Source organism: Esox lucius, chromosome 10 (genome assembly GCF_011004845.1).
Source record: "Esox lucius isolate fEsoLuc1 chromosome 10, fEsoLuc1.pri, whole genome shotgun sequence".
Classification (NCBI taxonomy): Eukaryota; Metazoa; Chordata; class Actinopteri; order Esociformes; family Esocidae; genus Esox; species Esox lucius.
In genome coordinates, this window is record NC_047578.1 from 145,570 (window position 1) to 217,658 (window position 72,089).

At 40.9% G+C, this 72,089-nt stretch overlaps 3 protein-coding genes across 10 annotated transcripts in view; all 3 read right to left on the reverse strand.

Moving 5' to 3' along the window:
• Window positions 1-2,141: 2,141 nt before the first annotated feature.
• cthrc1a (collagen triple helix repeat containing 1a) lies at window positions 2,142-11,866 on the reverse strand. Its single transcript, XM_010904441.3, has 4 exons — window positions 11,646-11,866; window positions 7,960-8,184; window positions 7,376-7,592; window positions 2,142-3,165 (listed from the first exon to the last, which is right to left on the reverse strand). The coding sequence occupies exons 1-4, from the start codon at window positions 11,769-11,771 to the stop codon at window positions 3,023-3,025; spliced, it is 711 nt and encodes a 236-aa protein (XP_010902743.1). The 5' UTR covers window positions 11,772-11,866; the 3' UTR covers window positions 2,142-3,022.
• A 14,195-nt stretch (window positions 11,867-26,061) lies between these two features.
• Window positions 26,062-53,075, reverse strand: LOC105030540 (melanocortin receptor 5). Of its 3 annotated transcripts, none has more exons than XM_020050034.2 (2): window positions 53,007-53,075; window positions 26,062-27,606 (listed from the first exon to the last, which is right to left on the reverse strand). In XM_020050034.2, the coding sequence occupies exon 2, from the start codon at window positions 27,535-27,537 to the stop codon at window positions 26,506-26,508; it is 1,032 nt and encodes a 343-aa protein (XP_019905593.1). In that variant the 5' UTR covers window positions 27,538-27,606; window positions 53,007-53,075; the 3' UTR covers window positions 26,062-26,505. The 3 variants fall into 3 exon arrangements, with proteins under 3 accessions (XP_019905593.1, XP_010902744.1, XP_028978492.1); XM_010904442.3 differs by having other exon boundaries at window positions 52,849-53,069; XM_029122659.2 differs by lacking the exon at window positions 53,007-53,075 and adding an exon at window positions 30,215-30,299.
• Window positions 53,076-64,872: 11,797 nt separating this feature from the next.
• The window catches only part of rnmt (RNA (guanine-7-) methyltransferase), a 16,675-nt gene continuing 9,458 nt past the window's right edge, over window positions 64,873-72,089 (reverse strand). For all 6 annotated transcript variants that reach the window (XM_010904448.4, XM_010904444.4, XM_010904445.4 and 3 more), the window contains exons 10-11: window positions 70,095-70,128; window positions 64,873-68,234 (exon numbers count right to left, since the gene is read on the reverse strand). In XM_010904448.4, coding sequence (XP_010902750.2) covers window positions 68,197-68,234; window positions 70,095-70,128 — 72 coding nt within the window. In that variant the 3' untranslated portion in view covers window positions 64,873-68,196. The remainder of the gene's footprint in view (window positions 68,235-70,094; window positions 70,129-72,089) is intronic.

Consider the following 72,089-nt stretch of genomic DNA (forward strand, 5'->3'; position numbering starts at 1 on the left):
ATCCCTGATGTCCTAACACAGATTTCTGGTCTTGGCCATTGTGGAGAGGTTGGAGTCTGTTTGATTGAGTGTGTGGACAGGTGTCTTTTATACAGGTAACGAGTTCAAACAGGTGCAGTTAATACAGGTAATGAGTGGAGAACAGGATGGCTTCTTAAAGAAAAACTAACAGGCCTGTGAGAGATGAAATTCTTACTGGTTGGTAGGTGATCAAATACTTATGTCATGCAATAAAATGCAAATTAATTATTTAAAAATCATTAACCCTTTGGTGCGTACGATCACACCGGTGTGATCAATCTAGAGTGGTCCCTGAAGCGTACGATCACACTGGTGTGATTAGAACGTCATGTTTAGAACGCACCATTAGCATGCCTAGCTACAAGTAACGTAACAATGGCTGGTAAAACCGCGCTGTTATTTACTCACATTTAGCTCAAACAGTGTTTATAACTTTATTTCCTGATTGTAACTGTTTCAAGACCATACTATGATATTAACCAGGTAGAAAGTATTCAAATCGGGACAAGAAGTGTTACTTACGTACCAACAGACAGCCAACACTTATATTAGAATTATATTAGCGACTACTACCGATCAAAACCAATGCAAAAACTTTCTAGAAGTTACGTTACCCGTTGTATGCATTTTATATAGTTTATTCATTTTCACTGCACTGAATTACTGGTCACGATTTGTTAGCTAGCGGGTTGCTGACGTTTGCTAGCGGTTAGCTGACGTTTTCTAGCTAGCTACAGTTATAAATCAACCAACTTTTGCAGCTCTTAGAATTTGAGTCAACGAGAGAAGCTTACAATGCAATGCATGTAGTGTTCCTTACCTAGCAAGGTGACTGTTCAAATGCTGGAGTGAGTTCAAATGCTGTAGTGATGTCATGGTGCGGTGAGCAGCAGCGCCACCGTGCCATATATTCTCAAGTTCCCATATCTCACGAACACATCCCGGACTGTCACGTTTTCAATCCTTCACACCAGGTCCCAATTTGTATCGTTTGTATGTGTATATATGTTTCCCCTCTGCTCCCCACATTGTGGCTCATTGTTCTTGTTGTGTTTGGATGTCATGTGTGTTGCCGTTGTTTGTAAGTACTTATGCCATTGCATATTTTCGTTTTTTGCTGCTTTAGTCAGCCCTTTGCTTTTGTGTGTTTTGTGCTCGGTGTTTCTTTATTTATTGTCTATTAAAGACTCCACATCGACTACCCCTGCCTGCACCTGGTTTTTTGTGATTTTCTGGGTTACCTATATCAATTTCAGATTTTTCTCCCCGCTATCAAGAAAAGAGAATTCCCCCCTGGTATGTGACTATGAATACACAGATTAAACTTGGATTACACATGGCCCTGTCCCAACTTTTTGGAAACGTGTTGCTGGCATAAAATTCAAAGTGGGCATATATTTTTCAAGCAACAATAACATTTCTCAATTACAACATTTGATATGTTGTCTCTGTACTATTTTCTATTGAAAATAGGGTTTAAATAATTTTCACATCATTGCATTCTTTTTTTATTTCCATTTTACACAGCGTCCCAACTTTTTTGGAAACAGGGTTATATACTGTAATGTACATTGTTGACCAAATAATTTTTAATAAATGTTATATATAAAGCATATGCATATATTACACTGTTAACCTTTTCATGCGTGAGTTTCAAATATTCCTTACCGACTCCCCAGCGTGAGTTTTTTTTTTGCGCGTGACTTCAGTACTCACTACAGCATTTGAATAGTCACCTTGCCAGGTAAAGAACACTACATACATTGCATTGCAAGCTTCTCTCGTTGACTCTAATTCTAAGAGCTGGAAAAGTTTGTTGATGTATAACTGTAGCTAGCTAGAAAACGTCAGCTAACCGCTAGCTAACAAAGCGTGACCAGTAATTCAGTGCAGTGAAAATGAATAAACAATATAAAAAGCATACAACGGGTAACATATCTTCTAGAAGGTTTTTACAATGGTTTTGATCGGTTGTCAGCTCTTCCAGGAAATGTTAAGATGCTAGTAGTCGCTAATATAATTAGTTTTTGTGTATTATTGTTGGCTGTCTGTTGGTACTTAAGTAACACTTCTTGTCCCGATTTTAATGCTTTCTACCTGGTTAATATCATAGTGTGGTCTTGAAACAATTACAATCAGGAAATAAATTTATAAACACTGTTTGAGCTAAATGTGAGTAAATAACAGCGCGGAATGACCAGCCATCTATTTATATCTGGTTCTCACATGCATACTTTGTCCTGATCTGGTCCACATTCTGATTGTCCCCAGATTTTCTAAATTATTAATTTGCATTGTGTTTTGATTGTAATGAGATTTTCTTCAGCACTTCTGGAAGTAGCCAAACATGCCAGTATATTACAATGTGGATAAAATCAGGACTAAAGGCAAGCTTGCGCCTAACATAGATTTGGCTAGAGAGGAGTTGCATCATGTTTGAAAGAAGTCAGAATTATAATCTGAAAACTTTAATTTATTACATTTAATAAAAATGTACCTTTGACAATTGAAAAGTTAAACAAGTCAAAGTTCTCCTGTTTATCGTAATAGTTATGCTTAACATCATGCTTTTCTGTTGAGGTAAAACCCAAACACATTTCCTGGTCATGTGACTACCAACATCCTAGGCAGTAAATCATCCAGTCAGACAGTAAATCATCCAGTCAGGCAGTAAATAATCTAGTCAAGTAGTTCTATACTGTTTTACTGTATAGATAACACACTGAATTATATTTAATTGAAATATATTTATAACAACTATGTTTTTTTTGGTGACAGCATGCATATTATAAATATTGGACATTCTGGTTGTCAGATTTGATTAGGATCCCCAAAAGCACCAGCAACTCATGCTGAGGTCCAACATTCAGCTAACATTCAGCTAGCACATTATTTCATTATGGCCTGGCGAATTACAGAGAGTAGATTCTGTAACTGCTGTGATGGGACTGAAGGGCTGCTTGTAGAGAGGATAGGGAATTGGGCCTTAAGGCCCTGGTCCTCATTTAGGCAGCTCCTCAATGATGACCCTGGAGACAGAGTTCCAGCCAGTGGACGCGTCACCACGAGGGTAGTCCGCACATGTCCCCACCCAGATCCCAACATCCACCAGTCCAGCACGGACGCCTTCACACAGACCTTCCACTGTAAAGAAGACACACATAGTAGTTATAACCTAAATCAAAGCTTCCATTCCTATGTAATAATGACATACATAGTAGTTATAACCTAAATCAAAGCTTTCATTACTATGTAATAATGACAGACATAGTAGTTATAACCTAAATCAAATCTTCCATTCCTATGTAATAATGACATACATAGTAGTTATAACCAAAATCAAAGCTTCCATTCCTATGTAATAATGACATACATAGTAGTTATAACCTAAATCATAGCTTACATTCTTAAGAAAATATTAATATTTTTACAAAAAATATGTTTGTGTCCAGTTATTATGTATTTGTGTGAAATTCCTTTTGTTTTTCTTCACATTCCATGGGGCACATGAACCCATTCCTTCTGGGGCCCTGGACAACAGGGAGATTGACTGTCAGTGTGACAGAGGGTGCGTCTTCCATGATTGGCAAAAAGCCAAGTGTTAGAGCAAGAATTATGGAATTGTCATTGATTATACACCAAAGGAGCATATCATGGGTATAGTAATCAAAACTTAATTTAATTAAAGCCAAGCTGATCAACCGTCAGCAATTTGATGCTGTTTTGTCCAAAAGTAATATTGATAATGGCCTAGCTGACTACACTGAAATCCCCTGGTTGAGCAGAAGAGCTGAGCTCAGATGTTTCTTTCTGAATTTCATGCTAAAATTGGACTATTCATGAATGTGAATGGGAAACCAGGAGCAGATGGTTTTCATGGTTGGATGACTCGCAGTGGCTTAATGATCTTGCATTTTTGGGAGATATAACAGAGCCCTTAAATGGGTTTATTACTAAGATGCAAGGCCACAACAATGTGGTTAAAAAATACTACAACAATATTCAAAGGATTCAGCTGAAACTGGGTCTGTGGGAGATGCAACTATCCCCGTTGTGTTCATTTTACCGTGGTGTCCTGCCATGGCAAAATCTTTCCCACCACATCAAAAATAAAAATCAGTAATCAAAATGTTTTGTAGGACAAATAGGGTTGCCAACCTTGTCACTGTGAAATGAGGGACAAAAGGTGGGCTGGTCAAGTGCATGCTCAAGTGTCGTGATCAGCACTGCTGCTGTTGTATCAGTGGTTAGATCAGCGTAGTAGTCAAAAAACGGGACAAGTGAGGTCCCGTGCGGGACAAATTAATTAGGCTCAGAATTCGGGATGTCCCGCCTAATTCGGGACAGTTGGCAACCCTAAGGACAAATCATTTATCAGGTTACAATGTTTGTTAAGGGTATTTAGCTTGCTGTGCTTTTTCTGCATGCGATTTGAGGAACACAGATCGTACTGTCACAGTCATTGGAGCCACCAATACACTCTATGGCGAGAAGCATAGACCACCTCACCGCGTTCGTGAAAAAACTCTCCTAGTGCACAATTTTTTTTTGTGTGTATGCCTCGAAGGAAGGTCACCATAGGAACATACTTTGAAGGTACCAGTCGTTGGTTTGCTTGACTACATTAATTAGCAAACTTTTCAGCTTAAACACAAATTATTCTCACCTCGTTTAGATGTAGTGATCAATATTGCTGCCACTTGTGTTCCCAGTTATATAGAGAAACTGACAAATATTTTAATCTGTTGCAGCAAAGGAGAAAGGGGTAGCAGGGACAACAGTATCAGGTAACTTTGGCTATTCACATGAATGTCTGAATTAAAATGTCCTTTTCTGAACCTAAAAACACTTATTAATTAGGAGAAACAGATGAGTAACTTTCCAGGCCAGGCCTGGCTATTGTGCACACTGACAACAACCAACCTTTTGGCCTTAGCAGGAGTCCATATCATTCCATGGGAGGAAATGTACTAAGTTCAGTCAGTTTTTCTTTTTTGAGAATCAACATGCGAAGACATGGCTGCATATTTTAGACATTTGATCATGTTAATGAACACTTGTCCATTACATCCTGTCTAGCTTGTGAATGTTCACCAGGACCCAGAGAACGCATCACTCCGGTCCTTAAGTCTTTGCACTGGCTTCCAGTCAGTTACAGAATAGATTTTAAAGTGGTGCTTTTATTTTAGAAATCACTGAATGGTTTAGGCCCCGAATAAATGTTTGATATGTTTTGAAGAATATAAACCGAGCAGGGCTCTTAGATGCATGAACACAGGTCAGCTAATAGAGCCCAAACTAAAAATGGCCAAGCTGCGTTTAGCAGTTATGCTGCACACAACTGGAATAAACTACCAAAAGATCTTAGACGTGCCCCAAATTTATACATTTTTAAATCCAGGTTAAAAACACTCTTTTCACACGCACTTAACACTTAAACATAACCGCACTGTCTAGCCTAACAGCTTTTGTAGCTTCCTATGTTTTTGTCACATTTTTATTCTATTTCTGTTTTCTTATTTTGTGTTTTCTTATTTTGATGTTGTTTTGTATTTGTTTTTATGCTTTGTATTTTTATATTTTTCCTTTTTTTTGTAAAGCACATTTAATTTCTTCTATGTATGAATTGTGCTATATAAACTTGCTTGCTAGCCTGAGCAAGCCACTTCTAATTACAAAAGATATGCTAACCACCTAGTAGTCTACAACAGTAAATGCAATGTTCCTTCAGTTAGCAAGATAGTCACTATTGTACCAGTATTTGTGATATGCATGCTACCTCACATTCATATAGCTAAGCACAATCAGCAAGTTTTAATGAAGCAATAAGTCTGCAGTAAAATTACTGCACACTCAGCTGTCCCACAAAAATTTTACAATGAAGTGACTGGCTCTTGGGTGTGGGGGATTGTGGGGGATAATTAGTTGACAGGCCAATGGCATTGGTAATTCACCATAACTTTCTTATTGGCTAATGAATGCCAAGTTTAATTTATTATTTACCAGAACCGTCTTTGAATGAGATTAAATACGGCAGGACTGGACTACACAAAGTTAACCTTCATAAAACAAACTCAACTCTAATAGTATTAACATCAAATTTCTGACTTCCAGCATACAGGACTAGGTTTGGTCTAGTACACGGTTAATGCAGTTTAACAGGGTTATCATTCTTCTGAAAACTAGGAGATTTGGAAAATCATGTGAATAAAAAAACATTTGAATCCTTTTTACAATAAAGACGAATCTGTGGTCTGACTTCTGACCTAACTACAGCAGCCTGGTCTTAAAACACCAGTGCACTAAAATACCTCCTGTGGGTTCTGTTGAAATTATATGTGGGCAGAAATGGAAACCCTACTACCAGGAAAGCGTCAGCCTTATCATCATATCAGAAGTAAACAAATCAAACAGCTCCAGATCACCAAGTTGTTTAGGTGTTAACACAACAATTTATACATTTTTGCTTTATTGTTGTACTACTTATTGTGTTGTTCTGTTTTGTTATTTTTGACTATACATTTTCTATTTTTTTAAGTTATTACCATCAAAAAAAATATAAGGTTAGAATTACAGTCATTATGATTAACACCAAAAGTAAAAGTAATAATCAACAAATGTGGGTCAGTCAAGCTGACTAATATTTTCAGTATAAAGCCAGACAGCTAACTGGCAATACATATGCTAGAATTAAAGATAGTAGGCAATCTAGGTTTGGTAGGTAAACAAAGACCATCGTTTCGTGCCTGATGTTAAAAATGATGGCCACAATAGTGAAGCTGTTAATGCTTGTGTGTCTTTGTATTCATCTTCAATCAGAAAATGACACTGGAGGTATGATAAATAATCTAAATACTACAGTTACGCTGGAGATATGATAAATAATCTAAATCCTACAGTTATCCTGGAGATATGATAAATAATCTAAATCCTACAGTTATCCTGGAGATATGATAAATAATCTACATCCTACAGTTATCCTGGAGATATGATAAATATTCTAAATCCTACAGTTATCCTGGAGATATGATAAATAATCAAAATCCTACAGTTATCCTGGAGATATGATAAATAATCAAAATCCTACAGTTACCCTGGAGGTATGATAAATAATCAAAATCCTACAGATATCGTGGAGATATGATAAATAATCTAAATCCTACAGTTACCCTGGAGGTATGATAAATAATCTAAATCCTACAGTTTCACAGGAGGTATGATAAATATGTCTAGACACTAAATTACATGCATTTACCAGAATTTGTTTAATGGCATGTTTCAGTATTGTACTAAATATAGTGCAAGGAAGGTAATGGGTTGCATAGCTGAGCTCTGGGCTGTTGTAGGGACTTACCTGAAGATGTTCTGTGTATGTTGATGGTTGAGTTGAGCTCTGGGCTGCCCTGGTCTAAGTAGATGATAGATTCAATGGGTAAAGGTCCAGTGCATTCTGCTCCATTAAAGGTGAAGTACCATCTCTGGCAGCACGCAGTCTTACACTTTAATCTGAGGGAGCCAGTGAATAGAACACGCAGGGCGCTGTCGGAACGCAACTTGGTGAACGTGCAGTCCTACAGAGGAGGACAAAATCTTAGTAGAATAACTTTAGCATAAGAATTGCATTAACAGATTAGTATATCTATCCAATGAATAGCTCTAACAAGATGATATTGCTAGCAGATTAATTGCCAGCAGACGCATAATGCCAGCAGAAAAAGTTCTAACAAAGGGATTTTGCTAACAGAGGAATATTGCTAACAGAGAAATATTGCTAACAGAGGAATATTGCAAGCAGTGGACAAGCACTAAAAGAGAAATGGTATCATAGGAAACAACTTCCATATTTTAGCCCGTAATTACAGTTACTGGTCAGATGCCCTAAGCCGCTGCCAATGTATGTTCTAGCACTACAGAATACAGTATGTACTAAATACTCACAGCAATCTTCCCTAGGTCAATGCCATAGTTGAGAGAGTTCCATGCACACTGTTTTAAGTTGGGTCTCCAGGGCTCCTCATATCTCTCACTGATGCACTCTCCCTTCTCCCCCTTGACCCCATCCCGTCCTGGAATACCAGGTGTCCCTGGGATACCGTTCACCCCCGGATTCCCATCTCGTCCCTGGGAACCTGGTGGTCCCTGCACACAGCTGGGACTGGAGTACTGTGGAGAAGAGGAGAAAGTCGAATTTGCTGTTGTTTTTAGTTGCTTTTCATTCCTCTGATTGTCTGTGAGGCAACACTGTTTCGGACATTAAACACAGATTCAACTAATTGGCTGTATGGAGGCGAGCAGCTGCTGTTCTAGAAAGACTCTCCCAGTCATACTGTGACCCATAAGTATCCATATCTCTGAAATGCTGAGTAGAGAGACCATCAAAGCAATGAATATAAAGCAATTTGTCCTAACAAATTAATAAAGTTATTCCTTTCATAGTGGTGGAGACATGTTATTTACTGTCAAAAAAACATTCCCTATTAACATTTAAATTACTTCATTCAGCCAGAAGTGACTTCCAATGAGGAGATGATTTTTTCAAGATGAGTATATATCTATAGTTCTGTTATGTGGTATAATAGGCTGTGTTCTTTGGAAGCAGTGGAATCTCACTGACCACAGCAAAACCATGAGTTCAAGATGCAGCCAACTCTGCCCTCCTCTAAGCATATGATTCATGGGAATATCATGAACACATTATCCTCATGGGAATATCATGAACCAATTATCCTCATGGGAATATCATGAACACATTATTCTCATGGGAATAACATGAACACATTATCCTCGTGGAAATGTTATTAACACATTATGGTGTTTCTCTAAAGATTTTTCTCATACACTATTAAATGTGATTTATATGATATTTATTACTATGCTTTTAAAACATCTTCAAAATAAATGTTAATCTAAAATATTCTATATTGGGAATTACAAGTGATTGCAAGCTATTGTGAAATGGTAGTACCTGAACTAGCCATGCGCTTTTTTGGTTCTTGAGAAAAACATATATTATCTGATACTTTGCCAGGGTTTATTTGTCAAACAAAATAAGATAATTTCACATGCTGAAGCTAAAATTGTGGGCAAATATATTTTTTTGTTCCAAAAAATTGTCCTTAGATGCTCTACCAATTATATACATTTGGTAACATCTTAACTATTTACTAACCCTAACTCTAAACCCTATTCAAAACCATACTCTAAACCCTATTCAAAACCTAACTCTAAACTTTATTCTCAACCGTACTCTAAACCTTATTTTAACCTTTACTCTAAACCTTTTTCTAAACCGTACTCTAAACCTTATTCTAGCCTTTACTGTAAACCTTATTCTAACCTTTACTCTAAACCTTATTTTAACCTTTACTCTTAATCTTATTCTAACCCTTATTCTAAACCTTATACTAAACCTATCCCTAAGCCTAATCTAAACCTATCTCTAACCTTAGCAAGCAGTTGAAAGCTTGTTGTTAGTATTACCTGTAGGCAGTAATGGTCTCTTTTCACCAGCAGGCTCAGGAACAGTTTCTTCCCATCTACTGGTACCCTGCTGAACTCTGTACCCAACACAAACCACACCCACCCACCCACCACCTAGTACTGCCTTTCAGGGACCTTGTTGCACCACTCTCCTTGATAAGGACTCATATGCTACGTGTCTACTTCCGGAACCTCACTGCTGCTATCTCTGCATTTCAGATACACAGCCACCTTGCATATTCAATTTGCCTGCACTGCACATTTAGAATTGCCATTTGAACTTGTATTTGCCACATTGCAAATCTGTACATCCCACTTGTAATATACATTCTACTTAATACACGGACACTGCTTTGCAAAGTCAAATAAGGACGTTTTCAGTTGCTACAATGTACACATCTACCTTGGGATTATATACGTAATCATTATACGTAATTCTTAATAATTTTCTGCCCTCTTCTATTTGCACTTCTGGTTAGATGCTTAATGCATTTCATTGTACTGTTCAATGACAATACAGTTTAATCTAATCTATAGAACATCTACAAATGGCTCTGGGTGTAAAGTGTAACCAAAAGGTGAGCTTGCTATATTTTTAGGCTAGCAGTTTATTCCTACATTGCTGTTTTTTGTTTTGTTGACAATACATACTATAAAATAACAGGTTTAAATCTCAAACCTTTATTTCACCAGATAACCATTCATAGAAACACATTTAGAGTGAACTGCCTTGTCCTGGGAGAGAATGAAAAATGTATCACCTTGCTGTGTCAATTATTGAATCTAGTAACCTTTTAGTTACCGAATGTAGTAACCTTTTAGTTATTGAATCTAGTAACCTTTTAGTTATTGAATCTAGTAACCTTTTAGTTACCGAATGTAGTAACCTTTTAGTTATTGAATCTAGTAACTTCTTAGTTATTGAATCTAGTAAGCTTTTAGTTATTGAATCTAATAAGCTTTTAGTTATTGAATCTAGTAACCTTTTAGTTACTGAATCTAGTAACCTTTTAGTTACTGAATCTAGTAACCTTTTAGTTACTGAATCTGGTAACCTTTTAGTTACTGAATCTAGTAACCTTTTAGTTAATGAATCTGGTAACCTTTTAGTTACTGAATCTGATAACCTTTTAGTTACTGAATCTGGTAACCTTTTAGTTACTGAATCTGGTAACCTTTAAGTTACTGAATCTGGTAAATGTTGAATCTTCTAGCAACAGATGACTCTTACTTGCCTTTACCATTCTGCCGTCACCTTCTTACTTGCCTTTACCATTCTGCTGTCCCCCTCCTGTGAGTAGCAGTATGACCAGCGGTAACACTTTATCAAAAGCAATATGCTTTTTATACTCCACCAATGTGTACATGTTCATTTGCATACATGTTCATTTGCATACATGTTAGCTGAAGAATTGTCTTTACAAGTTACAGGCTACCAGCTCGTGGTCAGTTGTGTGACCGGTTCAGTTTGCTAGTCCCTCCTGGGGGTGGTTTGAGAATCATGGATCCTTCTGCTTCATCATCAGGAACTGTGGTCTGTGTTGTAACAGTCAGTAGGATAAAGACTAAACAACTCAAGCAAGAACATCTGGCAAACATCTTTCTGCCCCAGGCTTCAGGAGGGTGGTTGAGGAAGGGAAGTGTAAAATGAAGTGTTTTTATTTTCTGTGGTTTCAATAAAATCTGTATACAGGTGAGGCTGTAGTCACACGACAGAGTATTACTTACTGGACAAAGGAGGAGACGCTTAAGGAGTGACTGAATGTGATGACGAGTTAAATATTCATCACATACTGTACCACCACTGTTCTCTTTTCACATTGATCACAGCTAAATGCAACTTCATTTTACCAAACAAATGAAAATCTGTAAACTTATTCTTTAGCATTCGCTAGTGGGTTTGTAATTTCTGATAATTTTGATAATTGTAGGTTTTGGTAACATTTTGTTATCTTTTTAATAGAATGTAGCTACATAAAATGTTTTCTGGTGATTTAGAGGTCTATTATATAAAAATATTCCTAAAATAAAATACTTGGCTAGTAAGTTCAATTGTCAGTCTGTAGCTATGCTGACACTACGAAGAGTGAACAAAAAAAGAAAAGTATCGGTATATCAATAAAATAATAAACTATCTAACTTACCTTTTCAACAAACTCTGCGTCCCTCTGTCGAAGATTCCTTTGTTTGGGTCTCTCAGGTTTTTCAGTGCCACATAGAGGAATTACCAGCCAGAGAAAAACCAGCAGACTAACCGGCAGAGACCCCATAGTTACTTCCCTGCACAAAGGTCTTCAGAATGTCTCTCTCCGCACAGCAACTCTGGAGGGGGAGGAAGGCAAGGCAGGATGTATGCTGGAGAGAAGCAGAGACTCCTACTGGTGCATTCTGTGCTGTGTGTCGGCATCTCATCACCAAAAACCCATAATGAATCCACCAGGGAATCCAGAATTTCAAGGAATCTCTTTTTCAAAGAGGCAAATTACCCTAACAGTCAGTGTTTGGTCATCCTACTGCTTTATGCATTTTTATAACTTGAAAGAATTAATCAAATGTTTTATTTTTTGTCTTTTATTTTCTGGTATATCACCGCCTAATTGTGTGTTGTTGATGCTGGGGTTGTTGGCAGATTCTTGCACATGTCAACTTTGCCAACAAAATATGAGCATTGTAAGTGAGTTATATAAGTCAGCTAATCAATATGGGCCTCTCCTAACAGGCCTTCTATTCATGTGTTTTTCCTCCGCTGCTCCCGTCCTCCCCTCCTGCTATACCCCCTCCTCTTCTCCCCTCCTGCTATACCCCCTCCTCTTCTCCCCTCCTGCTATACCCCCTCCTCTTCTCCCCTCCTGCTATTCTCCCCTCCTCTTCTCCCCTCCTCTTCTCCCCTCCTGCTTTCTGCTATTTAGCGGAAGGCTTTCACTATATTGTACTTAGAGGAAGAAACTGAATAAAAGACATATTTCAGACATATTTTCACATCAACATGCTTTTTCATGCTATAAATATCTAAAACATTTTGAAAGAGGACCAGTCTCAGTGCTTACAGGTAACTGTGATTCTAGAACAGTTATCAGAGATCAGGCTAGTTGTGTGGAGACTCTTATGCTGTAGTTACCATAGATATAGAACCCTAGGGGCCAGTTTATTAGGTACATATTTAGCGTAGTCCTGTAATAAAAATCAGTGGAGATTATCAGTGTCCAATAAACCGTTCAAAGATGCTGATGTCATTGAGACCCATTAAAACGGAGCAATTTCTCTATACATTTAACTGGCAGAAATCCGATTTGTTATGGTTAAAGTGTTTATATAATCTGAACTAGTCTAGTGGTTAAAGTGTTTATATAGTCTGAACTAGTCTAGTGGTTAAAGTGTTTATATAGTCTGAACTAGTCTAGTGGTTAAAGTGTTTATATAGTCTGAACTAGTCTAGTAATCAAAGTGTTTATATAGTCTGAACTAGTCTAGTGGTTAAAGTGTTTATATAGTCTAAACTAGTCTAGTGGTTAAAGTGTTTATATAGTCTGAACTAGTCTAGTGGTTAAAGTGTTTATATAGTCTGAACTAGTCTAGTGGTTAAAGTGTTTATATAGTCTGAACTAGTCTAGTGGTTAAAGTGTTTATATAGTCTGAACTAGTCTAGTAATCAAAGTGTTTATACACTGAACTAGTCTAGTGGTTTTATACAATCTGAACTGTGTGTGTAATTTCAGCTAGTCAGTTAGAGATTAACGCTGATAGCATTTCAGTCAGTTTTGTCACTCTCTCTTGAGACAAAGTAATTTTTTTTCTTGCACTGCGATGGCCATATCTTTTGTTGGTCAATGGTAGCAATGCTTTGTGGATCAGTTGTCATTTCGTTCAGAGGACGGTTGGTTCAGCACCAGTGCCGGGTGTTGGGAAAGCAGAGGTGAAGCTGCTACATATCCAAATAGCAACATACATTTAAATTTAATTATTATATATTATTTGTTCATTATTGATATAGGACAATCAAATTGAGACCAAGGTCTCAGCAATTGAAATTATGTATATACAGCAATTACAACAAAATATGTCTATAAAGAGATAAAAGAAAGAACAAAACATGGAGACATAAGAAAAGCAATCATATTTCGCGGTGAAAAGGTCTTGTATTACACACACAGCATTATACACTTATAAGCCAAAACATTGCCGTCCTGCTGAGGCATGGACTCTACAAGACCCCAGAAGGTGTCCTGTGGTATCTGGGACCAAGACATTAGCAGCAGATCAAGTCCTTTTAGTTGCGAGGTGGATCTGCTGTGGATCGGACTTGTTAGTCCAGCACATCCCTTCAATGCTCAATGGGATTGAGATCTGGAAAATTTGAAGGCCAGGGCAACACCTTGAATTCTTGATCATGTTCCTCAAACCATTCCCGAGCAATGTACAGTGGATAGAAAAAGTCAACACACCCCTGTTAAAATACTAGGTTCTTGTGATGTAAAAGAATGAGACAAAGAGAAATCATGTCAGAACTTTTTCCATGTTTAATGTGACCCATAATGTGAACAAATGAAAAATCTAAACAATTGAAAAACAAACTGAAATCTTCGAGGGGGAAAAAATGAAAAATAAAAACCTTACAATAACCTGGTTGCATAAATGTGCAGACCCTTACATTTATTCTGTGTTGAAGCACCTTTTGATTTTATTACAGGACTCATTCAGAGTAAGCCCTTGGTATCTCTAGTACTAGCAACTCTTGTGAGTGCATCTGACAACTGCTGTTTTTCAACAAAAAAAAACATTTATGTGAGATAGTTAGGCAGTTTCTGTAACATAGCCCTATAAATAAACTTTAACCAATGTCTGAATCTTTTAATGGTCTGGGAGTCCCAGCCAGTACAGGAGACAATGATGTCTGTGATGTTTGCACCAGTAATAAAATGCAAAGCTGCAAGATAGACTGAATCCAGAGGTTTCAATATAGAATCAGAAGCAAGAATACATAGCAAATCCTCATAATGCATTACTGACATAAAAGTAGCTTGCCTTAGACCTGTATGCAATATCACTAACCCTAAAACAGACCTGAATGCAACTTTACTATTCCTAAAACAGATCTGTTTGCCAGTTTACTAACCCTTAAACAGAGCTGTATGCCAGTTTACCAACCCTATAACAGACCTGTATGCCAGTTTACTAACTCTAAAAAAGACCTGTATGCCAGTTTACTAACCCTAAAACAGACCTGTATGCCAGTTTACTAACCATAAAACAGACCTGTATGCCAGTTTACTAACTCTAAAACAGAACTGGTGCTCCTGCTTCCACTCTTCTGACCTCTATTTGGGTGGGCTCAGACTAAATATCCACAAAACTGATGACTGGATTCCTTTCACAAAACTGAGAGGAGAGTGGGGGAGCAGAGCCAGAGAGGTAGAGAAGGGAGGAAGAGAGGCAAAGAGAGAGAACGGGAATGAGGAAGGGAGGTCCACAGAAAGATGTGTTTCTTACTTAACTAAATATCAGGTATAAAAATTTGACCCAGTGTCTTCACGTTCATATATTTATATTGTTAGTGACATAAATATGTTAACTGTATATTTGTTTATTGCAAATATAATGTTTTTGGTCACTGTACATACCCTAATCTAACTGTCTTTTCACCAGTCATATTTGTTTGTCTCATGAGCTCTCTTTAAAAGAAATATGTAATTCTAGACTACTAGAAATATATTTTTTTATGTGGATTGGATATCATTTGAGGTTATTAATTTTTATTTAAATATTTTGACAGTCTTGGGTGTAAAATAAAACTAGGATTCACTTATTTATATATACTTATAAATATGAGATGTTACTCATCTCCGTAAGGGCCAGTTGTTTCTGTGCGCCAGGTTGCCAGATTTATTTGACAGTAAACTGCTATTGTTCTGTGGACTCCAGAAAAAAAATCAACTTGCCAAAGTCCATTATAAATAGACCAAGTGGATAGGAAACAACCCATCTGGCAACACTGCCAATATGCAAAAAGTTTCCTCCTAGCATCACATTAGCTGCAATGTTTCGCTGTTTCATATTTTATTTATGAGTGCAAAATCATGTTTTTCATGCTAACAGAGAAGAGTTTCAGAAGAAGGTTATTTGTTTCTGGCCTGATGCTCTAGATACTCAACTAGTCTAAAGAAGGACAGATTGATTGCTTCTTTAATCAGCAAAATAGTTTTCAGCTGTGCTAATATAATTGCAAAAGGCTTTTCTAATGATCAATTTGCTTTTTAAAATGATTTACTTGGATTAGCCAACATAATGTGCCATTGGAACGCTGATGGTTGGACAGATGGTTGCTGATAATGGGTCACTGTACACTTGTATAGATGTTCCATAAAGTCTGCCATTCCCAGTTACAATAGTCATTAAACCATTAACAATGTCTACACTGTATTTGTGATCAATTTGACGCTATTTTAATGGACAAAATATTAGCTTAGAAGGACATTTCTAAGTGACCCCAAACTTTTGAATGGTAGTGTTTTTCAGAGTAGCAAAGCCAAAACATGTTACTGTTTGAATAACTTAGCACATCATTGTAATTATACACTCTTTTTCAAATGGTCAGCTATTAGCTGGAACACATTATTTATGGTTCTGCTTACAGGGCCGGGAATCTAGCCACCCCTTCTTACAGACCTGCCTGCACACGTGAGTAAATCTGTCCACAAATCAAAAAAATTCCATTAATAGGAGGTGCAAAGAAGCAAATATCCTGTTTCTCTGTAAGCAGTAGAGCTGACCAGAGTGACCATAAAACAGATTGAATCTACTGTACAGAGACAGACCCCAAAACTGAATCTAATACATAGAGACAGACCACAAAACAGACTGAATCTAATACATAGAGACAGACCACAAAAAAGACTGATTCTAATACATAGTCAGACCACACAAAAAAACTGAATCTAATACATAGAGACTGACCACAAAAAAGACTGAACCTAAATCATTGACAGACCACAAAAAAGACTGAATCTAATAGACAGACCACAAAACAGACTGAATGTAATACATAGAGACAGACCACTAAACAGACTGAATGTAATACATAGAGACAGACCACAAAACAGACTGAATGTAATACATAGAGACATTTTAGAGTGGCTTTTTACTGTGGCCAGTCTAAGGCACCCCTGTGCAATAATCATGCTCTCAAATCAGCTTCTTGATATGCCACACCTGTGAGATGGATGGATTATCTCGGCAAAGGAGAAGTGCTCACTAACACAGATTTAGACAGATTTGTGAACAATATTTGAGAGAAATAGGCCTTTAGTGTACATAGAGAAAGTCTTAGAAATCTTTGAGTTCAAATCATGATAAATTGGGGCAAAAAAAGTGTTGCGTTTATAATTTTGTTCGGTGTAGATACCATGGGCCTTTCAGATACCCCGGGCCTATTCAGATAATCTGGCCCTATTTAGATACCCATATTTAGATACCCCGGGCCTATTCAGATAATCTGGCCCTATTTAGATACCCATATTTAGATACCCCGGGCCTATTCAGATAATCTGGCCCTATTTAGATACCCATATTTAGATACCCCGGGCCTATTCAGATAATCTGGCCCTATTTAGATACCCCTATTTAGATACCCCGGGCCTATTCAGATAATCTGGCCCTATTTAGATACCCCTATTTAGATACCCCGGGCCTATTCAGATAATCTGGCCCTATTTAGATACCCATATTTAGATACCCCGGGCCTATTCAGATAATCTGGCCCTATTTAGATACCCCTATTTAGATACCCTGGGCCTATTCAGATAATCTGGCCCTATTTAGATACCCATATTTAGATACCCCGGGCCTATTCAGATAATCTGGCCCTATTTAGATACCCCTATTTAGACACCCTGGGCCTATTCGGTTACTTTGACCCTAATTAGATACAGTGGGCCTATTCAGGTACCATGGGCCTATTCAGATATGTCAGCCCTATTTTGATTCATATAACCCGGGCCTATTCATAGACAGACCACAAAACAGACTGAATCTAATGCATAGACAGACCCAACTGTATTGTGATCCTAGCAACTCTTCTGCTGTGGGCCTATTCAGATACCATGGGCTTATTTAGATATGCCATCCCTATTTAGATTCTGCGGGCCTATTCAGATACCATGGGCCAATTCAGATAACCCGGGCCTATTCTGATACAGCAGGCCTTTTCAGATACCCCAGGCATTTTCGAATACATCTGGCCTAAAAATACAAGCCAATTTTGAATCTGATGCCAGCAACACATGGGGCTGGGGCATGTTCACCATTGTGTTGCATCACCTATTCTTTTAAAAATACTCTGTAAGCATTTGGGAACTGAGGAGACCAACTGTTTTAGTTTAGAAAGTGAAATGTGTTCCCATTCTTGCTTGATAAAGGATTTCAGCTGCTCAACAGTATTTTTTGTTTCATAATGCACCAAAGGTTTTCAATAGGTGACAGGTCTGGACTGCAATTTAGCACCCAGACTCTTTTACTATTGAGCCATGCTGTTGTAATACATGCAAAATGTGATTTCATATTTCAGGGATGAAAGGCCTTACCTTAAAAAGATGTTGTCTGGGTGACAGCATATGTTGCTCCAAATCCTGTATATATTGTTCAGCATCACAGATGTGGCATGCCATGTGCACTAATGCACCCCCATACTTTTACAGATGCTGGAATTTGAACTGTGCGCTGATAAGAAACCAGATGGTCCCTCTCCTCTTTAGTCCGGAGGACATGGCGTCCATGATTCCTCTGAATAATTTCAAATTTTGATTATCAGACCACAGGACAGTTTTCCACTTCACTTCAGTCCATCTTCTTTGTATATGGTTTCTACTTTGCATGGTAGAGTTTCAACTTGCGTTTGTGGATGCAGTGACATACTGTGTTCACAGGCAGTGGTTTTCTGAAGTGTTCCTGAGTCCATACAGTGATTTCCACTACAGAATCATGTCTGTTTTTAATGCATTGCCGTCTGAGGGCCCGAAGATCACGGCCATCCAATATTTCGGGCCTTGTCCCTTAAATACAGAGATGCAATTTTTAAACTTTTTGCAATTTTATGTTGAGAGACCTATTCTTAAATTGTTGCACTATTTGCCTGTGCAGTCTTTCACAGAATGATGAACCCTTCTCCACTCTTTCCTGACAGACCCATCCTCTCTTGAATGATATTTTAATACCCAATCATGTTACTGACCTGTTGCCAATTGACCTAATTAGTTGTGTGATTTTCAACCAGGTTTAGTTATTTGGCATTACACAGCCTTTCCTGTCTTTTGTTTCCCTTTCCCGACTTTTTAGAAACATTTTGCTGGCATCAAATTTGAAGTGGGCATATATTTTTCAAGAAACAATAAAATGTCTCAGTTTCAACATTTGATATGTTGTTTTTGTACTATTTTCTGAATATAGGGTTGAATAGTTAAATGATTTGCACATCACTGCATTCTGTTTTTATTTACATTTTAGGCAGCATCCCAACTATTTTGGAAACAGGATTGTAGAACACTGCATAGATACCAGGAACCCTTCGTTACTGTCCCAAATGAACCTGGAGACCTCTGTTAACATACAGATCTAAATTAATCAGGAGCCCTCTATTACTTTACAGATCAAAATAAATCAGGAGCCCTCTGTTAATGTACAGATGTAAATGAATCAGGAGCCCTCTGTTACCTAACAGATCAAAATAAATCAGGAGCCCTCTGTTAATGTACAGATCTAAATGAATCCAGAGCCCTCTGTTACTTTACAGATGTAAATGAATCAGGAGCCCTCTGTTACTTTACATATCTAAATTAATCAGGAGTCCTTTTTTACTTTAAAGATCTAAATGAATCAGGAGCCCTCTGTTACTTTACAAATATAAATGAATACGGAGCCCTCTGTTAATGTACAGATCTAAATGAATCAGGAGCCCTCTGTTACTTTATAGATCTAAATGTTAGTTTTCATATACAATGTCTTATTCCTGTGTTTTTAAATTACGTTCCATCCATTCATCTTCTTACACTTATCCGGAGCCGGGTCGCGGGGGCAGCAGTCTAAGCAGAGATGCCCAGACTGCCCTCTCCCTAGACACTTCCTCCAGCTCTTCCGGGGGGACACTGAGGCGTTCCCAGGCCAGCCGGGAGACATAGTCCCTCCAGCGTGTCCTAGGTCTTCCCCGGGGTCTCCTCCAGGTGGGATGGGCCCGGATACACCTTCCCGGGAAGGTGCCAAGGAGGCATCCGGAACAGATGCCCAAGCCACCTCAGCTGACCCCTCTCGATGTGGAGGAGCAGCGGCTCTACTCTGAGCTCCTCCCGGGTGACCGAGCTTCTCACCCTATCTCTAAGGGATCGCCCGGCCACCCTGCGGAGAAAGCTCATTTCGGCCACCTGTATCCGGGTTCTTGTCCTTTTGGTCATGACCCAAAGCTCATGACCATAGGTGAGAGTAGGGACGTAGATTGACCGGTAAATCGAGAGCTTAGCCTTGCGGCTCAGCTCTTTCTTCACCACGACAGACCGATACATCAACCGCATTACTGCAGAAGCTGCACCGATCCGTCTGTCAATCTCCCGTTCCATCCTTCCCCCACTCGTGAACAAGACCCCTAAATACTTAAACTCCTCCACTTGAGGCAGGCACTCTCCACCAACCTGAAGTGGGCAAGCCACCCTTTTCCGACTGAGGACCATGGCCTCGGATTTGGAGGTACTGATTTTAATCCCAAACGCTTCACACTCAGCTGCAAACCGTCCCAGTGCATGCTGAAGGTCCTGGTTTGAAGGGGCCAACACGACAACATCATCAGCAAAGAGCAGAGACAAAATCGTGTGGTCCCCAAACCTGACACCCTCCGGCCCCTGGCTGCGCCTAGAAATCCTGTCCATAAAAATTACGAACAGAACCGGCGACAAAGGGCAGCCCTGCCGGAGTCCAACACGCACTGGGAACAAGTCTGACTTACTGCATGCAATGCGAACCAAGCTCCTGCTTTGGTCATACAGGGCCTGACAGCCCTTAGCAAAGGACCCAGGACCCCATACTCCCGAAGCACCCTCCACAGGATGCCGCGAGGGGCACAGTCGAATGCCTCCTCCAAATCCAAATGGATTGGTTGGGCAAACTCCCATGAACCCTCCAGCACCCTGTAGAGGGTATAGAGCTGGTCCAGTGTTCCACGGCCCGGACGAAAACCACACTGTTCCTCCTGAACTCTGGCATAGACTTTCCCGGGGAGGCTGAGAAGTGCGATCCCCCTGTAGTTGGAACACACCCTCTGGTCCCCCTTCTTAAAAAGAGGGACCACCACCCCGGTCAGCCATCCCAGAGGCACTGTCCCCGACCGCCACGTGATGCTGCAGAGGCGTGTCAACCAAGACAGCTCCACAACATCCAGAGACTTGAGGTACTCAGGGCGGATCTCATCCACCCCCGGTGCCTTCCCACCGAGGAGTTTCTTGACTACCTGAGTGACATCAGCCCGGGTGATGGACAAGTCCACCTCTGAGCCCTCAGCCTCTGCTTCCTCAATGGAAGACGTGACAGCGGGATGGAGGATATCCTTGATGTACTCCTTCCACCGCCCGACAACATCCCCAGTTGAGGTCAACAGCTGCCCACCTCCACTGTAAACAGCGTTGGTAGGGCACTGTTTCCCTCTCCTGATGTGCCGGACGGTTTGCCAGAATCTCTTCGAGGCCAGCCGATAGTCCTTCTCCATGGCCTCCCCGAACTCCTCCCAGGCCTGAGTTTTTGCCTCCACAACCACCCGGGCTGCAGTCCGCTTTGCCTGCTGGGACCCGTCAGCTGCCTCAGGAGTCCCACAAGCCAACCAGACCTGATAGGACTCCTTCTTCAGCTTGACGGCATCCCTTACTTCCGGTGTCCATCACCGGTTCCGGAGACCTTATGGTCACAGCTTTGAGCGGCCGCTTTGACAATGGAGGTGGAGAACATGGTCCACTTGGACTCAATATCTCCAGCCTCCCTCGGGATCCAGTCGAAGCTCTACCGGAGGTGGGAGTTAAAGATCTCTCTGACAGGAGACTCGGCCAGACGTTCCCAGCAGACCCTTACAGTACACTTGGATCTGCCGAGTCTGTCCAGCTTCCTCCCCCACCATCGGATCCAACTCACCACAGCTCCGCCCCTCTCTTCAACCCAGTGTCCAAAGAACACACGGCCGCAGGTCAGATGAAACAACAACAAAGTCGATCATCGACCTACGGCCTAGGGTGTCCTGGTGCCATGTGCACTGATGGACACCCTTATGCGTGAACATGGTGTTCGTTATGGACAAACTGTGACTAGCACAGAAGTCCAATAACTGAACACCGCTCTGGTTCAGATCAGGGGGGCCGTTCCTCCCAATCATGCCCCTCCAGGTGTCACTGACGTTGCCCACGTGGGCGTTGAAGTCCCCCAGTTGAATGATGGAGTCCCCAGTCGGGACTTTCCAGCACCCCTCCCAGAGACTCCAAGAAGGTCGGGTACTCTGCACTGCCGTTCGGCCCGTAGGCACAAACAACAGTGAGAGACCTATCCCCGACCTGTAGGCGCAGGGAAATGACCCTCTCGTTCACCGGGGTAAACTCCAGCACATGGCGGCAGAGCTGGGGGGCTATAAGCAAACCCACACCAGACCGCCGCCTCTCACCATGGGCATCTCCAGAGTGGTGAAGAGTCCATCCTTCACCACTCTGTGTGTGGTTCCAGAGCCCAAGCCATGCGTAGAGGTGATCCCGACCCTCTATAGTCAGAACCTCTCAACCTCACGCACGATCTCAGGCTCCTTCCCCGCCAGCAAGGTGACGTTCCACGTCCCTAGAACTAGTTTCCGTGTCCAGGGATCGGGTTGTTGAGGCCCCCGCCTTCGACTGCTGCCCGATCCTCTACGCACTGACCCCTTATGGTCCCTCCTGCAGGTGGTGAGCCCACGGGAAAGCGGCCCCATGTCACTCCTTCGGGCTGAGCCCGGCCGGACCCCGTGGGGAAAGGCCCGGCCACCTGGCGGGGCCCCGGCTGTGCCATACCGGGCGACGTCACGGTCCTCAAAATGTTTTCCATCATTTTCATATACCATATTTTCCTAATGTCTATTTATGTTAGTTTTCATATACCATGTTTTCCTCATGTCTTTTTGTGTTAGTTTTAATACAGCATGTTTTATTCATGTCTTTTCATTTTAGGTTTATCAGGGAGAGGAGGCCAGGGTACAGGGTGTGAGCTAAGCCCTGTCTGTCTTTTATAAATTAAATCCAGTGGAACTTAACAGCCTAAGGTAAAGGCCCAGAGCTGTGCTTTTGGAGGACAAGAAGCTTAGACAGAGATCCTGATCAAAGACTCTTTCATGACCAGCATGCTGCTGATCTCGCATGTCAGTGTTTGGTAAATTACCTTACTTTGGTCATTTCCACGTGGACCTCAAAACTATGATCATGTCTCAATAATATCTGCCCCCTGTCCAACGTTGTTGTCATATCAGTTTCTGCTTTTCCAAATAATGTGGAATCAGGTCGTCAACAGTCCCAGGGTAGGAGTAGTACCAAAGTTATTCATCGTGATTTAAATGGCTATAAACTGAATGGTTTAAATGGTTCACTAGACACTTTCTCTTTCTGTCTGGCTCACTCTTTAAGCAACATAACAGATGAGGACCAAAACAAGTGTTTTTTCATGATGCATCTTTATTCATAATATCACAATGACTTATTTAATGACTTTATATATGCATATCAACTGATACACAACTAAACAAAACAAGGCACAATTTATAGAGTATTTATCCACATCACTGCAGTACAGAAACAAAGACAACAGGGGATGTACTCATATAACCATCCTTACACACACCACAACCATACACTCATATAACCACCCTTATACACTCCAACCATACACTCATATAACCATCCTTATACACACAATCATACACTCATATAACCACCCTTATACACACCATCATACACTCATATAACCACCCTTATACACACAATCATACACTCATATAACCACCCTTATACACACCATCATACACTCATATAACCACACTTATACACACAATCATACACTCATATAACCACCCTTATACACACCATCATACACTCATACAACCATCCTTATACACACAATCATGCACTCATATAACCACCCTTATACACACCATCATACACTCATATAACCATCCTTATACACACAATCATACACTCATATAACCACCCTTATACACACCACAACCTTATACTCATATAACCATTCTATCAGACCAAACACATTCACTCATATAACTATCTATTCACTAATATTTTATATTGGTTAAATATGACCATAAGAGTCAGACACTCTTCTTTGTAGTGGTTGTTGATAGCGATAGCAAACAAGGCTTCATTAGCGTTATTTTAACAGCAGGATATTATGCTGGTAGCACTCAGATTTTCTTTATCACAATAAAAGCCATCATTGAAATTCATAAGGCAATATAGTTGACAGTCTAGTCTGTAAAAAAGAACAGACAAGAAGAACATTGGTACAGACATTTGACAGAAAATGACAGACTAGATAAACAGTTTAGATTGTTTATTGCCTTATGATGGCTTTTATTTTGAAAAAGAAAATCTGAGTTAACGCTGCTAGCATAATATCCTGCTGCTAGAAGAACAGTAATGAAGCCTTGAATGGCCGTCACTAGTTGTCAATGCTGCCAACAGCATGTGACTTAACATACACGGGACGTTGTTTCAGTAGCTCAGAAAGAGTGGATTCTGTTTCTGGCAGAAACCAGCCCCATGCAGAGATCAGGAGAAGCGGAGACATTTATTGAACATATGGATGTTCACCATTGTCTACTTTCATTCCTCTCTGTGAAGTGAATATTTTCACAAAATAACAGTTTTGCAAAAAAAAGTACCAAGATAAAAAAAAGTACCAAGATAATTTAAGATTTTAAATTTGTTGAATCTGGACCCAAATGATGTCCCATTATAAGGGTAGATGACAGATCTGATGGAGTTGTCCCCTGTAGATCCCTAGAAAACTCACTACTAGAAAACTAGAAAACTCAATACTGAAACAAGCAATGGTCTGACAGATAACGCAACAAGTACTCCACAGTTTAACATTGAATAGGGAAAATATACAACATGCATTTCAAACAGTTTAGTTACAATGTGCATTATTGTAACATTCTCTGATTATCCGCTGTATGTTTGCACAAACATTAACCAAACCCTAACCCTAACCATACCCTAACCCTAAAATTAACCATACCCTAACCATACCCTAACCCCTAACATTAACCATACCCTAACCATACCCTAACCCTAAAATTAACCATACCCTAACCATACCCTAACCCTAACATTAACCATACCCCAACCATACCCTAACCTTAAGGAGAAGTTTGCTCACCCGGATAGCTCACCCGGCACAGCCAGAAGAGGACTGGTCACCCTCTGAGCCTGGGTCCTTCCTAAAATTCGACCTTCTTAGGGAGTTTTTCCTAGCCACTGAAATCCAACAATACTGTTGTTTGCTCCTTGGGGTTTAAGGCCGGGTGTCTCTGTAAAGCATTTTGTGACAACTGCTGTTGTAAAAAGGGCTTTATAAATACATTTGATTGATTGATTGATTGATTGGTTTGCAAGTATAGCATTTCATTTCAGTTTCAAAAACATTTAATGTAAACTGACACATTTTTGTTTAATGGTATATACCATTTATAACATGGCATTTTTTAATACTGTGATTAGCTAGAAGGGCATTCCAGAGTATGCATTATAATAATAACTATGCTCCTTATAATTTTGGGTTATGGAGTTCATTCTGTTTTTGAAGCAAAAGTTACCTAACCACTCAACCACTCAATAACATTTCAATAATAACAACCTAAGACTGGTGTTATTTTTATTAATATCCGCATTATTTCTACAGTAATTTCAACACATTTCTACTGTAATTTTATCACATCTCTACTGTAACTTCAACACATTTCAGGTGGTAAATGTGTTGCATTTGCCTGGGTATATAAGGAATAATGAACTCAGGGCTTTATTTGTTTTCTTAGAAAATAAATGTAAATATACCTTCCATGACTGGGAGTTATTTCCACAGAATGCAGAACAGCTCAGTGATTCCACCTTACATGTAACCAATAATTAGCCCTGTATTAATAATCTCAAAACTGAACCAGAGGCATATTTTGCATTTCATTCACACCATCACCATGTAGAGGGTCTACAGGAAGCAGCACACTTACACTGATGTATTGATTTCTTCCTTCAGAAATATCAAACTCTTCTTGTCCAAGTCTAGTGATTAATTGAATCAAGACTCGTGATTGTCCTCCACAATATGTCATTATTCTCCATTTTTTTACACAGCCATTTTTCAACCAGTCCTAACCCGCTCAACCAGTTCTAACCTGCTCAACTAGTCCTAACCCGCTCCATCAGTCCTAAACCGCTCCATCAGTCCTAACCCTCTCCACCTGCCCTGTCCCTCTCCACCAACCCTGTCCCTCTCCACCTGCCCTGTCCCTCTCCTCCAACCCTGTCCCTCTCCACCTGCCCTGTCCCTCTCCTCCAACCCTGTCCCTCTCCACCAGCCCTGTCCCTCTACACCTGCCCTAACTTTGTTCAAGTCATTCTGTTTTTGGTCCCTGTTGTGGTTTTCAAATCTTACAACTACACATTCAGTAAAATAACAGCATATAATAAAATAGTCCCAGTAACCTATGTTGTAAGTAGTAATATTGGTCAGTGTACTTAATAAGGTAGCTTAATTTCCCTGAGCTGAGTCTCTATTGGGCATGGAGTGAGGCTGTACCAAACCCAGGGTAAAGACTCTCTACTGGGCATGGAGTGAGGCTGTACCAAACCGCAGTCCAAGACATGATAAGAAAGTGTTCTACTCCAATGTAGTCTGGTTCATGAACAAATCCTGTAAGCCACACGTAGAATCCACAGCAAAGGGTCAATAACTTGAGAAATTCTATGCAACTCCAGGTTTATCGCATATAGGAAGACACTCAAACACGCTCCTCAGACTGTAGCAGCAAAGGATCTCCTTGAAGGTCTTCCTCATCTCTTGACTTCTAAAAGCGTAGATTAGAGGGTCGATGATGGAGTTACACATGATGAGAATGAGGTACATGTTGAAGTGGGACATGAAACACACACAGTAGAGGTTGGTGGGGCAGGAGATCATCAGGATGAGGTGGAGGAAGAAAGGCGCCCAGCAGACGACAAAGATCCCCAGGAGGATGGTGAGCGTGACGGCCCCCTTCATGCTGGCCCGCTGGTGTATGGAATTGTATCCTGGCAGGGCGGCGATACGTTTGACATGGGACCTCGCCAGCATGAACATGTGGCTGTACAGTGATGCCATGAGCACCAGCATGGTGAAGAACATGGATACCAGGCAGATGATGACCGGGTTGTTGTCAGAGTACATGATGAAGACGATGCCACATCCTGTACAGAAGGTCCAGATGGCTCCAATAATGAGTGCTGCCCTTCTATGTGTCATGATGCTGTGGTATCGCAGAGCATAGAAGATGGTCACGTAACGGTCCACTGCGATGGCCAGCAGGGAGCACATCGATGCCACCACGGATATGCAAATGAAGGAGTCAAACACGTTGTCCATCTGTCGGAGATAATGGTCGTCCACCACAAGCTGCCGGTTTGTCAACAGGTAGATGACGATGGTCTCCCAGGCGTTTGAGACACTGACCAGCATGTCGGCTACAGCCAGGGAACAGACAAAGAAGTACATGGGGGAGTGGAGGTTCTTGTTTTTGATGATGGCGCAGATGACCAGGATGTTCTCCAACAGACTGATAATTCCGAGGATCAGAAAGATTTCTGTGGCGATGTTAAGCTGCTCACAGGCTTTGGCCTTGGTGAGAGATGGAGGGGAATCAATGGGGCTGGAATTGTAGTACTTCTGGCTGGAGTTGGAGATCTGAGCCCAGAGTGGGAGGGTTATGGTGGCCATCTCCTCTGTGGTGTTTCTCATCATTACAGGCCCTGGTTTTACCTGCTCTCTCTCTCTTCAACTCACTGGCTAGTGGTCAGGGTAAAAATTTTCCTATAGGAGAGAAGAGAAGAGGGGTTTAGCATGAGAGAAAAGTTTTTGGTAAGTGGATAAAACTGTTTAATTTAACTTTCAATTAAATCTGTGTCCATCTAAATGCTTTCATGGAATAACTATAGAAGGATAGAGGATAGAGGATGTGGTTTGTATGGATCTGAATTGTGTCCCTCCAAAATGGACTGACAATTATGCAAAATTCCTTAAATAATAAAAAACTGGTTTGCACTATGTAACGGCCACCCCTGCCATCCCCTCTGTCTACCGTTCATCCTCCCCGGAGTACTAGTTATGTTTCGTTGTTATTGCTCTTATTACATTCAGTCCTGTCCTGTGTTATAGTCAAGCTACAAGTCCTCTACCTATCTCTGTGCTATCAGCACCAGAGCACTGTGAACAGGTGTTTCCAGTTGCCTTGTTAGTATGGTATTTAGCCAGTGTTGTTCAAGGACTGTTTGTGGATTATTGTTTCATGTGCCGTTTCTAAGCTTGACGAGTCTTTGTTTTGGACTATTTTCCATTAAATTATTGTTGATTGCACTTGCCTCTGCTTCCTACCTAAGAAACGTTACAGAATAATCCACCCATATGGAGGCAGCTCAACAAGAGGATTTTTCTGGGGCTCTTGAAGAAAGAGACAGGGTGTTGCGTCAACACCACGACAAGCTGGCTAACCTAGAGGTAGCCATGGATGAGGTTTTGCATAGGCTACGACGCATGGACACTACCGGTGCTACCGGCTCACTCAGTTCTCCTTCCCAGTCTCCTGTCGTTGTGCCTACTGGTAGTCACAGCGGAGCCGACCTGGCCCTACCCGAACGATATGATGGGCACCCTGAGCGTTGTAGGAGCTTCCTCCTACAATGCGATCTGTACTTTACGCACCGCGCCAGCTCCCGTCTCTCAGATAGAGCCAGGGTTTCTACTGTAGTCTCAGTGTTGACAGGCAAGGCTCTAGAGTGGGCTACCGCTCTATGGGAAGGTGAAGGACCCGCACTCGACAACTATCGGGACTTTGTGGAGCTCTTCAAGGCGGTTTTCGATCATCCAGCGGTGGGCAGAGAGCGAGGCGACCGTCTCCTTCATATTCGTCAGGGAAGCAGGATGGCGGCGGAATATGCACTAGAGTTCCGCACTCTATCATCAGCCAGCGGCTGGAACGACACCGCCCGGCTTTCGCTGTTCCGAGACGGACTACGAGACGAGGTTAAAGTGGAGTTAGCGTGTAGGGACGACGAGGCCACTCTGGACCAGCTTATCGCAATGGCCACCCGTTTGGATCGTCTGTTACGTGCTCGTCGGAAACCTGCAGGCCGCACTCCTCTAACCCCAGTCACCCCCCCCTTCGACGAGCCCATGGAGATGGACTCAACCCGCCTGTCACCAGGAGAGAGGAGACGCCGCCTGACTATGGGTCTGTGCCTTTACTGCGGGGAAAGCGGACACCTGGTCTCTCAATGCCATCATCTACGCGGTCCTCAGCGCTCTCAGAAGGCTTCTCCTTCCTCGCCCCCAAAGGTAGGACTCACTCTCTCTGGTCTCACGTTATCCAAAAACGTCCTTACCTTTAACGTTGCCCTGATTGACTACCCCGCCTTGAGTCCTATAGCGGCCTTAATAGATTCGGGGGCAGCAGGGAATTTTATTGATGAAGGCCTGGTGCGCTCGTGGAGCATGCCAGTGGAAGCTTTGTCTGTCCCTATCCCGGTATTGGCTGTGGATGGTAGGCCCATCTGCAGCGGTAAGATCACAGAGCGCACCACACCATTGACTATTAGACTGGGTGACCATCACACAGAATGGCTCAGGTTGTATATTATTCCATCTCCTACCCATCCTGTTGTGCTGGGTATGCCCTGGTTGGTGAAACATAACCCCACCATCTCCTGGCAAGATAGATGTGTGTCGCAATGGTCACCCGCCTGTGCTTCTAGATGCCTTTCTGTGCCCATGTCTATACAGTCCACTTCCATTGAGAGTCCTGATGAAGCGGTGGTCTTATCGGAAGTTGTACCACCGGAATACACTGACCTGCAGGAGGTGTTCAGTAAGAAGAAGGCCTCACATCTGCCTCCGCACTGCACCTGGGACTGTGCCATTGACCTCCTCCAGGACGCAGAGTATCCACGGAGCCATGTCTACCCCCTTTCCATAGCAGAAACCGAGGTCATGGAAAAGTATGTAGCCGAATCCCTAGCACAGGGCTACATAAGGCCCTCCACCTCACCAGTCTCTTCCAGCTTTTTCTTCGTCAAGAAGAAGGATGGGGGGCTCCGTCCTTGTGTAGATTACCGCGCTCTTAACAACATCACGGTAAAGTACAAATATCCGTTACCTCTCATACAATCTTCCATCGAAAGATTACACGGTGCCAAGTACTTCACTAAGCTAGATCTACGCAGTGCGTACAATCTGATCAGGATCAGAAAGGGGGATGAGTGGAAAACAGCCTTCAGCACCACTTCGGGTCATTATGAATACATGGTGATGCCCTATGGTCTGTCGAATGCTCCCTCTGTGTTCCAAGCTTTTGTCAACGACATATTCAGGGATTTACTCTGCTCATGTGTTCTAGTGTACATCGATGATATACTCATCTACTCACCCTCATATGACTCCCACGTGCAGCAAGTACGAGAGGTGCTGAAACGGCTGTTGCGCCATCATCTGTATGTGAAAGCGGAGAAGTGCCTCTTCCACGAAACGTCTGTGGCCTTTCTGGGCTACCAACTGACAGACACCGGGCTGGACATGGCTGTTGACAAAACGGAGGCGGTAAGAACCTGGCCGGTACCCACTACTATAAAAGGGTTACACCGATTTCTGGGTTTTGCTAATTACTACCGGCGCTTCATCAGAGCATTCAGCACGGTGGCTAATCCTCTCACCAGTCTGTTAAAGGGGAACTCGCCGCGCTTGAAGTGGAATGACAGGGCAAGGGCGGCCTTCACCGCTCTGAAGGATCGCTTTGCCACTGCCCCGATACTCAAACACCCGGACCCAGATCTTCCTTTCATCGTGGAGGCGGATGCCTCCGAAGTAGGACTCGGGGCCGTCCTCTCACAGAGACAAGGCACGCCACCCAAGTTGTTCCCTTGTGCCTTCTATTCCAGGAAACTCAACCAAGCGGAACAAAACTATGATGTGGGAGACAGAGAATTGCTAGCGATCGTGGATGCACTCAAACACTGGAGGCACTGGCTGGAAGGGGCCCGATGTCCGTTCCAGGTGTGGACAGATCATCGCAACCAGGCCTATCTGAAGGAGGCCCGGCGGTTGAATCCCAGACAGGCTAGATGGGCTCTTTTCTTAACCCGCTTCGATTTCACAGTCACATACCGACCAGGCACAAAAAATGGGAAGGCTGATGCGCTGTCGCGCATGCACGACGGAGAGGAGAGGCACGTTGTGGAGACGCCAGTGATACCCCCCTCGCGCATCGTCGCACCCATCCAGTGGGAGGTGGATACGGAAATACAACAGGAACAGGTGAGACACCCCCCACCTCCTAACTGCCCTCCGGGGCGTCTCTATGTTCCAGAGACCTACAGAGATCAGCTTTTGGTCTGGGCACACACGTCTCCTGCCACAGGCCACCCAGGCATTACGCGCACCTTGGGCACACTACAGGCAAAATATTGGTGGCCCCAGATGCCCCAGGACGTCCGCCAGTACGTCTCTTCCTGTTCGGTGTGCGCCCAAAGCACTACACCAAGACACCTACCCTACGGTAAGCTGCAGCCCTTACCTATCCCACAGAGACCCTGGTCCCACCTGTCTGTGGACTTCATTACTGACCTCCCCGTATCTAAGGGTTCGACAGTCATCCTGGTAATTGTAGACCACTTCTCTAAGGCCTGTAGACTGGTTCCGTTTCCTAAATTGCCCACAGCCATGCAAACAGCGGAAGCATTGTTCACATATGTGTTCCGTATCTACGGATTGCCCAAAGAGATTGTGACAGACAGAGGTCCTCAATTTACGTCACGTGTTTGGAAATCTTTCATGGGAAAACTGGGGGTAGCCGTCAATCTAACATCTGGTTATCACCCACAGTCAAACGGCCAATCGGAACGGACCAACCAGGAAAAAGGGCGATTCCTGAGGTCATACTGCAGCTCTTGTCCAGGCGATTGGGCAGATGTATTACCCTGGGCTGAAATCGCCCAGAACTCGCTTCGCCACTCCTCCACTGCCCTGACACCCTTCCAGGGCGTTCTTGGTTACCAACCAGCATTGGCACCCTGGCACCGCAGTTCTGAGCAGGTCCCGGCTGTCGATGAGTGGTTTAGGCGCGCTGAAGCTTTATGGAACGCTCCCACACACGCCTCCAGCGTGCTGTCCGACGCTTCAAATCACATGCAGACCGTCGCCGGGGCGACGCCCCTATCTTCCAGCCTGGTGACAGGGTGTGGATTTCCACCAGGGACATGAAACTGCACACTCCATGCAGAAAGTTGTCTCCCCGTTACGTTGGGCCGTTCCTCATCCTGCGGCAGGTGAATGACGTTTCCTTTGCTGTACAGCTCCCGGCACACATGAAACTCTCTCCCGTTTTCCATGTTTCCCTGCTCAGGCCGGCGGTAAGGGGTCCTCTTGATGCAACAGGGGGAGGCGCAGACCCCCCTGCTCCTTTGGATGTCGACGGTGAGGCTGCTTATGCTGTGCGTGACCTGCTGGACTCCCAGGGGCGTGCGGGGCGCCTGCAGTATCTCGTCGATTGGGAGGGGTTCGGGCCAGAGGAGAGGAGTTGGGTGCCCGCCTGCGACGTCTTGGATCCTTCCTTGTGCCACGACTTTCACCGTCGCCGTCCCGACCGTCCTGGCCCTCGCCAGCGTGGTCGTCCTCGCACTCTGCCCTCCTCCGCGGCTGGAGCCGCTCCTTGGAGAGGGGGTGATGTAACGACCACCCCTGCCATCCCCTCTGTCTACCGTTCATCCTCCCCGGAGTACTAGTTATGTTTCGTTGTTATTGCTCTTATTACATTCAGTCCTGTCCTGTGTTATAGTCAAGCTACAAGTCCTCTACCTATCTCTGTGCTATCAGCACCAGAGCACTGTGAACAGGTGTTTCCAGTTGCCTTGTTAGTATGGTATTTAGTCAGTGTTGTTCAAGGACTGTTTGTGGATTATTGTTTCATGTGCCGTTTCTAAGCTTGACGAGTCTTTGTTTTGGACTATTTTCCATTAAATTATTGTTGATTGCACTTGCCTCTGCTTCCTACCTAAGAAACGTTACACACTACACCATTCTGTTCCATAGAGATGGATTAAAGCAGAGGTCTCAAACCGGTTCCACAGAGGGCTGAGTGCCTGCAGATTTTTGCTCTCACCTTGTACTTAATTGACTAATTAGGTCACTAATTGGTTCGTTTCTACCCCCACCTGGTTGTTTAGGTCTGAACTGGGAACCAATTTAAAGGAAAACCCAAAAACCTGCAGACACATGGCCCTCCGTGGAACCGGTTTGAGACCTCTGGATTAAAGACAGAACTGGGATGTAATGTGGTTACTAATGACATTACCATTACCAAAGCCCAGATCTAACGATGTACAGTACTAATGCAATTAGTAAAATCAGTCACACTACGAAATGCTTCCAAATGAACCACAATTAATACTGTGAATATACAGCTTTATGTTGCCAGTTTAGAAAAGGAGGGAAAAAGAGGAGAAACGCACAAAAGATGAAGGTATGAAGCCATGTTATCTCTTAATGAGGATAATGGTATGCAGGTAATGAAATAGGCTAGTATAACACTGTTTGTTTCTTGCTACCCTGTTACACATAGGACGACTAGATTCAGTTCTCTGTCCATCTAGCTTACATAACTTTGGATATCATTTCAGTTTCATCATGATAATGTGTGTAGCCTGCAGCTAAACGATTACAATCTAACTGGCACATTATTGACTTGGTAAACTTTCATTGTGGTGACATCAAAGTTTTTTGTGATTGTATATACAGGTACTGGTCAAAAAGTTGATTTATTTCAGTAATTCCATTCAAAAAGTGAAACTTGTGTATTATATTCATTCATTACACACATACTGAATACATACAAAATATAGTGTACACTATATTTCAAATGTTTATTTATTTTAATTGGGATGATTATAAGAGACAACTAATGAAAATCCCAAATTCAGTATTTCGTAATATTTGAATATTACTTAAGACCAATACAAAAAAGGGATTTTTAGAAATGTTGACCAATTGAAAAGTATGAACATTAAAAGTATGAGCATGTACAGCACTCAATACTTTGTTGGGGCTCCTTTTGCCTGAATTACTGCAGCAATGCGGCGTGGCATTTTCTATAGGGTTAAGGTCAGGCAAGTTTGCTGGCCAATTAAGAACAGGGATACCATGGTCCTTAAACCAGGTACTGGTAGCTTTGGCACTGTGTGCAGGTGCCAAGTCCTGTTGGAAAATGAAATCTGCATCTCCATAAAGTTGGTCAGCAGCAGGAAGAATGAAGTGCTCTTAAACTTCCTGGTAGATGGCTGCGTTGACCTTGGACCTCAGAACACAGTGGACCAACACCAGCAGATGACATGGCACCCCAAACCATCACTGACTGTGGAAACTTTACACTGGACTTCAAGCAATGTGTATTCTGTGCCTCTCCTCTCTTCCTCCAGACTCTGGGACCTTGATTTCCAAAGGAAATGCAAAATTTACTTTCATCAGAGAACATAACTCAGCAGCAGTCCTGTCCTTTTTGTCTTTAGCCCAGGCGAGACACTTCTGACACTGTGGCTTGTTCAAGAGTGGCTTGACACAAGGAATTTGTGAATCTCCCCCACATTTCTGAATGGGTTTCGTTTCACAATCCTCTCCAGGGTGCGGTTATCCCTATTGCTTGTACACTTATTTCTACAACATCTTTTCCTTCCCTTCGCCTATCTATTAATGTACCTGGACACAGCTCTGTGAACAGCCAGCCTCTTTAGCAATGACCTTTTGTGTCTTGCCCTCCTTGTGCAAGTCAATGGTCGTCATTTGGACAGCTGTCAAGTCAGCAGTCTTCCCCATGATTATGTTGCCTACAGAACTAGACTGAGAGACCATTTAAAGGCCTTTGCAGGTGTTTTGGTTTAATTAGCTGATTAGAGTGTGGCACCAGGTGTCTTCAATATTGAACCATTTCACAATATTCTAATTTTCTGAGATACTGAATTTGGGTTTTTCATTAGTTGTCAGTTATAATCATCAAAATAAAAAGAAATAAACACTTGAAATATATCCGTCTGTGTGGAACATTATACAAGTTTCACTTTTTGAATGGAATTACTGAAATAAATCTATTTTTTGATGATATTCTAATTTTATGACTAGCACCTGTACTCTGTCCTGAGTTCAGTAAAGGGAATTTCCAACTCTGTAGGCTAACTTAAAGATGTCTATATTATGCTGATATTTTGTATCTTGAGTAATATATATACTCTTTTGGGGTGTCTTATGCCTATAATTAGCCAAGGAGGTTGTATGGTACATATGGTCCTATTCTAAAAGTTTGATTAACTGTAGATAATAACATATATATTTAATTGTGTAAGTGTCAGACCCATATTATGTATTCCAATGCAAATTTAGGGATACATCTGAAAGATATTATACATGTCAAGACCGCAACCATGGTACCACTTCCAAAGGAGTCGACTGCATCTAGCCTGAATGACTTCCGACCTGTCACACTCACCCCCACGACCATGGTCCTTCAAAATACTAGTCGTGGCCCACCTTAAGTCCTCCCTCCCTCCAACACTGGATCCCTACCAGTTTGCCTACCAGTCGAACAGGTCTACAAAGGACACCAACTCCACAGCTTTACACTCTGCACAGACCCACCTGGAAAAAAACAACACTTATGTGAGAATGCTATTCATAGACTTCAGCTCAGCATTCAACAAAGACATCCCCTCTAGGCTGGTCAACAAACTCCATGACCTGAGGCTAAGCCCCTCTCTCTGCAACTAGACTTTGGACTTCCTAAACAACAGACCCCAGGCTGTCAGGTTACACAACTTCACCTCCTCCACCCTGATTCTGAACACTGGTGTTCCACAAGAATGTGTGCTGAGCCCCCTCCTGTACTCCCTCTTCACTCAAGACTGCATTCCTGTACACATTTCCCACACCATCGTCAAGTTCACAGATGAAACCATGGTCGTAGGCCTGATCAGGGACAATGACAAGTGAGTCTACAGTGAAGAGATAAAGTCCCTGGCGACATGACAACAACCTGGCCCTCAACGCAAAGAAAACCAATTGTGGATTACAGGAAGCCTAGAGGCTTCAGTCACATCCCAGTTCTCATCAATGGCACTGAGGTGGAGTGTGTCCATCTTCAAATTCCTGGGTGTCCACATCTCCAAAATACCTTTTCTGTACCCTCAACACCTCAACCCTGGTCAAAAAGGTACAGCAACGCCTGTACTTTTTCTCTGTCCTCGAAGATCCTTGTGAACTTTTACTGCTGCGCAATCGAAAGCATTCTGACTTACTGTACCACAGTGTGGTTTAGTGGTTGCTCCGTAGCTGACTGGAAGGCCCTGTAATGAGTGGTGAAAACCGCCCAACACATCACTGGTGCCCAGCTTCCTGGCATCATAGACCACCAGCACAGCACTGGTGCCCAGCTTCCGGGTATCATAGACCACCAGCACATCACTGGTGCCCAGCTTCCGGGTATCATAGACCACCAGCACATCACTGGTGCCCAGCTTCCTGGCATCATAGACCACCAGCATATCACTGGTGCCCAGCTTCCGGGTATAATAGACCACCAGCACATCACTGGTGCCCAGCTTCCTGGCATCATAGACCACCAACATATCACTGGTGCCCAGCTTCCTGGCATCATAGACCACCAGCACAAGCAGTGTCTGCACAGGGCACGCGGGATTATCAGGGACCCTTCACGCCCATGCCACAAACTGTTTGCCTTCCTACCACCAAGCAGGCGGTACAGGTCTTTTATGCCACATTTCCACTGGTGCTTTACCCAGATACCAGGGCTACACCAGTGATTTATGCAAAATATGGCTCTAAACCTTCCTGTTTTGACTACACATTTGGTACCAAGGACGTAAGGACGGGCTCAGGTGGGGAGGAAGGTTTGGATTTTCAGTTATGAAAAAAAGGCTATATTTTTCTGGTAGTAAAATAAAATAAACAACAACGCCATGCTCAGTTTGAACTTGAGTAATAAAAATAATTTCTTCCTCAAACTCCTGCGATCGGCTCCTTCTCCACCTACACTCATGACAAGGCAACTGTAAGCCAATGTATTAATTATTTAGGATTTGGATGAATTCCTAGGTAATTTAGATTTTCTGCAGGCTTGCTTCCCAGTACTGTTGCTTTATTTTCTTTATTTGATCAGGGATCAGATGAAAACCATTACAAGAAGCCTACACATTGCTATGTTTTCACAGCACGTAACGCATCAACCCATAAACCTCGCCCTAAGTCCTAAACCCCGCCTTAAGTCCTAAAATCCGGGGCTTGGCACCAAGTGAGAGCCGGCCCACTCGGCCATGGTCTAGTGGCAGACTGGTGCTGGCCGTGTCAACGGAATCATTTCTGGACTTTAGGGTAAAACACCAGCATTTGGCACCAGTGGAAACGAGGCATTAGTTCACACCCCAGCAGGCCCAGGAACAGTTTCTTCCCATCTACTGTAACGCTGCTGAACTCTGTGACCTGTTACTAATCCCCCCTGCCTCCCAGGGACCTTGTTGGGTTACTGCTTTGCAAAGTCTGATAATGGAGGTTTTCAGATGTTACAGGTACGTGTCTACCTCTGGAACTTCACTGCTGCTATCCGTGAATATCAGTTGCACATGCACCTTGCACATTCTATTTGCCTCTATACGCATTTAGTACTGCCATCATGCTTGCATTTTTATAGTTGTTACATATGGATGTCTACCTCAGGGACCTCATTGCTGCTATCTCTGCATCCTGGTTCCACATGATACCTCACTCCTTCAATTTGCCTTGATTCCACATCTAGAATGTCATTTAGAATTGGCATTTGTACCCACATGACAATTATCCACTTGTAACATCCACTATACTTAAAATTCTTCTGTTTGCACTTCTGGTTAGATGCTAACTGCATTTCGTTGTTCTGTACTTGTACTGTTCAATGACCATAATGTTTAATCTAATCTAATTGTGCATCAAATGTATTTAGGGTGTCAGACTCGTATACTGTATTTCAATGTGAATTCAGGGGCACTTCTGATTTTGGAGCATCGTCTGACACGGGCCAGGATGAGGAGCCATCTAGGCTTTGTGCACTAGTTTTATTTGTGTATTTTTTGTGCAATAGGGTAATAGTGTAAAAATGTGCTTCTCTTTTTTATTTGTATTTATATACTACAATTTGTTTATATTTGTCTTTGTTACTTGATATTTATTTACATTCATTTTTGTATTTCTATTTTTTTATATGGGGGGGTTTGCCCAGGGAACCATACAAGCTAGAACCACCACTGATCTTGCTAGCTACACTCATCAACACAAGATCCATTTTTATCCTTCATGTTGGCCCTGACCCTCACTGCCCTTTTCCACATGGCCAACCTTGTAGTGGTCTTCTCCCCTTTCAATGCTCATCCATAAAAAAATGACATGGTCTGACATTGACAATAATGACAACATACTATACAAACAAGGAATTCATTACCACACTGCTAACTCGCTCAGTAAAGGCAATGACTACATGGAAGAAATGCACCACTGTTCATTTCAACACAACAGCACATGGACTTGGAATGATTGCACTGGTCAGTGTTAGCTATTGGAATGATTGCACTGGTCAATGTTAGCTATTCCCCTAAAGGGAATTGTAGTCTTACATTAGGTATTCAGTGTTGCTAATTAGCATGTACACTTTTGTACAACTTGTTCTGACGAGGTTTAAATGGTTATCAAAATGGCGAGGTGGTGTAAGTCTATACAAAAAACAGACCTTATTTGAAGCGATAAAAAAAAAAAAAAAACAGACCTTATTTGCTGCTAGATTTTATGGGAATTATAATGTGTCAACTATTTAGGTCAATGGGGAGGGTCATGTTTCTTTTCTCAAAGGCTCAAGGAGGGTGATGTGAAAATGTATTTAGTTTGGGGAGGGTCAACAATTTTCATATTTTCAGGGGGCTTTATCCTCCGGATTCCCCAACGATTAGTCCCTTAGTTTACATTTTAAGGAATACTTTGTTGGGTAGAAGATAATGTTTGATGTTAATGTTTTATTACATTAACCTAATGTGTATTTGTTATTGCTATAACTAACCTATAACTCAGTTGATTATAAATAAATACCTAACTTCAGCTGTAGTGTTTTGGCGGTGGCTGCATACTTTACTATTGCTGTACAAATACAACTAGAAGTCTTCTTGTCAACTCCCATACACGATTAGCTTGAATATATACTAAACGTCAAACCTCTCCTGAGTCACCAGGCATGTTTAGCTACATGTCTACTCTGATTAATAGGTTACTATGGATACTGTCATATAATTATTCTATATATCCTAGTATATACAGTGCAGGCAGCCAAGTCTGATATTTCTTTCACTTCTTTGTCTTTTGAACATCAGATCTTTTCACATCAGAGGTATTCTGAAAAACATGGGATTCCGACTGCCTGCTCACATGCAGCTCTGTACAGGTAAGCAAGCAAGTTTATTCATATAGCACAATTCATACATCGAAGCAATTCAATGTGCTTTACAAAGAAAAATGTATGAAAGTACAATAACATAAAAACAAATAGTCAAATGAAAACATCCCAAAAAAAATGAATACATCATAATAATAACAAAAATACAATAAGAAAACATATAAAGATTAAAAATGGGATAAAAAAGTAGGAAGCTATAAGGCTAAAGAGTGTGGTTAAGTTTAAGTGTTAAGTCATAGGCATGTGAGAAGAGAAATGTTTTTAACCTGGATTAAAAAATGTATACGTTTGGGGCACGTCTAAGATCTTCTGGTAGTTTATTCCAGTTGTGTACAGCATAAGTGCTAAACGCAGCTTCTCCATGTTTAGTTTGGACTCTACTGGGCTCTACTAGCTGACCTGTGTTCATGGATCTAAGAGCCCTGCTCGGTTTATAGTCTTTAAACATATCAGAAATTTATTTGGGTCCTAAACCATTCAGAGATTTATAAACTAAAAGCACCAATTTGAAATCTATTCTGTAACTGACTGGAAGCCAAAGCAAAGATTTAAGAACCGGAGTGATGTGCTCTGTTCTCTTGGTCATGGTTAACATTCTAGCAGCAGCATTCTGAATGAGCTGCAGTTGTTTTACAGTCTTTTTAGGGAGTCCAGTTAAGAGGCCATTAAAGTAGTCAAACCTACTAGAAATGTATTTATAAAGCCCTTTTTACAACAGCAGTTGTCACAAAGTGCTTTACAGAGACACCCGGCCTTAAACCCCAAGGAGCAAACAACAGTAGTGTTGAATTTCAGTGGCTAGGAAAAACTCCCTAAGAAGGTCGAATTTTAGGAAGAAACCTAGAGAGGACCCAGGCTCAGAGGGGTGACCAGTCCTCTTCTGGCTGTGCCGGATGAGATATTAAGAGTCCAATTGGAATAATAAATACATTTCTCTGGGCTAAATCCAGAGTATATTTGATTTTAGACTAGGTCAGAAGTATGACCAGGTGGACAAGGACAGGGACAGCAATGGGCCCCCCAAACCAGGTAATCCGCAGGTGTGGCCCAGGACCTCATCTCCTCCTAAAATTTTAACCTGGAGGAGACTGAAAAAAAGTTAGTAGTGCATTCCTCATATCCTCCAGCACAATAATATAGCAGTGTAACACCTTGGAACTGAGACGGGGGGGTCCGGTGACACTGTGGCCCTACCCTGGGGAGGCCCTGGACAGGGCCCAACAGGCAGGAAATCAATCCACCAACATTGCCAGGCATCAACCAAAGGGACACCCACCAACCGCAACCCCCCTGAATGAGGGCCGAGTATTGCTAGCAGCGTACAGCCCAATTGCACAAGTGCGCAACAGAGAGTCAACAACAAGCCAGTGACTCTTCCCCCGAAAGGCATTGGAGGGAGGGCATCCCAGTGGCAACGAGAGCCTACCTGGCAAGACAGCAAGGGTGGACAGTATCAAGCCTACTGGTCACCTTCACGCCCCCGGGCCAGGCTACACCTAATTATAAACCGTGCTGTAGAGATGAGTTTTTAGTAGACACTTGAAAGTTTGCACTGAGTTTGCATTTCTAACCTTAATTGGCAGATCATTCAACAGGAGTGGAGCTCTATGAGAAAAGGCCCTGCCGCCAGCTGTTTGTTTAGAAATTCTAGGTACAATTAAAAGGCCTGCATCCTGCGATCTAAGTTTACGTGTAGGTATGTATGGCTGGATCATTTCAGCAAGGTAAGTAGGAGCAAGTCAATGTATTGATTTATAGGTTAAGAGTAAAACCTTAAAATCTGCCCTAACCCTAACAGGCAGCCAATGTAAGGACGCCAGGACAGGAGTAATGTGTTCAAATCTTTTTGTTTTAGTTAGGATTCTAGCAGCCGTGTGCAGCACTAATTGAAGTTTATTTATTAATTTGTCTGGATAACCAGAGAGAAGAGCATTGCAGTAATCTAGTCTAGAAGTTACAAAAGCATGGATTCATTTTTCTGCATCAGTTTGTGATAGAAAGTTTCAAATTTTTGCAATGTTTCGAAGATAAAAATAAGCAACTCTTGAGACATATTTTATATGTTCTTCAAAGGAGAGGTCAGGGTCAAGGGTAACGCCAAGGTTTTTTACAGTTTTTTGGGATACGACCATGCAGCCGTCGAGGTTCACAGTGAGATCTGCTAACAACGCTCTTTGTTTTTTGGGTCCTAAAACGAGCATTTCTGTTTTCTTTGAGTTTAAGAGCAAGAAATTCTCTGTCATCCACTTCCTAATATCTAAAACGCATGCTTCCAAAGTAGCTAATTTAGGGGCTTCTCCATGCTTCATTGAAATATATAACTGTGTGTCATCAGCATAACAGTGAAAGTTAATATTGTGATTTCGGATTACATCGCCCAGAGGGAGCATATATAGTGAGAACAATAATGGGCCGAGAACCGAGCCTTGAGGAATACCAAAGTATACCTTTGACATGTCAGAGGATATGCCATCCACACTAACAAGCTGATATCTTTCAGATAAATACGATTTAAACCAGGCTAGAACATGTCCACGTAGCCCAATATGGGTTTCCAGTCTCTCTAAGAGAAGGGAGTGATCAATAGTGTCAAAAGCAGCACTAAGATCAAGAAGCAACAGGACGGATGCGGAACCTTTGTCTGAGGCCATTAGAAGGTCATTTGTTACCTTCACAAGTGCAGTCTCAGTACTATGATGGGATCTGAAACCGGACTGGAGTATTTCATAAATGTTATTTGTCTTTAGGAAGGCATTCAGTTGTTGAGAGGAACGGGAGGTTCAATATTGGCCTATAATTGTTTAAATTAAATGTAAGTGATATCAATTTGTAAGCTGGTGTAAATGAAATGTAAGTGATATCAGTGTGTAAGCTGGTGTAAATTAAATGTAAGTCATATCAGTGTCTTTAGGCCTTTACAGTAGCTTAAATCAATAAAGACACTTCACTCCATAAGGAACAATGTTATGCTTTGAAATTGTGTTTACTGGACTCTTGTCTGCTAAATGTAATTTTATGGTGATAACATCTAATATATTCAGTAGCTGAATGGGACTAGTGTTTACTGTCAAGTGGCTTAGTATTTATTTCTCGTTAATATAACTGAGACAAATTCAGTCTGGAAAAATTTGGATGGGAAATCACATTAGTCACATTAGCTGGTTAATTGGGTTATAGACAGGAACACAAACAGCTCATCTAAAATGGCAGGATGGCAAGAAGATGATATCAGGACATTATAGATGTCAAAAAGTATCTAAAATATTTTGATTAAATATTGATATCCCATAACAAAATGTGGGATGGAAAGTGGTTCTCATATAATACAGGTCATTTTTTCTTTCGAGCATGGTTTCCACTGTGAATACATTAAACTAATGATGAACTGTGCAGTCTACTGTACCATTCTGTTGTTATGGCCCAGATTCAGCATTTAATTAGTATCCACATTAGCTACTTTCAAAGCAGCAGCTACTCTCCCTGGGCAACACATAAAATACAGAGCATTACTGAATAATAACATAGAGCATTAACATGAATCATCAATATACACGCATGGAGCCTCCCCTGGATAGGGCCACAGTGTCACTGGACCCCCCCTGTCTCAGGTTTTACGCTGCTATATTATTGTGCTGGTGGAGTAGGGTCAGTTCTCCTTCTTCATTGTAAACTCTTGTTAATCTAAGAAACGCACTCTCTAAATTGTCCTTGTCTCTTGCTCCGTTTATACTTAGGAGGACATGAGGTCTTGACCCACACCTCCAGAGTACCAGGCTCAATAGACATGTTGCTGTCCCTGTCCAAAGTCCTCCTGACTGTGTTGCAGATCAAGACGATACCTGACGTTTCCAACTGCTAATCTGCTGACCACACCCCTCCCCGGTTGTTCCTGTCCTTGTCCATCTGGTCATGCTTCTGATCTGGATTAAGTTTTATAGACTCTGGACACAGCCCACATATGCATATATTAATTATAACAACTTAAAATGTTCACCCAGCATAACCAGAAGTGGACTGGTAACTACCCTGAGCCTGGCTCCTCTCTCGGTTTCTTCCTAAATTCCGGCCCCTCTTTTTTCCTAGCCACTGTGCTTCAACAGTGTTGTTGTTTGCTCCTTGAGGTTTCAGGCTGGGTATTTGTAAAAGCGCTTTGACAACTGCTGATGTAAAAAAATACATTTGATTGATTGATTGACAACATATAAAATGCTGAAACTAAGAAATTGTATTGTTTCTTGAAAAATATATACGCACGTTTCAAAAAAGTTGTGATAGAGGCAACAAATGACTAGAAAAATTGTATAATGCCAGAATATTAAACCTGGTGGAATATCACAAAACTAATTAGATCAATTGGCAACAGGTCAGTAACATGATTGAGTATTAAAAGATCATTCCAGAGAGGATTGGTATGTCAGAAGTGAGGATGGAGAGGGATTCACCACTCTGTGAAAGATTGCGCCGGTAAACAGTGCAACAATTTAAGAATAACGTTTCTCAACGTAAAATATTAATAAGATCCAGAACTGCCGCCATCTTCTCTGGGCCCGAGCTCATTCAAGATGGACTGAGGCAAAGTGCAAAACTTCCTAATCTAAATAAGAAATTATTTTTGGGAATCATGGATGCTGCATCTTCTGGACAAAAAAGGAGCGGGACCATCCGGATTCTTATCAGTGCACAGTTCAAAAGTCTGCATCCGTGATGGTACGGGGGTGCATTAGTGTATATGGCATGGGTGACAAGCCACCATTAATTAATGCTGAATATATACCGTGCTGTAGAGAAAAAAACAACGTATTTTCAGGGAAGGCCTTGATTATTTTAGCAAGACAATGCCAAACCACATTCGGCACATATTACAACAGCATGGTTCCATAGTGAAAGAGTCTAGGTGCTAATCTGGACTGCATGCAGTCTAGATCTGTCACCCATTGAAAACTTTTTGCGCATTATGAAACACAAAAGGAGACCACAAACTATTAAGCAGCTGAAATCCCATATCAAGCAAGAATGTGGAAAAATTTGACTTTAAAAACTACAGCAGTTGGTCTCGTCAGTTCCCAAACACTTGCAGAGTATTGATAAAAGAAGAAGTGATGCAACACAGTGGTAAACATGCCACTGTCCCAACTTTTTGAAATGTGTTGCTTGCATCAAATTTAAAATGGAAATAAATGTTTCCAAAAACAATAACATTTCGCAAATTCAACATTTGTGTTACCGTATTTTTATGTTATTCCACAATATACATTGCAAACAAAACATTTTATGAAATAATCAATCATACCCACCCCCCAACCCCCAAAGGAAAATAATAAATAAATAGGCAAATAATTATCCAAAGACAAATTATATAAAATGTATAATAAAAATATATATGTACTGTAAATATGCACATACATACATACCTATACACATACATACAAACAATCAACAATTGTAAAAAATAATAAGAAGTAAGGAAAGTAAGAAAAAAGCGACAAGGACACATTCAAATATATTAATACAATAATATTATTATAACAGGAGAGATACATGCAAACACCTATTTATCATTCATAGCTACCCAACAATCATTAGAGATGTTTACCTAGTTGCATACACTTGATATACACATCATTTAACACGCCTTTATTTAACAGAATAAACATGTCCTTACCTAAAAATGTCATAATTGGTGTCCCGTTACTCATCAATGTATTTACATAATTTTTTGTATACTCAACAGTCTCTCCATAGGAAAACACATCTAAAGGTTTTTCAACCAATGATCGGTCATAGGTGGCTCTTCATCTATCTATCTATCTATCTATCTATCTATCTATCTATCTAAGTAAAACAGTCTGTCATCCCGCGTATTGACATATTTCAAGAATATTTTGAGATATTGGCAGGGGAGCATTGCTTCTGTCTAGGCCCAAAATATAATACACAGGATCTAGGATAATTTGGCATCATAGCATATTGTCAATCTCCTTGGCAGAAGTCACTGAGGTAGTCAAACAACTCCATAGTGGCAAAGCTCCAGGGATTGACGAGATCCGTCAAGAAATGTTGATGTCTTGGATGACACGCTTCTTCAACATTGCGTGGGAGTCGGGGAAAGTGCCAAAGGAGTGGTGGACCGCGGTGGTGGTTCCCCTGTTCAAAAAGGGGGACCAGAGGGTGTGTGCCAATTACAGGGGTATCACACTTCTCAGCCTCCCTGGGAAAGTCTACCGACCAGCTCTTTACTCTTGCAAGGATCCTGGAGGGGGCCTGGGAATATGCCCATCCAGTCTACATGTGTTTTGTGGATCTGGAGAAGGCGTATGACTGGGTCCCCCGGGAGATACTATGGGAGGTGCTGCGGGAGTATGGGGTGAGGAGGTCCCTTCTGAGGGCTATCCAATCCCTGTACGTCCAAAGGAGTCCTTGCGGGTCTGTCCCAGGAGTCTTTGCGGGTCTGTCCCAGGAGTCCTTGCGGGTCTGTCCCAGGAGTCTTTGCGGGTCTGTCCCAGGAGTCTTTGTGGGTCTGTCCCAGGAGTCCTTGCGGGTCTGTCCCAGGAGTCTTTGTGGGTCTGTCCCAGGAGTCTTTGCGGGTCTGTCCCAGGAGTCCTTGCGGGTCTGTCCCAGGAGTCTTTGCGGGTCTGTCCCAGGAGTCTTTGTGGGTCTGTCCCAGGAGTCCTTGCGGGTCTGTCCCAGGAGTCTTTGCGGGTCTGTCCCAGGAGTCCTTGCGGGTCTGTCCCAGGAGTCCTTGCGGGTCTGTCCCAGGAGTCTTTGCGGGTCTGTCCCAGGAGTCTTTGTGGGTCTGTCCCAGGAGTCCTTGCGGGTCTGTCCCAGGAGTCTTTGCGGGTCTGTCCCAGGAGTCCTTGCGGGTCTGTCCCAGGAGTCTTTGCGGGTCTGTCCCAGGAGTCTTTGTGGGTCTGTCCCAGGAGTCCTTGCGCTGAATTGGGTTAATTTCAGTGCCGGTGCATAGGACCAGACTTATTTAAATTTAAGTGATAGTATTTTCTCAAAACTCCTCTTGGTTTGAACCTATGAACTGGCATTGAAATCAACTCATTATCCCCATCAGAACCACTGTGAGAGACCCGCAAAGATGCACTTTAGTAGCCTATTTACTTGGAGAAAAGGACCTTGTCTTTTTTCTCCTCTGGATTTTCTATAGGCTAACTGGCATACAAACTGGTGGAAAAACAGTAGCTACAAGACTAGTCTCAAGACTGGATAGTAACACTGTGAAACAACTTCATAAAGGAAGGAACAACTCAAACCTATTAAAGGCTTTCCTACAAAATGGTTCTCTCCATCAAATCCAATGTGAGGGGAATTTTAAACCAAATAACCTAAAGGTGAATATATTGATATAGGACGTCAGACAGGGCTGCCATTTCCTGCAGTCATTTCCACTTATAGTAATAATGATGTCTTCTGATTCAAGAAGCAACAGCTTTATTGGTCTTTTTGATCAATAGTCATCTGTGGGACATAAATAACTCCTCTCTGCACATCATCCATCAAAATATGAGTTTCAGAGCCAAGTTAACAACAAACATTGTGTGAAAGTGTTAATATATGCAATTTGTATTTAACATTTTAAATCACACCTTTAAGTCAAACACATCACAGTTTTTTTTACACTGCTCAAAAGAATTAAGGGACACTTAAACAACACAGCGGTTCTCAATACTGCTGTACATTGTGTCACGCGTTGAGACTAAAGTGATGTAACAACGGTCAGGGGAAACCGGTTGAGGGCTGGATACAAACTAGAAAATCTAAGTAAACAATCGAAATCACAGGCTGATCCAACTTGGAATAGGATGAAATGAATTTCATCACAGTAACTCATAATGGGACTCAGTAGTGTGTGTGGCCCCATGTGCCTGTATGCACTCCTGACAGCGTCTGGGCGGGCTCTTGATGAGACGGTGGATCAGGGCATCAGTGAGCTCCTGGACAGTCAGTGGCACTACTTGACTGTGTCAGATGCACCGATACATAATGTCCCAGAGGTCCTCAATTGGATTCAGGTCTGGGGAACATGAGGGCCAATCAATGACATCAATACCTTCGTCACACAGGAACTGCCTACACACTCTGAACACATGAGGCTGGGCATTGTCCTGCACCAGGAGGAACCCATGCCCCACTGCAAGGCTTGACGATGGGCCTGAGGATTTCATCCCAGTAACAGCAATCAGGGAACCATTGGCTAACATATGAAGGTCTGTGCGACCCTCCAAGGATATGTCTGCTCAGACCATAACTGACTCAATGGCGCACCTGCCAATTCTGTTGTTTTCAGGCGAATGCCAATCAAGATGCACAGTGCTGGGCCATGTTTCAGATTGTGTGTGAACAGACCCAGGGACTATGTTTCAGATTGTGTGTGAACAGACCCAGGGACTATGTTTCAGATTGTGTGTGTACAGACCCAGGGACTATGTTTCAGATTGTGTGTGAACAGACCCAGGGACTATGTTTCAGATTGTGTGTGTTCAGACCCAGGGACTATGTTTCAGATTGTGTGCGTACAGACCCAGGGACTATGTTTCAGATTGTGTGTGTACAGACCCAGGGACTATGTTTCAGATTGTGTGTGTTCAGACCCAGGGACTATGTTTCAGATTGTGTGCGTACAGACCCAGGGACTATGTTTCAGATTGTGTGCGTACAGACCCAGGGACTATGTTTCAGACGTGTACAGACACAGACACTATGTTTCAATTATGTCTTTAAGGCATCAGCTTGGAGGATGAATGAAGCTTGTGGCTCTCATGTGATGTTTAGGCTTGTTAACGAGTGTCTGCCTTTGTCCATAAATGCATGTTTGAAATATTCATAATCGAGAACAATATTCTGATGTTAAATGAGTTGGTTTGGAGTCAATGTCAGTGTTATTCTACTTTATTTAGATATCACATAAAAAAAAAATACACGGTTTACTGCTGCACAGGATAAAATATCACATACATGAATAAGCACATACAAAGTTAATAACAAATAAAAAGAAAAAAAAAGAAACAGAACAGCAGCACAGTCAAATAAATGCCAAGATCAGCTAGGATTAAAAGCCAGAATGAAAAGGTGTATCTTTAGCAGCAATTTAAAAGTTTGTAGAGTCTGCGCAGCTCTAATGTACAGCGGTAAGCAATTCCAAAGGGTGGGGGTTTCAAGCCCCCCACCGGAAAGGCTCAAAACCCTCTTTTTTTATGCCTGGATCTTGGGACATCCAAGACCATCTGGTTGGTCGACCTCAGTGCTCTAACTGGTGAATGGTGGTGTAAGAGTGCAGCCAGATAAGGTGGCACCAACCCATTTAAAACCTTGAAAACAATTATAAATCGGCAGCACGAATTCACGAATTCAACCCTGAAACAGACAGGATACCAATGGAGGGAAGCCAACCCTAACCCTAACCAACCCCCCCCCCCCCCCAGGCTGGGTGTTTTATAAAAGCACTTTGTGACAACTGCTGTTGTAAAAAGGGTTTTATAAATACATTTGATTGATTAAAATTTTAATCACAACAATAAAATATTTGTATAAGTCATGTTATAAAAACGAGTTTTTAGGAGATATATAAAAGAATGCACAGATGTAGCATCTGTAACATCCTGTGATTGGATGTTTCATAGTCTAGTATAGCAAAGGCCCAATTCCCTTTAGTTTTCAGTCTAGACCCTGGAACAGCCAGAAGTCCTTTTTCAGCTGATCTAAAAGGCCTAACTGTGCAGTATGGGTTGAGCATGTCACTAATGTAATCAGGTGCCAGACCATGTAGTGCCTTAAAAGTGATAAGATTAAAATCTACCTGTAACCAATGTAGAACTGCCAACACTGGGGTTTTATGACACCTTGACTTAGTCCATGTAAGAAGTCTGGCAGCTGAATTCTGTACAACTTGATGTTTAACTAGGGACTTATTAAGGCATGTAAACAAAGCATTACAGTAGTCTAGGCAAGATGAAAGGAAAGCATGTATAATTTAGTGTCCTCAAAAGATAAACCAATCTTATTTTTGCAATGTTTCTAAGTTGGTAAAAACATGACTGCACCAGTTTTTTTGTGTTATATTTAAATTGTAAGTCTGGATCGAGGGACCACAGGCACAATATTATTTGCTAGCGATTGTATAGCCTACTGAAAATGGGGGGCCAATAATTACAACTTCAGTTTTATCAGTGTTTAACTGAAGAAAAATATTGGACATCCAGTTTGTAACTTCTTCATGGCAATTATGCAGATCACAAAACTTGCTCAAGCCATTTGGCTTAACCGAAAAATACAACTGCGTATCATCTGCATGAAAAGATCATCTACAATGCTAAGAAAAGTCGTGCTGCCGATTTATAATACCCAATGTAATCATATACAGAGAAAACAGGATTGGCCCCAGGATGGAACCCTGCGGAACACCACATATGACAGGAACAGAGGAAAACATATAATTGTTAATGGACACTACAAATGCTCTATTTGACACATACAACTTGAACCAATCTTGTGCAATCCCAGAGATCCAAACCCAATTTTAAAGTCTATCAATTAAGATGTTGTGGTCTATGGTGTTGAAACCTGCACTAAGATCCAATAACAACAAGATTGAAAATTCGGTAGTGCCTAGAAGGCTGGTGACGTAGATGGACACAATGGAGGAGCACCTGCGCTGGGGGGAATTTGCCACACTGACACTGCACCAGCAGTCAAAATTCAACAACAAGTCATTTGTAACTTTAGCAAGAGCAGTTTCAGTACTGTGTTTCTGACAAAACCCTGACTGGAATTTCTCAAAAATAAGATTGTGTTCCATCACCTGTAAAAGCTGCTTTGCTACAACTTTCTCAAAAATGTTGGATAAGAAGGGCAGCTTGGAAACTGGCCTGTAGTTATTGAAAATAGCATGCTTTTTTTTAGAAGAGAGAACACATGCTGACTTAATAGTGAAAGACACAACCTGTGCAGACAGAAATGTTTATAATGGAGCGTAGTTCAGGGTCTACTGTTCCAATAATTTCTTTAAGCAGTCTGGGAGGTATAATGTCTAGAAGGCTAAATGAGGGTTTTAGATGAGATGTGATATCACAGTGTCACAGTGTCACCGGACCCCCCCGTCTCAGTTTCCAAGGTGTTACGCTGCTATATTATTGTGCTGGGGAACATGAGGGATGTACTACTAACTTTTCTCAGTTTACTCCAATTTTAAATTTTAGAAGGAGATGAGGTCCTGGTCCACACCTGCGGATTACCTGGTTTGGGGGGACCTTGTCCACCTGGTCATACTTCTGACCTAGTCTAAAATCAAATAGACTCTGGATTTAGCCCAGAGAAATGTATTTATTATTCCAATTGGACTTTTAATATCTCACCCGGCACAGCCAGAAGAGGACTGGTCACCCCTCTGAGACTGGGTCCTCTCTAGGTTTCTTCCTAAAATTCGACCTTCTTAGGGAGTTTTTCCTAGCCACTGAAATTCAACACTACTGTTGTTTGCTCCTTGGGGTTTAAGGCCGGGTGTCTCTGTAAAGCACTTTGTGACAACTGCTGTTGTAAAAAGAGCTTTATAAATAAATTTTGATTTGAACATTTTGATATCTAAAAGGTCTAAATTGTCTTTTATAATAGCAACGTAGTTTGAAAGTAGTTTGATAATCCGTTCTTTCAGGTGGTTTTTCTGATGGCATTACTCACAGACAAAACCTACAAAAAAATCCTCTTTCTCCACTACCACAAACATCTCACAAATGGCACACTTTTAAGATGACATCTTAAAACCAGGTAACCAATTTAGCCTGATATTATTACTGTATTACAAGTAGTTAGCCTGATATTGTTATTGTATTACTGGTAGTTAGCCTGATATTGTTATTGTATTACTGGTAGTTAGCCTGATATTACTATTGTATCACAGGTAGTTAGCCTGCTATTATTACTGTATTAAAGGTAGTTGGCCTGATATTACTATTGTATTGCAGGTAGTTAGCCTGATATTATTATTGTACTGCAGGTAGTTGGCCTGCTATTATTATTGTATTACAGGTAGTTAGCCTGCTATGATTATTGTAATACAGGAAGTTAACCTGATATTAGCCAGTCTGGGGTTGTCTCCAGGGTCTTTCAGTCAACAAGCAGCCTGAAAGTCAAAAGCAGGTTTGGAGCCTGCGGCTTAATTTGACTCAACACGGGAAATCTCACCCAGCCCGGACACGGAAAGGATTAACAGATTGATAGGAACAGACCACAATAGTCCCCATGAACAGACCACTATAGTCCCCAGGAACAAACCACCATAGGCCCATGTTCAGGAACAGACAAATAGTCCCCAGGAACAGACCACTAGTCTCCAAGTCCAGGAACAGACCACAATAGTCCCCATGTCCAGAAACAGACCACAATAGTCCCCACGAACAGTCCACCATAATCCCCATGTCCAGGAACAGACTACCATAGACATGTACTATGACATAAATATATAATACAATGCCCGTTCCTTTCATTCAGTTCTAATCAGTTTCAAAACCAAACAGTTCCCACAATGAGAAAGAACCCACAGGTAGCTAGTAGATAAATGTTTGAAGATTGGTTCTCTGTCTTTCATTTCTTTCCCTAATCCATAAATCATAAAGGACTGGCTCTCTGTTCTTATAATTCCACTAGACGTTAATCATAGCATATCATTAAATATGAGCTTCAGTTCCATCACTTATTCTAACAGAACAGCTATGAGAAGCAGGGTGATGTTTTTACATGTACTTTAACTTATATAGCAGTCGCTCTGTGCAACATACAGTAATGACTACTACATACTACTATAAATGCTTCATACAAGTCCAGATGAAAATGTACCTACATCTCCCACTGCACAGTGCTCGACCAACTGAGCTACATTTAGCTTGCTCATTGACAAAAGCCATAAATAGCACATTCATAAATCACCATCAATGGCCAGTGAAACATCTTGAAATAAAACAACGCCTTAGTTGAACTAGAATTACATTCTCACCGATGGTTGAAAACATGAAGGCTGTGAGCACCTGTATATAGTCCAATGAGTCGCCTGCCATATATTTAATTCCAAAAGATTTAAAGGGTTCAATGATTCATAATGGTTCCACAAACAAAAACCAGACAATTGCAAAATAAAAGGCATGTCAGTGGTTTTCATTCTGTTCTACCTGGTTTCAGAACCCAGCATAGTGGACAGTTCCCAGTGTGAAAAAGATCCCACAGGTAATTGGCAGATACATGGTTAAAGATTTTGTTCTCTGTCTTTCATAATTCTGTTGGAAGTTAATTATGGAATATAGTTCATTATGAGTTATAGGTGCAAATACGGATGAAAACTGAGCATCGACCATCAAGAAACTTAGAATATTTTCTTCCTTGGGAAAAGTGACCTAAATAGCCTAAACATTTAAACGATCTGCAAAACCAGATCGCCATACCAAATATATACTTGTATGTAATTGATGTTTAAATGCATATTTTATATCATTATAAATGAAATACCACCAGCAGTGTCCTTAAAATGCAATTTGTGCAGCACTCACCTCGGTTTTGCGCTCAGCTTGCAGGGGGTCAGAGTCGAGCGCGCAGAACCCTATTTAATGCGGTATAAACCAGTAACCCGTATAGCAGCACCCAAGTGCTTGTTTTCGCAATGCACTGTCTGCCTTCTGATTGCAGAGCGAGTACGAACTTTCAGTACCTGGTTTGTTCGGTGGAACAGGGAACGAGCGCATTCCTGGATGTATATATAGATGACGTGAGACACTCCTCTCTCTCCCCCGCGTTGCTCTGTGTCAACGATACGTGCTCCGGCAGCTCAACCAAGCAGCTCAACACGCCGCCCAATTTGCTTCAGGAAGCAGAGCTCCTGGTTTGTTCATATTCTGTACAGAAGAATAGCATCATAAGGCAACTATTTAACCTCATGAAATTAGTGTAGTATAATTTGCTGGCATCATTTGATGGTGCGGAAAGTAGGAGTATCACACGAAATAAATCCATAATGAATAGGAACAGTATACTAGGATTATGCAGATTGGGATTAAAGGTTTATTTGCAAAGTGCAAAAGCAGTTATAAAACATTCAACTCCTTGGATTTAATTCAAATGTTCTTAATTAGATATTGTGGTTAAAATTGGGAAGAACAATACATTAAAACGCTGTACTGTGAAGTAGGAACTAGTGTCAAATGTCAATTTTAAAGACAGTCATCTGTATTATACCCCTAAATCAACCAGATCCCTTTGAGCAAGTTATCAGCCTTCAATTATCAATAGACCAAGTCACTGCATAAATACAGGCATCTTTTATAAAATGTTCAAATTAAGTGTATGAATCATACATTTTCTTCCATGTTAATTCAACTTGATGGAATTTAGTCCAGACTGAAAATAAATCCAGAACAGAATTAACAGTCCAAAATAACCAAAAATATTTTTTGCAACTAGCTACTAACCTTCCACTACATTCCTAATTAACCCAAAACATCCACAACAGTTCTGATTAACACTAACCCTCCACTACTTCTCTGATTAACCCTAACCCTCCACTACATCTCTGATTAACACTAACCCTCCACCACATCTCTGATTAACACTAACCCTCCACAACATCTCTGATTAACCCTAACCCTCCACCACATCTCTGATTAACACTAACCCTCCACAACATCTCTGATTAACCCTAACCCTCCACCACATCTCTGATTAACACTAACCCTCCACAACATCTCTGATTAACCCTAACCCTCCACCACATCTCTGATTAACACTAACCCTCCACTACTTCTCTGATTAACCCTAACCCTCCACTACATCTCTGATTAACACTAACCCTCCACTACATCTCTGATTAACACTAACCTTCCACTACATCCCTGATTAACACTAACCCTCCACTATATCACAAGTGAATGCTAACCCTCCATTACATCACAAAGCTCTTCACAGGATAAAACATAAAATAGTGACCAAGTGTTCACTGTGGTACAGCAGGCCAGACTGAGTGTATGTGTACAAATGAGTTGTATGTATGAGTGCATAAATGTGTGTATGAGTGTATTAATGTGACCAAATAAGTGTATATGTGTGTGAATGTTTAGTAAGGATGTGTGGGTGTATATAGACTGTGTGTACATGGGGAGTCTACACTCACCTAAAGGATTATTAGGAACACCTGTTCAATTTCTCATTAATGCAATTATCTAATCTCCTGAACTCCAAACTGAATGTTAGAATGGGAAAGAAAGGTGATTTAAGCAATTTTGTGCATGGCATGGTTGTTGGTGCCAGATGGGCCGGTCAGAGTATTTCACAATCTGCTCAGTTACTGGGATTTTCACGCACAACCATTTCTAGGGTTTACAAAGAATAGGCAAAAAAGAGGCTACAATTGGCACTGACATTCAGTTTGGAGTTCAGGAGATTGTCTTGACCAGGACCACACCCCTAAATGCATTGAAGCAACTGCCATGTGATTGGTTGATTAGATAATTGCATGAATGAGAAATTGAACAGGTGTCCCTAATAATCCTTTAGGTGAGTGTACAAGTTTCACTTTTTGAATGGAATTACTAACCTATATTTTTGATGATATTCTAATTATATGACCAGCACCTGTACAGGTGTTCACGAGTATAATGCGTTCAATGCAAACGTAGCTAGCTAAGTGAATACGCCAAATAAAACCCTGACAAAATCTATTGATTTTTGTCACATTTGCTGTGAACCATATCAGTCTTTGAGAAACAAACCTAACCTTTTCCTAGGTAAATCATTGCAACCGGACTACACACTCGCGTTAAAAGATATAATAGGACCGGTAACGCTTAATGATGGGTTTTCTTAAGGGGTATGTGGCTCCTGTCGCAATCTTCTGCTAAAATATAAAAGAAGTGTAGATGAGGTAGAGGGGGAAAAGCTCATTTCAAACTGAACGAGAAGAGGTGGCACAGCAGTCTTTTTTTTTTTCAACCTCTGTCTCATTTTGACCTTTAAGCAGAGAAGTTGTGATGGCTTTATTGACTCAATGATATGAATAAAGCACAGTTCTTCCAAAAGAGATGTACATTTCTCCTCCATCTTTGCTTTTTTCTGATATGTTGCAAGAGCGTCACTAGCAACTTCTTTAATAGGATAGTTTCCAGACCTCCAAGGAGGCCCGACAGGTTTGGAGGTCTGGCCTCACGAGACTAGACATGTATTATTGAGGACTAAACACCCCAAAATGAATTCAGATATATATAGATGTTTTAATAAATGAATAGACAAGTGAATTACTAAAAGAAATACAAGATAATGCATCACTTTTGTCAAATTCTCCAAAGCCACTTTATAATCTGCAGTGATTTAGTATTGTAGTTGTGGGTCACATTTCGGGAGACCTTGTGATTTCTACAAGTATTTACTAGTATACAGCTCAGCTATTGTCCATCTTAGCCCCAGAATGTATTGGCTCCAGAATGTTGTCATTATTCAACCACTTTGTTGTGAGAATTGTCTTTTGTGATATAACAATTCTCAGTAAGTAGAACATGTGACAGGATCTGGGCTTAAAATGTGTTTATTTTCTGAAATACTTAAATACAAGGGCTTTGTTGGAGCATGTCTGGAGTGCCAAAATGTGGGCCAGCGCAAGGACAATTCTAACATGGAAAGAAAAGACCATTCTGATATGGAGGAGGCTATTTCTACATGGAGGAGTAGAACATCCTTCTAACATGGAGGAGGACATCATTATTACATGGAGAAGGAGATCATTCTAACATAGAGGAGGAGATCATTCTAACATGGAGGAGGAGATAATTCTAACATGGAGGAGGAGATCTTTCTAACATGGAGGAGGACATAATTTTAACATGGAGGAGATAATTCTAACATGGAGGAAGACATCATTCTAACATGGAGGAGGAGATCTTTCTAACATGGAGGAGGGGATCATTCTAACAAGGAGGAGATCTTTCTAACACGGAGGAGGACATCATTCTAACATGGAAGAGGACATCCTTTTAACATGGAGGAGGAGATCATTCTAACATGGAGGATATCATTCTAACATGGAAGAGGACATCCTTCTAACATGGAGGAGGATATCATTCTAACATGGAGGATATCATTCTAACATGGAGGAGATCATTCTAACATGGAGGATATCATTCTAACATGGAGGAGATCATTCTAACATGGAGGAGATCATTCTAACATGGAGTAGGAGGTCATTGACACTGTAGATCATAGAACACTTATAGACAGGCTGGCATATTGGGTAGGACTCTCCAGGACAGTCCTTGATTGGTTCAGATCTTATCTAGATGGCCAGAGTTACTTTGTCACCATAGCTATGCAGACGATACTCAAATATATATGGCTCTCAAACTGTATGACAACAGCTCAAAAGACTTACTATGTCACTGTATAGAGCACATAAATACCTGGATGAACCAAATGTATCTACAATTAAACCAAGATAAAACAGATATTATTGTGTTTGGCAACAAAAATAAAATAACTAGTGTTAGTAAAGAGCTGGATTCTCGGGCCCTTAAAACCAGAGATCAAGTGCGTAATCTTGGTGTTCTAATAGACTCAGACCTCACATTTAACAATCATATCAAAGCGGTCACCAAAACAGCATTCTATCATCTTAAAAATATAGCCAGAATCAAGTGCGTGTCCCAAAAAGACCAAGAGAAGCTCATCCATGCTTTTATCTCTAGTAGGGTTGACAACTTTAATGGCCTCTTAACTGGACTCCCCAAAAAGACTGTAAAACAGCTGCAGCTCATTCAGAATGCTGCTGCTAGAATGTTAACCAGGACCCAGAGAACAAAGCACATCACTCCGGTTCTTAAATCTTTGCACTGGCTTCCAGTCAGTTACAGAATAGATTTGAAAGTGGTGCTTTTAGTTTATAAATCACTGAATGGTTCAGGCCCTGAATACATTTCTGATAAGTTTGAAGAATATAAACCGAGCAGGGCTCTTAGATCCATGAACACATGGTCCACACTAAACATGGAGAAGCTGCGTTTAGCAGTTATGCAGCACAAAACTGGAATAAACTACCAGAAGATCTTAGATGTGCCACAAGGTTAAAAATACATCTCTTTTCATGCGCCTATGACTGAGCACTTAAACTTAACCTCATTGTTTTATTTATTCTGTTTTCTACTTATTCTATGTTTTTTTATTATAATGCTTTTTTGATGTTTTCATTTCAGTATTTGATTTTATGCTATTGTATTTTAGTTTTATAAATGTTTTCTTTTTCTTTGTAAAGCACATTGAATTGCTTCTACGTATGAGTTGCTATATAAATAAACTTGCTTGCTTTCTTGCTCATGGTTGTGACCATAAAGCTCTATTTTGGTCTTGTCACTCCAAATTACAGTGTGCCAGAAGCTGTGAGGCGTGTCAAGGTGTTGTCAGGCATACTGTAACCAGGCTTTTTTGTGGCATTGGTGCCGTAAAGGCTTCTTTCTGGTAACTCGACCATGCAGCTCATTTTTGTTCAAGTATCATTGTCTTGTGCGACTTGAAACAACCACATCGTCTTTTTTCCAGAGCAGGCTGTGTTTCTCCTGAGGTTACCTGTGGGTCTTTCTTTGTATCCCGAACAATTCTTCTGGCAGTTTTGGCTGAAATCTGCTCTTGGCTTGGAATATCAAGAAATCCCAGAATTTTCCACTTTTTAATAAGTGATTGAACAGTACTGACTGGCAATTGCAAGGCTTTGGATATACAGAGATTTCTTCAGATTCTCTGAATCTTTTAATGATAATATTTACCGTAGAAGGCGAGATCCCCAAACTATTTGCAATTTTACATTAAGAAACATAATTCATAAATTGTTGTACTATTTGCCCATGCAGTCTTTCACAGAATGGTGAATTCCTTCCCATCTTTACTTCTGAAAGACTCATCCTCTCTGGGATGATATTTCTGTACCCAATCATGTTACTGCTCTCACATTAGTTGTGAGATGTTCCACCAGGTTTTTTACTGGCATTACACAACTTTTCCAATCTTTTGTTGCCCCTGTGAGCACATATTTTTCAAGAAACAATAAAATTTCTCAGTTTCAACATTTGATATGTTGTCTTATTATGTTGTACTATTTTCAATTGAATATAGGGTTCAAATGATTTGCACACCATTGCATTCTCTTTTTCTTTACATTTTACCCAGCGTCCCAACTTTTTTGGAAACAGGGTTGTACATTACAGGGAACCCATGACTCTTTTACAAAACTAAAACAATGGCTCCATTGAATGGCAATGTTGTGAAACAGAGTGGGATCTCTATGCTATGTACACTATCTATGTTAGTTTCTCCACCACCACTGTGTAGTTTCCCTAGACTACAACATGATTATAGCTGTTGGCAATGACGCAAGAAAAAAGAGGTTACCAAAATCTACTGACAAAAGTCCAATTGTAGATTAGTAATCAACATTACAGTTAGGTTTACTTAGCAAATCCCTCATGCCTTAGATATGGTTTACATTGCATGACTTTTAAAATGACTTAATGTCTAACGGCTAACAGTACTAATATTATTTGTATTTCTTTTAGTTTCTTTTGTCTTTTGTGTAAACGGAGACAGCCAAGAAGAGGGAATGAGTGAATGAGTGGCTAGCTGACTGACTACGACTTGTTAAATAGTGTAGTGGTTAGAGATTCTAACCTGCAATCATAAGGTCCCATGTTCAAATCTTGTCAAAGCAAATTATGCATTAGGATTTGTTCCAGATAGATAAAAACTTTACTATCTACAACCTTCAGTAGCTGCGTTATAGTAAGCCTAAAATGAAACTGTTTACCGTAATATTTTGACTATTTCTGATGGATTTTCGAAATATGCAACCATGCATGATTTTTGGGGTAATAAAGGCCAGAAGAAAAAACCATGGGCAGTAAAAGAGTAGGGGTTTCCACGATTCGCTCATCTTTTCACTTGACGAAAATGTCAGTTATTGTCACCTATATTGATAGTTCTTGTATCAATGTTATTCACGAATTAAAGAAATACTAATGTTTTTGTGCCATGAAATAACTTGTGTAAAGTTCATCTTTAGTCTCATTAGAAATTGCTCAAATCTTATGACTATTCCAAGACTGGCTAATAAGCTGTTAAAACGGCCAGTGGCAAAAGCCATACATTTCATATATGCTATTGGTGGTGGAGGTAAACTAAATAAGAAATGTTAGTCAGTTTAACACAGTTTAGACACCAGTTTAATGCTGTCTAGCGAAATATTCAAACATGGTGTGATGTCAGTGTGTGACAAAATGAGATGCTATATCGACACTAGGGAAATGTATAGCACTGTGGAGTAGTGGTTAAAGACACAGCCATTTATGTGAGAGACCTGGGTTTTAATCCAGTGTGGGCAACAAACTGTATCACTTTTAACTGTGGGCTGGCTGAGCTAGGCTTGCCTGGTTCCTTTTCTACTCAAATTAATAACAACTTTTGACAATATGACTCTTTTTTGAAATAGTGTACTTTTTCTCTGTGAAACGAACTGTAAGTTATGCATTTGGTTTTAAGCCAATCCAACATAATAATAATAATATTAATAATACAATTGACCAATTTCCAAGGCTCTAAGGCACATGCTAACACCTCATTATCCAAACTGTTGCATCAGTCCTTGTTATCTCTATCTGGGACAGTCAGAGGAACACTTCACGATTTTATTACCCCAGGTTATAAAGCCATCTGCTGTTTTCAATCAGTCAGTTGGTCTGTGTTTGTGTTGACCTCTGAGAGTGGTTCAACAAGGAAATTATTATTTCCCCTCAAGCTCACATTACTGATCTTTCTGTTTCCCCTGTTGGATAAGGTTTAACTGACTCATGAAGTCATGCGACTCATGAGTTATGGTATTGGTAGGCCCATACAGTGTAATGGGTTTATATACCATCTACTGGGTCTACATACAGCGTACTGAGTCTACATCCAGTGTACTAAGTCTACATACAGTGTACTGAGTCTACATACAGCGTACTGAGTCTACATACAGCATACTGAGTCTACATACAGCGTACTGTGTCTACATACAGTGTACTAAGTCTACATACAGCATACTGAGTCTACATACAGTGTACTGAGTCTACATACAGTTTACTGAGTCTACATACAGCGTATTGTCTACATACAGTGTCAAGTGTGAGTCATTAGTCGGAACCTAGGTGCAAAACTATAACAACCTGTTGATGCTGTTGTTGTTGAATACCTAATGAAAAATAAAAGTCCTAATGAAGCCTCAGACACATACACACACATTCACACACACACACACACACCCACACACACACATACACACACACACACACCATTGCACAGATGTTAGAATGTCCATACAGATTGCTAGCCATTTTGCCAGTGACATCTCTACCATTTTGGGGGTCCTAAGCAACATTTGGTCCCCATGTTTTTTCTGTATGAAAGTGACTAACAAAATCAATGGGGCTCCCCTGAAGCCAGGCCCCATAAGAACATGTCTTACAAGCCCAGTTTGTAATTAATGGGAGTTGGAAAAGTGCAATTGTGAAATTTTGTAGTGAAACAACTGTTTAGTTGTGCAAAAACCGCGTAGAGACACCAAAGCATGGTGTCTACAAAACCCCAGAATGAGTCTTGTAGTATCAGGCACCAAAACATTAGCAGAACATTCCACAGATGCGCAATCAGACTGATATCTGGGGAATTTGGAGGCAAGGACAACACCTTGAACTCTTCATCATTTTCCTCAAACCATTCCCGATGGTGAACAGGGGTCACCATGGGCACATTGACCGGTCTCAGCTACACAGCTTGCAACGCAGGAGGTGTGATGCACTGTGTGTTCTGACACTGTATGTTATAACACTGTGTGTTCTGACACTGTATGATATGACATTGTTCTGACACTGTATGTTATGACACTGTGTGTTCTGACACTGTATGTTATAACACTATGTGTTATGATATATTTCTCCCATAACCATCATCAACATTTTTTGTGCCAAAGTAGACCTGTTATTTTGGACCAGAGAGGATGATTGAAGCCTTCGCATGGATGAGCCATGATCACACAACACCCTGTCACCAGATTGTGGTTTGTCCCCCTCGGACTCATCAATGGTGACCAGAAGCACCCCACAAGCCTTGTCATTTCAGAAGGGCTCTGACCCAGTTGTCTCACCATTACCTTGTAAAAGTTCAGCTCAGACCATTTCACCTGCATCCAGCATGTTGACCAGAACTGATTGTTCACCTACTATCTAATCTACCCAGACCTTGACATGTTCCCTTGTTAGATGATCAATGTCATTCACTTCACCTGTCAGAGGTCATCACTTTTTGGCTCATTAGTCTGTTTATTCATTGCATTAGTGAGACATTCAGTACAGTAAGCTTCATTTCACAGTTATCTTCCTCGTTCTGTTTCTTTGATGGCATTAGGCTTGGCCATTTGGATCCAGATCCCATTGGACTGGGCTGGTTGGTAATAAAAAGAAGAAACCACTATCAGGTTATCACAAAGGAAAAGCTTTAATTTGTTGTCTTGGTTGGCACTGCTCAAATATCCTTGGGTTTACCATAATATCAGTCTCCCTATAATCTACCTTAACCAAGCATGTGTGGGAAGGAGACCACTTGATGTTTAGTGAAAAATGCCAACATAGCTTGAGATGCTTTCACAGGGGAAATAGTTGTTTTAACATTGTACTGGTAATGTAGGTCCAGTTAAATGAGTTGAACAGCTTCATATGTTTGCTGCCATGTGAGTGTTCCTGTCATCTGATGTCCCTGTGGCAGTAATGAATGTTATGCAATCCACTTGATTCAGAGGCTTATGGAACATCAAAGACCACTTTGTTCCTCCTAAGTCAATGTCTGAGCCCATTCATTACTCTGCACTCTGGAACTCAGATCAGTCTTGTATTCTGGACACAGAACTAACTATAAGTTAAACGTTTCTGCTGCAGAGAATCCTTCTTTTGAATATTGGTCATGATAATATCAGAATACTCCTCCTGAATATTGGTCATGATAATACCAAATGTATTATAAATACTTACGTTTTATAAAATGGTAAGTTTTGGCATAACAATGACCACAGCACAACTACAGTAAATGTCAGTGTTTTAATGCTGCTTTCTAGCTAAGAAAAGTCTCTATTAGAATATTGTCATCTCGACACAAAAGTTCTGCAGAGTCAGTCAGTGCATTTTATGGGACTGAAGAGCCGGAAGAAAACTCAAGAATTCCAGCAGAGGTATTGGAAATAAAAAGTGTTTTCTCTAAAATTCATAGTGAAATATTTGAGAAAACATATTTCAGACACATTGTATGTGTTTCTGACAGATGTCTGGAGGTCAATGTCACCACAGCATGCTTGCTTTATTCAGTGTCAGCTGTGTGTTCAAAAAAAAAGTAATGTATACATGCATCATGTATGGGTTTGAATGGTTCCCTCACATACAATGGTTATGTAGCACTGTAGCTGTAATCTCTCCAAGCCAAAATCACTTACAGGATGGAACAAGGTTGACCTTCACAGGGTGGTTCTCAGAAAAACATCCACAATGATGTGGCTGTGTTGTCTGGAGACGTGTTAATGAAAAGTTCAGAAAGTGTTTGAAGTAATAATAGATGGAACGTTAGTCTGTATTATTCTTGGGATCTGCTGAGAGGCCATGCCTTCTCCAATTTGTCTCTGCATGGGTCCTGGTCACATTGTTGTTGAGGTCTTGGGAGGACAGTGACATCAACACCCTCCAAGAGGTTTCTTTCTAGAAGTTCAACTTTGTTTTACTATATTTAATAAATAGGCTACAGTAGAAATATAACCAAAACACTTTAATACACCAAGATATCCACAAAAACATACTACGTCTGGGGAAGATATACTGAACACCGATATACAGTATGGTTGGGGTTGATATACTGCACACTGATAAACATACAGGATGATTAAGTTTGATATACTGTACACAGATAAATATCCAAAGCCTTAAAGACAAATAACATTTTTGAAATGCTCAAGTTCGGTTTCAGATCCCCTCATAGTACAGAGACTCCTGTGAAAGTGGACAATACATTTTTAATTGCAGCAGACAAAGGTCATGCATATATCCCAGAGGCGTTGCTAGGATCACAATACATTCGGGGCTGAGGCCCCTCCAGTGTAGAAAAAATGGGCGGAAGAAAATGGGTCAGACATTTTTTACATCCATGTTAGCTGCCTCCACTTACACATTGTCAACTACACATCAACTCTTTAGCTGCACTTGTTATATTGCTCAAAGTATAATTATTTACAAAAATTATCGTATATCCAAAGTCGCCAGAATCATTTAACACATGAATTACAGATTAACTATTTAACACATGAATTACAGATGAACAGATCAGAGGCTACTTTTTTTATATATATTTTTTTATATCTGAGACTATTTATAAAAGAGCCCTAGATGCCCAGGCCTAACGAAGCCACTGATCCATCCTAGTGCTTCTTGATCTTATTGATGGTTTTGACATTCCTGACCACTCCCCCTTTTTTTGTTAGATTGGAAACCCATGTTGGACAACATGGACATGTTTTGCTTGGTTTTGATCCTATTTATCAGAAAGATATCAGTTCATATGTGCTCTGACAAATCAAACATTCAATTTGGTGTCCCTCAGGGCTCGGTCTTGGGACCTTTCATTCTCACTGTATATGCAGCCTCTGGGTGACGTCTTCCGGAATCACAATGTCAATTTTCACTGCTATGCAGATGACACACAGTTGTGCATTCCAATGAAACAATTCATAAAATTACCTACTCTGGAAGCATGTATTAGATATAAGGAAATGGATGACAGAAAATGTTCTGCTCCTAAACAGAAAAAAAAGAAATGCTTGTTTAGGATCAAAGAAACAAGTATGATGGTGGCATGGTTACATCCCAAAAAAATTAGAGAAACCTTGGCATTACCGAGATCTCTTTCGATTAACAAATAAATTTCAAGAGCAGCTTTTTACTATCAACTATCAAATAATCAGGGTGCAGAAACACTAATCGATGCTTTTGCACCTTCAAGATTAGATTATTGTAATGCTCTTCTCTCCGGTAACTCAGATAAGACAAACTTCAATTAGTCCTAAACAGACCTGCTAGAATCTTAACTAGAATGAAAAGATTTGACCACATTAGTTCGGTGTTAGCCTCTTTACACTGGCTACCTGTTAAGGCTTGGTCTGATTTTAAAGTCCTGTTGTTAACCTACAATGTGCTACAATGTGCTACATGGACTTGCTCCTACTTACCTCCCTGATTTGGTCAAGCCATACATACCGACACGTAACCTAAGATCACAAGATGCCAGCGCTGTATATACGACATGAGGAGTTGGTTGAAGCCCAGTGTTTGTATAGATGACAGGAGGTTGGTTGAAGCCAGTGTTGTATAGATGAGGTAGGTTGAAGCTTTCATGGTGAGATGTTTATATGTCATGGTGGCATTAAGAGCAATCCAGTTAAACCAGAATATTTTGTATCAATAATTTAAAAAAATACAGACAGCACATGATCAGAAGAACTGATGGCAGATTTTATGCAACTGAAATGAAGCAATAACAGGAACACATGAATCATTGCAAGAATATAAAAATAGAAATATCAGTTTGCATAATTAAAAACATGTCAGAGACCGTAATGTCCTGGACAAGACTGGAGAAAACACCCAAGGTACCCAGGAGCAGCACTGTGTCCCAGCCACCATTCTGCCAGTGCAGACAACCAGACTAAACATGGGAAAAGGGACTGCATAGGAATGTTGAGGTCGGGAAGGGCAAAGGTCATCTTAGGTCACCTCAGAGTATTTTACTACATCATTTTGATGTTTACATTACATACAGTACCATGTAAATACACACCAATTTACTAGTATGTGCCAAAATATAAAGTCATAAAAAAGTACACCGCCTTGTAAGATGTCATTAGAGTGCTGGCCAAAGGCAAAGCACTTCTATAGATTTCTCCCATACCTCTTTTTCTTTTCATTATTTTCTTTTCATTATTCCTCCACCTCTAGAGCCTAAAGAGTAAAAGTTATAAACATGAAACAAACTCTCAAGTTCCAAATGCTCTAACTCAAGTTGCTCAAAGATCTTTTTGATAGCTTTTATACTTCTGAAACTATATAAATATTTAAATGAGCCACCAATGTATTTCAAAGGGGGAAAGAAAATGTTCATAGACTTGAATGTTAAAAAAGTAAAATATTCTAGACACTCTCCTCCTACATCGTTTAAGCGATCAAGTCCAAACCAACACCAAAACTTTCAGTCTGGCTCAAACTGAGTTGCATATATAAGAATTCTATGACATGTTTATGAACAATTGACAGTTAAATTGCTAATTAACATTGTAAGGATATAACTAAGAAGAACTCTTGAACCATTCATTACACAAAACCAACTTTGCTTCACACGTTTAGGCTAGCCCCAGTTAATATGATGAAATGTTTGCTGATTTTAAAAACTATAATTAGCGTTAATTAACTACTAGGCTGTCTCTGTACATACGCTAATCAGCTTTAATTAACTATTGGGCTGTATTCAAAAGGTTTAGTTTCACAGATTTAGGGTATCCACAATTCATATGATGAAATGTCTACGGATTTTACAGATGCTAATTAGCGTAATTAGCATTAATGAACTACTAGGCTGTATCTTTACATATGCCGATTAGTGTATTTAGCATTAACTATTAGGCTGTATCTTTTGAACCGTCCATACTAGAGACACGAAACCAACTTTGTTTCACACGTTTTTGCTATCCCCACTGCAAATTAGGAAACGGTTATCAATTTCACATATGCTAATTAGCATAAATAAATTATTAGGCTGTATCTCCTGAATCATTCGAGCTACAGACACAAAACCAACTTAATTTCAGCAGTTTAGGCTTTCCCCAGTTCACAAGATGAAACATTTATTGATATTATATATGCTAGTTAGCGTAATTAGAATTAATTAACTATTAGGCTGTATATTCTGAACCATTTGAGCTACAGACACAAGAGCTGTCATTGGTAACAATTAACTATGTCATGTATGCTAATAATCCACACCAACAGTATCCTGTGAACCTTAAAAAATACAGACTCCAAACCTTTCGATAGGTAAACAATATTGTGAACCATAAATAATTTTTTTAAACAGCTAGCAAGCAACACATTTTATTCAGGAAATGCACCTCTTTAGTTTTATATAATTATTGTAATGGGTAACCGAATTTAACAAAAGCCAATGAAAGATCATACTTTATGAGATGAAAATTCAAGAAATACAATTTCACAGTGCACAAAAAATATGTACACCTGTAGTTTCAATAGCAGGTGTTCGAAACCCTTCGGTGCAAATAAGTACATTTCCATATGTCAATTTTCTTCTTTTTCAGTTTCTTACATCGACTGGGAGGAAATCCTGGCCACTCTACAGGACGAATACGTCCTGCTCAAGGGCTTTCTTGCATGCGGGGTATGCTTCAAGTCGCATTTCGATAAGACTGAGCTCTGGGTTTGACTCTGCCATTCTATCACCCTTCATTCTGCTGTAACTTTGCTTGTGTTTCGGATCATTGCCCTGCTGCAAGATCCATGTTCGGTTCAGCATCATCCTCATTCTTCTCAAGAATTCTCTGGTACAATATGGAATCCAAAATGGAAAATAATTCCATTAATGGTTGCAAAGTTTAAAAAGATGGGATTTGTTTAATTGGATTACTTTTATCAATGGGTTAGGGTTGGCATTTAGCTCAAATATCAATGTGTCAAAAGTGAAGAAAATAATAAAGAACTTGTCAGGGGTGTACTTTTTCATTGGTGCGTGAATCTGAGGTGATTTGGTGGTCTATTACTGGCCGTGGTAAGGAATCAGAGCTTACTGGTTTAGCAAAAATATTGTTTCCAGTTCTCCATCTCAAACAAAATAATGTAAACAAGTCATTGTTACCCAAAACCAGTTTCCCAAAGTCACAGAGGTAGTGTTAAGCGCAAGGTAAATTCTGATGCACTTTTAGGTATAAGTCTATGTACGGGCTGTAATTCCCTTTTGGCAAATACTGTTGATTCCTGCAATCCGTTACAGCCTCCTCCCCAGTACCCCTATTTGTGAAATATCTCTGAAAACCCTCTGACTCCGTCTATATTAACTGATGGAAAACAGCTCACAGTTCCTTTCAGGACATGAATACCAATAGCGTTCAGGCTGTGAGCTAGTTTCAATACACTGTAAAGATGTTTTGTAGCTAGTAGTGAAAGCTTCCTGTTATAAGCAAGATGCTGGATGTACTCCGGAGAGGAAAAATGTATTGGAACAATTCATGTCAGTTCTGCTACATTTAATAAAAAGGTTCCGTAAAGGGCACAGACACAGATTACCTCCAATCCTGAAGTAAAAAGCTAGCTCAATAGATATTGCATTTAACTATTATTTGTAGTCATGGACAAAACTATTGAACCGCCCTGAGCAAAATACATTTTAGAATTTATGGTAGAATACAATTGTTCCGTGAACCGAGATGATTTGGTGAGGTAATGGTCTAGATGCAGATGGACAACACATTCAAAAGATATCTAGCCTACTACAATACATTCAGAGAAATATCTGTCAGATAAAACCAAGGCTCAAATCTACTAGCTTCACAGAATTTTTTTAAATGAAAACAACAAAAATCACAACTATTACATCTATAAAAATACCTTTTCACTTTTTTTTGTTATGCTGCAGTGCAAACAAGACAGCAAGGCTTTTGAAAACATTCACCCATTCCCAGAGTTAAATATTGTGGCATTTCAGGGTTGACCTGCAAAGCTGGGAAGGGACATCCGGGGTTGATCTTCAGATATTTAGGACATTTTCTCAAAAGCAAACACCAGATATATACCTGACAGAATGAGAGACACAGAGAGACAGAGAGACACAGAGACAGAGTTTTGAGTAGATTAGGTTTGATTAATTAAATAATTAAAATATCACAACAGCAGAAATTATTCTGTGGTTGAGATTTGTTTTAGAAACATCCCAGGATATAGCGGTACCACCACCACAATGTCTGGTTGAATCTCTCAAAGCTCCAGCCATTACTGAAAACATCTTCAACACGTTACAGTGTGACATAACTACCGTAATTAGTCCACACTGTCAACACATTACAGTCTGACATAACTACTATATTTAGTCCACACTGTCAACACCTTCAACACATTACAGTCTGACATAACTACTATACTTAGTCCACACTTACTGTCAACACCTTCAACACATTACAGTGTGACATAACAACCGTAATTAGGCCACACTGTCAACACATTAGTGTGACATAACTACTATATTTAGTCCACAATTACTGTCAACACATTAGTGTGACATAACTACTGTTTTTAGTCCACATTGTCCACACCAACACATTACAGTGTGACATAACTATATTTAGTCCACACTTACTGTCAACACCTTCAACACATTACAGTGTGACGTAACTACTGTTTTTAGTCCACACTGTCAACACATTACAGTGACATAACTACTATATTTAGTCCACACTGTCAACACCTTCAACACATTAGTGACATAACTACTATATTTAGTCCACACTGTCAAACACCTTCAACACATTACAGTGACATAACTACTATATTTAGTCCACTGTCAACACCTTCAACACATTACAGTCTGACATAACTACTATATTTAGTCCACACTGTCAACACCTTCAACACATTAGTGTGACATAACTACTGTTTTTAGTCCACATTGTCCACACCAACACATTACAGTGTGACATAACTATATTTAGTCCACACTTACTGTCAACACCTTCAACACATTACAGTGTGACATAACTACTGTTTTTAGTCCACACTGTCAACACCTCCAACACATTACAGTCTGACATAACTACTATACTTAGTCCACACTTACTGTCAACACCTTCAACACATTACAGTGTGACATAACAACCGTAATTAGGCCACACTGTCAACACATTAGTGTGACATAACTACTATATTTAGTCCACAATTACTGTCAACACATTAGTGTGACATAACTACTGTTTTTAGTCCACATTGTCCACACCAACACATTACAGTGTGACATAACTATATTTAGTCCACACTTACTGTCAACACCTTCAACACATTACAGTGTGACGTAACTACTGTTTTTAGTCCACACTGTCAACACATTACAGTGACATAACTACTATATTTAGTCCACACTGTCAACACCTTCAACACATTAGTGACATAACTACTATATTTAGTCCACACTGTCAAACACCTTCAACACATTACAGTGACATAACTACTATATTTAGTCCACTGTCAACACCTTCAACACATTACAGTCTGACATAACTACTATATTTAGTCCACACTGTCAACACCTTCAACACATTAGTGTGACATAACTACTGTTTTTAGTCCACATTGTCCACACCAACACATTACAGTGTGACATAACTATATTTAGTCCACACTTACTGTCAACACCTTCAACACATTACAGTGTGACATAACTACTGTTTTTAGTCCACACTGTCAACACCTCCAACACATTACAGTGTGACATAATCACTGTATTTAGGCCACCCTAACCCTAACCCAAATCAGCAAGTGTATATATATATAGAGCAAGTGCAACTGTATATACGGAAATAATGAACGCTTATAAGAAGCTGTTTACAAAGCAGCTTAGAAACATTTTACTAAATGGTTAAAGAGAAAATAAACATGGTACGTACTTGCGGCCTCCCACTCAGACCTGCTTAAAGTTCCCTGAGAAACAGAAAGGCAATAATATTTGGTCACAATGCTTTGGTCACACAAGGTAAGGTATATTTGTATGATAAATGTTTCAATAAAGGCTCTCCTTTGGTCCATGTATTTGGTCCAAGTATTCCACAGAAAACTTTTTGAAAGGGGCAATCTGCAGTTCAAATAAAATGTCAGGTGTTTGTTTTGGTTAAGACCTTAGGGTTGGAGCTGGATAACAAAGTACGGCTCTATGGATGAAAGACGTACCCTCCATGAAAACCAAAGAATCACTTTACAGTGACACTTCATTTAGAACCTTTTTTTTCAGCAACCAGAACCAGCCAGAGGAACCGAACTGGCCCCGGCCCTAGGAACCGAACTAGCCATGGCCACTTAAACAGAACCTGTTAAATTTGAGGTGTAGAGACACGAGGCCTGTAGCGTGTGGATTGGGTTCTGAGACCAAGGAAAAGAAGGTACACTGTTTTAAAGGTACACATTTATGATCGTAATATCAACAAAAATTATTTTGCAATAACATATAGAACGCAAAGACATGGAGATGTTCTTCAGCATATATTATGGTGTTTCCAACCACTGTACTCTACGACTTGTGTAGGCAACTGGACTATCAAATAAACCTCATAAATGGAAAATCGACCAGAACAACAGTCTTGATGATTCTTCAACACAAAAAATTTACCTTTGAGATTTTTTGTGCTATACACTCACCTAAAGGATTATTAGGAACACCATACTAATACTGTGTTTGACCCCCTTTCGCCTTCAGAACTGCCTTAATTCTACGTGGCATTGATTCAACAAGGTGCTGAAAGCATTCTTTAGAAATATTGGCCCATATTGATAGGATAGCATCTTGCAGTTGATGGAGATTTGTGGGATGCACATCCAGGGCACAAAGCTCCCGTTCCACCACATCCCAAAGGTGCTCTATTGGGTTGAGATCTGGTGACTGGTGGGGCCATTTCAGTGCAGTGAACTCATTGTCATGTTCAAGAAACCAATTTGAAATGATTCGAGCTTTGTGACATGGTGCATTATCCTGCTGGAAGTAGCCATCAGAGGATGGGTACATGGTGGTCATAAAGGGATGGACATGGTCAGAAACAATGTTCAGGTAGGCCGTGGCATTTAAACGATGCCCAATTGGCACTAAGGGCCCTAAAGTGTGCCAAGAAAACATCCCCCACACCATTACACCACCACCACCAGCTAGCACAGTGGTAACAAGGCATGATGGATTCATGTTCTCATTCTGTTTACGCCAAATTCTGACTCTACCATCTGAATGTCTCAACAGAAATCGAGACTCATCAGAACAGGCAACATTCTTCAACTGTCCAATTTTGGTGAGCTCGTGCAAATTGTAGCCTCTTTTCCCTATTTGTAGTGGAGATGAGTGGTACCCGGTGGGGTCTTCTGCTGTTGTAGCCCATCCACCTCAAGGTTGTGCGTGTTGTGGCTTCACAAATGCTTTGCTGCATACCTCGGTTGTAACAAGCGGTTATTTCAGTCAAAGTTGCTCTTCTATCAGCTTGAATCAGTCGGCCCATTCTCCTCTGACCTCTAGCATCAACAAGGCATTTTCGCCCACAGGACTGCCGCATACTGGATGTTTTTCCCTTTTCACACCATTCTTTGTAAACCCTAACCCTATCCCAAAAACCATGCCACGCTCAAAATTGCTTAAATCACCTTTCTTTCCCATTCTGACATTCAGTTTAGAGTTCAGGAGATTGTCTTGACCAGGACCACACCCCTAAATGCACTGAAGCAACTGCCATGTGATTGGTTGATTAGTTAATTGCATTAATGAGAAATTGAACAGGTGTTCTTAATAATCCTTTAGGTGAGTGTATTTTGGGTTTTGATGGGGTACAACAATTAAACTAATCGTGCCAGGCATTCATTTCCAGAACCATGGGTCTATATCTATATAATTTGTTTTAAAAACCTACAAC

Excerpts from the sequence above, each read along its gene's own strand:
- cthrc1a (XM_010904441.3), bottom strand. The coding sequence starts at position 11,771 with ATGGGGTCTCTGCCGGTTAGTCTGCTGGTTTTTCTCTGGCTGGTAATT. Across the intron at positions 7,593-7,959 it reads TTGACCTAGGGAAGATTGCT|GACTGCACGTTCACCAAGTT; the intron begins GTGAGTATTTAG and ends CCTCCTCTGTAG. Across the intron at positions 3,166-7,375 it reads CATACACAGAACATCTTCAG|TGGAAGGTCTGTGTGAAGGC; the intron begins GTAAGTCCCTAC and ends TCTTCTTTACAG.
- LOC105030540 (XM_020050034.2), bottom strand. The coding sequence starts at position 27,537 with ATGATGAGAAACACCACAGAGGAGATGGCCACCATAACCCTCCCACTC.